Source organism: Fringilla coelebs (genome assembly GCF_963513975.1).
Source record: "Fringilla coelebs genome assembly, chromosome: 1".
Taxonomy (NCBI): Eukaryota; Metazoa; Chordata; class Aves; order Passeriformes; family Fringillidae; genus Fringilla; species Fringilla coelebs.
In genome coordinates this window covers 52,771,884-52,843,972 of record NC_140028.1, presented here as the reverse complement: position 1 = coordinate 52,843,972, position 72,089 = coordinate 52,771,884, and the positions used below count along the sequence as shown (strand labels likewise).

The 72,089-nt window shown below is 42.2% G+C and overlaps 1 protein-coding gene across 1 annotated transcript; it reads left to right on the top strand.

Moving 5' to 3' along the window:
• Positions 1-46,443: 46,443 nt before the first annotated feature.
• On the top strand, positions 46,444-70,235 carry APCDD1 (APC down-regulated 1; the record flags this gene model as incomplete). The annotated part of the gene is made up of 5 exons (XM_084210148.1): positions 46,444-46,501; positions 55,902-56,085; positions 57,617-58,148; positions 67,410-67,731; positions 69,733-70,235. 5 exons carry the CDS (start codon positions 46,444-46,446, stop codon positions 70,179-70,181), a joined length of 1,545 nt encoding a protein of 514 aa, XP_084066274.1. The 3' UTR covers positions 70,182-70,235.
• Between the last annotated feature and the right edge of the window lie 1,854 nt (positions 70,236-72,089).

The following is a 72,089-nucleotide window of genomic DNA, read 5'->3' as shown; positions in this document are numbered from 1 at the left end:
GAGCGAGAAATCTCCAAGATTTTTTTGTCATAGTCTGGGATTTCACTAGTTTGATGAGGAGCAGAAAAAACAATGAGTCAATCAGTAACAGGAAGAGCGAGAACCACTCCTATGATGTCACTGTAAAAGAAAAATGTGGTCCTGATATATATGGAGACAAAATTATTTTCCTATTCAGCAGGAATACAGATTTCATTATAACACACTTCAATGAAACCACCTCTGTAATGTCATACAGACCCAGCCATGCATGAAAACACAAACTGGAACAGGTGGGGATTCCTCAAATGGATTAAGCTAAACCAATTTGACTTATACACCCTACAAAAAAGAGGTTGAAAGCAGATATAATGCTATCTGTAACAAAGAGAAGGGAACACCAAATGCAGGTACTGATAAAAGTTACTTACACTGACAGACAAGATTAGCGTAACAGCAAAAGGTATAAATGATCACTAATGTCTCTTAGCTGTAAATTAAAAGTTTTTTTTTTTAAACAGAGAAACAGTACCCTGACCACAAGGCCCAAGTTGTTAATAATTGATTACAAGAGGCAATGGACATAGAAAGTCTGTTCTAGTCCAGTATTTTCTATTCCTCCTAAGAAATAGACATCCTCACCATTGAGAAAATAACTAAACCCAGAATGTTATAAAGCTGGCAAATTAGGTGGGGTAAGCTGCCAAACTCAGGCCTACCTCAGGCCAAATTAATAGGTACAGAATTTATTTTTCTTATGTTATACAGTATGTATAAGGGAGACATAATCTATAAAGCTGTTTTTCTGCATTTCATGCCAAAAATTTTCCTTAAGACCTGCAGGCTCGACTATATAATCACTAATCTTTCAAAGTGACTAACTTCAGCCAGAATTACATATATACTAGGTCAGCCACGTGAATTAATTTTTTTTTAAATCCACAAGACATTAATTCAACATGATCAAGACTTTCTCTGTGAAGCCCCAGTGCTAGTCTCTGCTGGGAGGAATTTTCCACTTTTTTATTTCAGTTTGAATAAATAAATTTGAAATGCATTCTATAGCGCCCACATGGTAAGAAATAACAATTTGAAAAAAGAAAAATCATGAAGCAATTGAATTCCCCAGCACTTTAGATGAAGCCACATGAGTTCACGCTGTATTCTGGACTCAAATTTGTGTTAAAGGACAATTGTACCCAGAAGTTGAAATGTGGAAAAAGTTAAGTGTTTTGTAATAGGGGGTTATTCCCAGAAACAATTCTGCTACTCTGGTGATCTACTAATTTAAACAACTTCCCTCCTCTTCAGGCAGTCTCCATTTGCTTATTTATAAACCATTCATTTATTAATATTTTTTCCACCAACTGAAAGACCTTTTCTCTATAGAGTCAGAGCAGTATGCAGTGCAAGAATAGGATAGACTGAAGATGGCAAAATGTATGTTTTCCAAGAGTAAAACTTCATTTGTTGCAAATGCTTTTCCATCCAAAAAAAGGCCAGAAGCAGCCACTGTAAAGCTCCTTAGGAGACTCCACTCCTACAAATAAACACAGGGGTTGAAAATGAACCCCTAAACCAGGGTCCATTTGGGAACTTGGAAAGTGCTGCTGTGTTATGTCCATATAACATGGACATCTGGCCTCCAGCAGAGGTGACAGCTGGTGGAGGGTAATACAATACACCCTGTCCCTTTGGTGGGGTTTGTGGAGCACGTGGCACCACACCCCATGGCATACACAGCACCTCTGACAGCAAAGCCTGGAGCAGGGAAAGCAGCTCCTCCCATAGAGGGAAAGGTTGTAAACAGCATGGAAAGTTTGAGTGGAGAGGAGCCTGCTACTGCAGCCCTTCAAGAAAGATGGAGAGGCTCTGTAATGACAGGACAAGGGGTAATGGTTTTAAACTAGAAGAAGAAGGTAGATTTACATTCAGTTTAAGGAAGAAATTCTTTACTGTGACTGTGTTGAGACCCTGGAACTGATAGCTCAGAGAAGTTGTTGATGTCCCACCACTAGAAATGTCCAAGGAGCAACCTTGAGCATCCTGATGGAGTGAAAGGTGTTCCTTCCCACAGCAAGGAGGTTGGACTGGCTAATCTTTAAAGAGCCCTTCCAACACCAGCATTCTGTGATTCTCTGTTTCTGTAGGTGTTCAACCAAAACTTTCAGGTTTCAAAACCAAGAGGCTGTATACCCTTCCACAGATTATATCAGAAAATTGATTTTTTTCTTACTGTAAAGGATGCCTAATGATTCTAAAGGCATAGAAAGATTAATGCAGAAAGTGAATCTTACTTTAAGTTGCTTTCATGCCTTTGTTTGTTTTTACAGTTAGAGTGGGTTTTTTTCTACCTTTTTTTCTAAATTTGAATGCAAAAAAAAATCAGCAGAATCCCACTAGTTTTTTGCTGCTTGGTTCTTCAAAACCTTCTTATTGAATAAGGAGTTCTAAGTTTATCATGTAAAAAAGGATGCCACTGCAATCCTAGCAAAACATTCCATCAGCAAATATGAAGATCTCACACTCTCCACAGAGCTCACACATCCTATTAACCCTGTAAACTAGGGAGGCAGGTGAGAACATTTCTGTAGAAAGAATTCCTTTCCGAGGTCTCTGCCAAGACACCCTGAGAAAAGTCAAACTAAAGTTTGTCTTTACTTTTTCCCATGGTTTTTTTTTTTTTTTTTTTTTTAATCAAGTAAAACACAGTGCCTGGAGAAGTACCATGCTTGAACTAGTTGTATGTAAATCACCCCTATTTTGAGCAGGGATCAAAATCCACTGGCTTAGAGACAGTTACAGATATTTAATCAAAGTCACCCAAACCTGTACCCAAAACTACTTCAGATTCACCTCAGATTGAAGGTTTTCAGATACATTTTGCCAACTAAGGTCTAAACAAAAGACTCCATGGTCAAAAGTCACAACTTTTGTCCTCCTCAAGGCTTTGACCCATTTTATGATTAAGCCCAGCTTTAACTTTATTACACCTTGGTCAGCTCAGATGGAAAAGTAGGTAGGAAAATACTTCACTCGAAACCAGATCCTCCAGCTAAGCCATATTCCATAGAAAAATAAGGGAACATACACTTGCCTGAAAACAATCACCACAGTCAATAAAATGTGCTGTGGGGGATGCAAATGCAGTCCCTCACAGAATATAAATAACAGATTTGTTAAACAAAAAGAAACAACACAAACAGGACATACAAAAATATTAGGTTCCACAGAACAAAGTTAGCCCTTAAGTCTCGATTTTGCAAATGTGCCTCTATATATATATATTTTTTATATATATATATATATATATGTACATACGTATATTTACTCACATAGGGTACTTGGAATTCAGTGGAATATAAATAAAATAAACTCTTGATATATATATTTCCATAAAGTGTGAAAGGGAGTGTTTTCCATGAATTGTAAATTTAATATCAGATTTATTCTGCCTTTCCTAGCTGACAGATTCACCAAGAAATAAAGGACAAATAGCAGGAAAATTGATTGCACTGCACCTATTCTGCAATGTTCAGAGCACAAGCTGATATATCAAACACAGTGCTAATGTTCCTGTGCACATCATTTTTTCTCACTGGTTTAAAGCACTCAGGTTACTTTTTTCCCCTGTTTATTTCATCTCCACATAGGCTTGTGCATCCTTGGCACAGAGGTCATTTTCACACATGTCAAAGAAGTCTCTGAGGTACCAAATAAACAGACTCTTCTTAGTGTAGTCTATATTTTATCCAGGTCCGTGGAAAAAGCAAAGCCAAATAAAGATTATGCTTTAAGGGAGTCCACAAGTCTGGGAAAATTCTGTGGGTTTTTTGGGAAAAAAACCTTTTTTTTTCCAAAAAGATGGCAAATCAAAGCAAGATGCTACTTTTTAATCATCACAGGGCATGCAAACAGCGAAACAAGAAAGAGTAACTGGTTTTAATTTTGTAGAGGAGTATATTTTTTCTGTTTCTTCAGTATATCCCTGCAGGAAACAACCCAGTGAACATCAGAAATTGCAAGTTCATTCTGCAAGATTTAAATCTCCACTCAAGTCTTGCATTTTTCAGCTAATATTTCAGCACTGGCCTCATTTCCAATCTTTACTTCTGTTAAAGCCTAAAGAGAAGAAAAAGAAAAACCACATGGGATGTATTCACAAGTAACGCATGCAGGACGGCAATCTTCATAGCTTGCTCCAGCAAAGCTGCTCATCAATACAACAAAAATAGGAAAATTGCAGTAAGGTCCACCCACACCCCATCTAATAGCAATGGTGAACCAAGACTAAAAAGTGGGAAAATATGATTGACCTTACACACAGAGAAATTCAGCAGCTTCCTTGGAATAGTGTGATTCCCATAGGGCTTCCTGTTCCCAGTCCTGGGAAGTCACTACATTTTAATGCTGGGGAACTTCCTTTGCACAGAACCACATGTAAATTGGTAACAATTATTCCAAGTTATATAATTAGGGAGGCACAGGATTAATCTAATGTGCTGAGAAGACTCCATGCAGCTTTTGTAGAAGGAAGTCACATCACTATGCTGATGCAGCTCCTGGAAGGATTCAACAAGAGTGGAACAGAGGAGATCAAATGGATTTGGTAATTTTGAATGTTCAGGAAGTGCCTCACCAGAGACAGTATGGCAAATGAAGTTCAGTGTAAATAAATGTGCATGTGTTAAGCAAACCCTAACTTAGACCTCACTATTGCCCCTTAGAGCCAAGATTTTAGGATCACACTAGGTAATTCCATGTACCTGACTGCCCCATAGCTATCAAAAAAGCAAATCAAATGCCAGAATTTTTCAGGTAAGGAGGAGACATCAAAACAATTGCCTTAGCCTGTGTGCACCTACCTGCTGAATACTGAATATGGTTTTCATCCCACCATCACAAAATCGATATACCATAGCTAGAAAATGCACACAAAAAGACAAATCAGGATGACAAAAATCAGGATGACAAAAATCATGAAGCAACTTCTGTAAAAAAATTCCTTTGAAAGACTAGAACTCTTCACTTAGCGAGTGGGAAGGAGGATATGAGCAAAGATTTCAATATACCAAATGGTACAGGAAATAAAAGCATCAAAAGAAGTTTCCAGGTGGTAATGTCAAAGTAAATAAAGGAAGGTTTTATTTCAAAGCATCGTCTGCTTAAAATGGGGAATCATTGTCAGACAGCATTGTGGATGTCAAAATTCACATCGTTAAAAGACATCATTTGACCAATTCATAGAAAGAAAATCTTTCATGAGCTGTCAGATGTCAAGACACCCATTGCCAGCTCAGGAAACCACTGGATACATCTCCCTGGAGCCCGAAGAGCACACCAGGGAAGTGTCACCACACTGTCCTGTGGGGAGCAGAAGGCAGGTGGCTGAGCTGTGTGTGCATGAGGAACGGCTGTGAGACTCCCATGGGGCTGCATCCACAGCCAGTCCATCAACGTCAGATTGCCTCATTCCTCCACACATGACATCAGGGAATTAGGAGGTTTGGGACCCTGTTCTGTCATCAGCCAGGCTGGAATTTGCAGTGCAAGCATCTTCTTCAGTGGGAACAGCATGGCTTTTTTACTGCCTTTGGTAGGGCACAGCTCTCCCACCTTTGACTATTTTGTTTTATTGTTCTGTGCATCTCTCCACAGACTTTTTTCCATGGGACTGTGCTGACAGAAACAAAAATGCATTCATTTCACTGACACTTCCCAAGGGAAAGCATGTCCTAACCATCATCATTTTTAGCAGCTTTCTATGTGAAGGGGTGATAAGAAGGCTCCCCAGAGAACGTGTGCGTGTGTCCCCTCAGTAGCTGTTTTCCCTCCTGCCGAGCACAACTTGTTGGAATTGCACACACAAACCCAAGGACTTTTTTTTTATTCCACCCACGCGCTGCCAGGAGGTTTTTCAGACTTTCAACATGCTGTTTCCAGGGTGACCATTGGTCTCAGATTTCAAACATTGCCAGAGCTGCATATCCTCTTGCTATTCTCTCCTCCCTTTGGAAACAGACATCTGCAAGCCCGATTTTGCCAGAAGGAGACTCCACACTACAGATACCAGTGGGGCTCTAGCAAGCCCATTACCTAATGCCTGGGGGTTCCCCTTGGTCTGGTATCTTACACAGTGTGTGCGCACCAAGGAACTATGAAAAACTACCAATCCAATGTGCCTTGGGGTAATTGAGTCCTCAGGGTTTCGTTTCTTCTCGTCCTCAAAAACCTTGCTAGTAAGGGTTAGGTCTCATTCAGGGCATCTGGGTTTTGTGGGGAGGGTCCTTCCAGCCTGAGCAGATGTGTAGTGGTTGTGACCCTTTTTTGGCTGCTTCCCCCACCATTACTATTCAGAGAAGCTAAAGAGACTGCAAAAAAGAGCCTGCAAGGGAAAACCTGTATTCATTGCATGCACACTTGAAAGACAGGTGACAGGCACCCAACAAATTTCACAGGGGCTCCAGAGGAGAGAAGGGAAGCGAGCAGGACAAATGGACACAATCACACGTGCAGTGGTGTCTGCACGTGTCCCACTGTCCCTCCAGACGGGGAGCCTGCAGCCCAGGCACGGTGTTTCCAGGAAGAGCAAGCGCACGGTGAGTCAGTGCTCCGACCTCCTGCCAAGCATCCCAGAGGCTGTACAGCCTCCAGCTCCTGCTCCCCACCAAGAACGGGGCAGGATCAGCCGTTTGAGCAATCTGTGTCTGGGAAACAGGGACAAAATCAAGACCCAAATGAAGTTCTTTTATGAGGTCAGTAAACACAAATCCCCAGTAGCTCATATAACATCAGAGTCCTCAAAAGGTCTACCTCAACCACTTAGTTAAGGACACAAACTCAAGAAGTCCTGCAAATGCAAAACACTGTGTTGAATCCCACCCTACAGACTCTGGAGAGACAAAAAGCAGCCTTCTTTATGACTCCCTTTTGAACTCACTGCATTATTTCTGGCCTGTACATTAAAACAGATGTCTCATTGATTTCCCAGTCACAAAGAAATCATTCTTTTCTTGTCTTGTGACGGATGTTTCTTCAGAGGAACAGCTTCCACTTCAAACAGGATCTTTACCTCATGGAATAACTTTTCCCAAACTGATTTTAAAATATCTATTAACAAACTAAAGCCAGCCTCATTGTATTTCTTAAGCAAGGGGTGAGCACAAATGTTCTTTGCAAAATTGTACAAAATGTCACTGCCACTTGGCATTTTTTTCCCTTAAAGCACTGATCACGATGGAACATAACAGGTGCCTAATTAAGGAGCATTTACTTACCCTTGTTTTAAATCTCATTATCAACCCTGAAAGAGTAAACTCCAAAAACATCAATGTTTCGCTTCAATCACCTCTCCTTCATAAATGAGGGGAAGTTTAATGCATTTTAAACCTTCTCAAACTACTTTTGTAGAGTTTGCTTATTCTGTAATCCCTGGAAAAGCATTAAAGGAGAGGGAAGGAAAGCACAGAAGTATATAAATAACATTTTCTACTTTAAAAGTAAAATTCCCTGTGCTGAGGTAAAGGAAAACTGGGGAAATAACTTTGTGATTTACTGGAATTCAAGAAGGAAAATATTTTATATACCAATTGGGGTTTTGGTTTACAGAGGGGCACAATAATAGACTAGCTTGGCCTTTTCCACTTAGTCCTTGGCCACACAAATCCTTTGTCTCCCTTGAACTCACCATAAAAGGGGAATAAACCTCTCCCATGAGCTACTTAGTTAAACAGAGTCTGGTGGTGGGGAAACACTTGATTTTCATGTGGCTCTTGATTTAGCCAAGAGATTAATAATGCCAGCAGACCTTTTTTCTCAAGAGATTTCATCAACAATAAAAAGAAAAGAAGGTAACACATCTAATAATGAATTTGGCATGAATAGCTACATGCATCAATTAATTTCACAGGCTGCTTCTACCTGACCAGAGCACCCCTGAGCATCTGCTTCTTAAGAATATGCTTGCAGTAGCTGTTTGCCTGTCAGGCAGTACTTGGAAGGCCTCATACAAAGGACCTAAAATACACTCAGAAAGTCACTACTTCAAACCAGCAACAAGCTTGTGAACAACTTTCTCATTATATATTTAATTTAGTAGAAGATCCAGGTTTATGATTTAAGAAAAAGGTAAAATATGAGCAGTGGAAATGCCAAAACTTAATCTCCAAAAGGCACTCTCACATGAATTGTTCATCCTCGTCACAGCTGTATCTAATGCCTGCTTCTGTTTTTCAGGTAATGCTGTGTAATGTGAAATAAAGAGTGGTCTTGGGGACTGGGATTTCACATGGTAAGCTATGGAGCTCCTGCTCCTCTGTGCTATTCTAGTGGTGACCACTCTGTTCACATACCTGTGTATACAGACCTGCAAAATAGGGACATGACCAAACAGAACAAAATCATAACTCAAAGGTCAGTTTTTCTGCCCTGGAAATCTGAAACATCAGAACATATCACAAAAATTTTCCTAGCGAAAAAATTATTCACCTCAAGCAGTTTTTAAAACTCACAATTTGTTGGAAACAGAAACAGGCGGGGACAGCACGTAACACACACGGATGCCACGACTGCTCAGATGGGAGGCAGGCATGGAAATACCAGGAGACCTGGAGTTCCAGCAGCACAGCTATGGCATCCTCCAATCAACCCCAGCAAACCGCTGCAGGAGCACGGGTTATGCTCACATACAAAAACAAACACGTGGGGTGACATCCTCTCCACATGAAAAGAGGAGACTGCAATCTCTGTGGGTGTCAATTTAGCATAATCCCCACAGAAAGGTTTAGCTTGCTTTAAAACACACAGATGTCGTATTTAAGAAGGGCCCATTCATTTCAGGCCCAAAATACATAAACATGCCTTGAGTAATAAGGCAAAAAAGGTACTTTTTGCTGATGTGTTGTGGTTTAGGATTTCTGAGGAGGTGAAGTATGGAGCTCAGTTGTTGTTTTCGTTTTCTGAGGAGGTTTTATTATTATTAAGTTTTAATTTAGTTTGGCTCAACCTTTATTTTGCAGGTATGTAAATACAGGGAAGCCAGTGCCAATAGCTAGAGCAATAATTCTGGTCAAAATGAAAAACAGAGCTTTAGGCTATAAATGTAAGACAAAAAAATCAAAGGATTTAAATGAAATCTGACATGGCAACTCATTAAATTCAAGAGTATCCACAATATTTTATTAAACATCAGTTAAGTGCATCTTTAAACAAGATGAATGAAACTTCAGGAAATGAAACAGTCATTGCCTAAATATTTAACATGCTGGAGACAAAGGAAATGCACCACTGTGTCAGAGGAATCACCCCAGCTAGTCCACAGCCTTACCTTCAAGACTGGCCATTTCAGCATCTCCAGAGGCATTTATCTCTTTTCTAGAACAAAGTCTAAAACTGCTCTTAAGATTGGCTGACTAAACTGAGCACAGTATTTCTGATGAGGCCGCATCACTGTGAAGGTATCAGAGCATTTAATTGTTTGACATCCTATTTCTCAGTATGCAAATCTGCTGAATGCAAAGCTTTCACCACCCCACCCAAACACTGATTTTCAGGATCTAAAAAATGCCATACTGGGTCCTAGTCCAACTCTCAGGATGCAGTTCAGTTTCCAACCATGTCTAGGTGATTCTGTGGCAGACACACAACCTACAGCAAGTAACCAAAATGATCTTCTCACTTCCCATTGCAGGGATCTCCCTTATCTCTGCTGGTTGGCCTTTGTTTAAGATCTTTTTTCTGTGGTGGTAAGGTAATTCAGAGTTCCAGATGATTCTTCCAAAAACATGTGACTTTCTAGCCTTCTTTGAATTTTGTCTGTCATTCATTCAAGAAAGTTAAGTCCATCTGACTTTCTCCTCAGTCACACTCACTGAAACAATTTTGTGCTATTACATGGTGTATTTTGTCTCCTATTGCATATCATCAGCAAATAAAGCAACTCCTATCACAAGATATGAACTCAGCTCCCTTTCTGGAAACATTTTGCTATAATATTCTTGGAGTTTGCCAAGGCAGGAAGAGGGATTTCTCAAAACACTTTGTTTCTCACACCATAACTGTCTAAACATTTTGGGCAAGCTTTTTACCAAGATGAGAATTTAATTAAATGTATCAACCAACTTTCCTTTATCTGTTATTTTATTTTACTTTATTTTATTTTATTTTATTTTATTTTATTTTATTTTATTTTATTTTATTTTATTTTATTACAACCTAATTGAAATTTATCAATAGGCTGCAAAAGCTATACCAGCCACATTCAGGTATTTCATGGTACTCTCAATCTTTTATTTCACTTTCAAAGTTTTTTATTAAGCAATAAGAATCATTCAGGGCAGATGTTACTATTTTCTAATTATTCCTATTGCCTTTTTGTCCTTTTAAAAGATATGGATCCAACACAGTAAAATACATTAAATAAAAATAAATTAAAGCAGGTTATTAAAGCAATGAGTATGTTAAAGTAATGAGATCTTTAGATAGTTAGCTACTGCCTTAAGCATGTAAAGTTAAGAAAAATCTCTTTTCCTGTGTATGTGTAAATAATTAGAACTTAGAGGAAAGCGTAGCCGAGATTTCTCCAAAATCAGTGTTCCCGTTCCTGTCCTTTAGAGAGCCAACATAATGCATGTTGATCTGCACTACCAGCAGCCCTAGTGTTCATCTCAGGCTCAGACATACACTGAGTGGCAATTCAAAACACATTTGCCCAGCACACCAAATAGGGACCTCGACCTCCAGAGAATGAAAAGTGGCTAGAAACAGGGAAACTTCAGTAGCTGCAAAAATAATCTGAGCGTGACCACTCTCCCCAGCCCCTCCTGGCTGAACAGGCTACAAGAAATGGGGCTTGTTTTACCACCCATCTCAGGCAGGCCACGCTTTCCTACTGTCAGAGCTTTGTAAGCTGTCTGAGCTGTGCATGCAGTCTGCTTCTCAGAGGACTCCAGACTGCTACAGAGATTATTTTTATCAATGTTATCACAGGCAGCGTGCTAAAGTCATCAGGTTTCCTCAGCAATACTTCAAAGCAAAAGAAGGAAGAAAAAGAATTTAAGAATGCTTACAAGCCAGAAAGGAAGATCAAATCTCAAAATGACTGTGTTAGAACCAAAAATGTTTTGCTCTGCCGGATTTAAAGGACCAGTTTCCAAAAAGTATTCCCTGGGAGCAGTATGACAGCCATTATCCATGGCTGCCATATAGATGAAGCAATATGCCTTGTTTCATGAGAAAAATCAGTAGTGACCATTTAACTAAAAAGGAGAAAACTAGAAATGATTTTGTCTGGCTTCTCTGCATTATTCTGCATCTGGTTGTGAACTCTAAGTTGTCCACAGACACAGAGCAGCCACAGAGCTCACAATCAGCACTGAAAAGCCAACATCTTGGTTACTCCCTTGCCTGGGACCATCCTGAGTATTCCCAGCTGACACTTGTCTGCCCCTCCACGCAGCCTGTTCTCCACTTTTTGTGGCTTGACACACCAGACACATCACCCCACATGACTCATAACCCTGCATGCTCTGGCCTGCTTTAAAAATATTGCAACAGGGGTTAGTCTCACATGTGTGATAATACCATGATACCATTTCCAATCCACTATACAAGAGCTGAGGCCCCAGGCCATGGCATAGTCCATGAAACCTAATCCTTCCTTGCTTTATCTAGTAGGAATGGCACCAACATTTTCCTAAAGTCTCACACTTTGGGGTGAAAAGTTCCTTCTTCAAGGTGTTTCTGATCGTCCACCATTCACACTCTTACCCGACACCTTCCTCAGATCAACAGGAGATCTCAGCAGCACCCAGGAAAAATAAAAATCCTTGCTAATCTAGAGGGGATGGTTTGAACAGCCACAGCATAAGTGATATGAAACATAATCCAGGGGACAGGAGAGGGAGTCAGAGCAAAGGGAACTTCTGAGCCTGAGGACTTCTTCAGAGAGCAGTGGAAAAACAATCACATGACTGTGGGAGTTTCTTCCAAAGGGCACACCATGACAGAATGAGTCCAGTATCCACGAGCTCTTTGATCTGAGCTGTAAAAATAAATTATTTATGGAGCTAGATGGTATCTTTGGGAGTTCTGGTAGTATTGTCTTTAAATTTCCTTTAGCTGTGCGTAACAGATGGGTAACACGTTAGTTTTATTTACAGACAGCCCTCATTCGCAGAACAACAGAGGTGGAAAGGGAACTGCCTGTTTAGCTTTGACGTGAAGGACTTCTCTTGGAAAAAGTTCTGCAGAGAGGTTTAGGGGAACTTTTTCTTTTTAATTGTTTTGCATTATCAGTTGAACTTAAACATCTATCCCACAGCTCTATTGTTCTCCCCTGGAAAAATCTTAATCAAAGTTTAAACATTAATCAAAAAGGGAATAAAACTAAAATTACCTTTAACTACATTGAGTTATGCCTTGGCAACTCTACCCTTTTGACCCCACTATCACTTTGATGAATTCAGCCTATTGTTTTGTGCAGTAGTAAAGTGCTGGCTTGCATGAGCTACAGCACAGTCTGCAAAGTACCATGATGACTGGTTTGTAGATGACTCTACAAACTCCACTTCCAAAGCCTCTGACAGCGTGTAGACAATGTCATATGTTGGTTTAAACCAAACTACCAAATAAAAACAACATCCAGACAACAACTCCCATTCATCAGACAGAAGTCTAGGAGTGACCTTGGGCCTCGCATCATCTAAAGAAGATCAGGAGCCTCAAATTCTCCTAGATCAATGGGACAAAAGTTGCAGGGGTAGTTTTTTTCCTCAAGAATAATTGGTTGGTATCTACAATTAGTAGATCTGCCATTAGTTGGTCATAATTAATTAATACCAATAAATCACTGTTTATACTAGCAATCCGCTCATGTCACTTGTCCTGGCAAGACAACAGTTCATAAGGTCTTCTTCTGGCCTGTGTAAGAAATCAAAAACCCTTGGGTCCAATAGGCTTTGTGCCAATTGTCACACAGAATTATGTATCAACATCTTTAACTGTACTCACAAGCAAAGAGTTCACACTGGAGAACAAACTTCCAGTCTCTTTTCCTATGGCAGACTGTACGCTTGTATCGGGTTTGCTGAGCAAGGTTTTGGTGGCCAGGGCTGAGCCCACCAGCAGCAGTGGTAGAGCCTCATGTATAATGTAGATAAAAGGGGAGAAAGCTACTACACAAGAGCAAATTGCAGCCAGAGAGAGGAGCAATAATTTAAATGTCAGAGCAACAACTGCTGACACCAAGGTTTGTGAAGAAAGAGGAGCAGGAGTTGCTCCAGGCTCTGGTTCCCCTGCAGCCCACAGCGAGGACCATGGTGAAGCAGGTTTTCTCCCTGCAGACACAGAGGTCTGTCATGGCTCAGAGATCCACCTGCAGACCCTGGAGGACCCACACTGGAGCAGCTGGATGCCTGAAGGAGGCTGTGACCTCATGAGAAGCCTTTGCTGGAACAGGTTTTCTGTCAGGACTTGTGACAGCGCAGGGGAACCACAGGGGAGCACTGGAGCAATCTGCTCCTGAAGGATTGCACCCTGTGAAGGAGACCCACACTGGAGCACAGCAAGATCCTAAGGAGCCCTCTCCTTGAATAGGTAAGAGCAGCAGAGGCATGATGAACTGACTGCAAACCCCATTTCCCGTCTCCCTGTGCTGCTGGGGGAACAGAGGTAGAGAATTTATGAGTAAAGCTAAGCCTGGAAAAAAGGGAGCAGTAGGGGGGAGGTATTTTAGGTTTTGCTTTATGTCTCATCACCCTACTCTCGTTTCTTTATTAATAAATAAGTAATTTACTGAATCAAGTATGTTTTGCCCTTGGCTTTCATACTGAGGGATTTCTCCCTGTCCTTGTGTTGACCAAGGATTGAATGGCTTGGGTGGCACGGAGTGACATCCAGCCACGGACGACCCACCACAACACAGTTATCGTGGCTTCATGCACAAAGGAAACCTCAGATTCTGTGAAAACCCAGAACAAACTCCCAGATCTGCCATTGTTCTGCACTGGGACCTTACTCATGCCACGTGAACATTTTGTCATTCTCATCATCTCTGCTTTAGCTTGATATTTTGCGCTACACCCACACCGGGTCAGGTAGGCAGTAAATTTTTTTTTTAAATCTGTCAAAATCTAGATCTAGCAGTAGGCTGCAATTATTTTCAGAGAAGATGCTTTTCTAGTGATATAATTTCAGTGCCATCAGAGCTGTTTGAAAGAAATACTTCATTGTTTTATTGCATAAACAGTCATATCTGTCTGCATGAGCTTGGCCTGTGCCATCAGAGACTGGAAGGTGGCAGAGGCAGCCAAAGTGTGTCAGCTCTGCAAACCCACTGCTTCCTGCTCCAGCAGCAAACCGAGCTGTGTCCACACGTCACTGCTGGGGAGCCGGCTGCTTCCCAGAGGGAAAAATAGAAAATGCACCATCTCATTGTGGGGCAGCTCCAGCACACTAAATAGAGCCATATACTATCACTCTATGAGCAAAACCTGCTGCTGAGGGGAAGGAAAGGTTATGTTTGTTTTTATTTAAAGCTGCTTCTTTCTTTTTTTTTCTTTTTTTTTTCTTTTTTTTTTTTTTTTTTTTTTTTTTTTTTTTTTTTTTTTGCTATTTTTTTTCTCTTAACCCAAAGGGATCCAAACCAGAAGTTCCTTCCTGTCTGAAAGAGTAAGGCAGATGACATTTGTGGTCTGATTCTCTTCTCAAATTGAGTTAAGTCAGATATATCTCCAGTGAGCTGACAGAGCTACTTCAGACTAACGCCAGGGTGAGAGAGACAAGAATCTGTGCCACACTAATGAAGTCATAATAGCAGCAGCCGTCCAGAGCAGAGTCAGCGTTTTAAAACCAAAATTATGTTGATCTTTCAGCTGGAACACACAAGATTTTGAAGCTCATACAAGTACTCTGCACCAAAATATTCAATTCCTTTCCAGCATTGTTTCATTGCAGTTGATAATATGGGTCTGTAGCCTGTTGAAAGAAAAAAGAAAAATCGTAATGACTTTACTCTCTTCTCTTAGCTTGCCAGTTTTTGACTCAGAGGAAAGAGAATACTAAGTAGAATAATCCACAGCAACAATTAAGGAGCCCTTGTAGGTGCCACAAGGTGTCACATCCTCTAAATCATCCTGACACTTATTGACAAGAGAGACAGTGGTGATCACAGCCTATGGCACACAGACCACAGAAGGCATTCAGAAATTCCTGCAGTTAGACTTGAGTGTCTTGAAAGGTCTAGATTAGACACTGGAAATTATTTTGGGGTTTTGCCTCAAACAAGAAGAAGGAATGACCATCACATGCCTCAGCTCTTTTTCTTTCCAAAGGTAGTTATCTTCATAGAGTCTAGAAAAGGGAGAATCTCAGAGAATTCTGTCTGTGATAAATAAAACTACTTTATTTGAAGAAAGACAAGTGCAGCCTCCAAGCTGGGTCCCTGTAAGCATCTGAGACACAGAACAAAATCAAATTTCTGGTCCTAGTTCATCCAGTATAGGTAGACTCTGCTATGGGGTATATGTATATGCAGTGTATAACCACACAGCATGCAGTGCTCCTTGTCTGCTCAATCTTTGCTTTGGCCTTTGAACCTCACTTGTAATTCCCTACTTAGCTCTTGACCCTTCTTCACAGACTTCTGCTTTGACCTTTGCTAATTTTCTTTCTCTAATCCTGACCTGCTTGTTTTACATTTCTTAAACTGTATCTCATCTGCTATCCCAGGATCTGCTCTGCAGTTTATAGTCCCTAATTTTGTGGTTAAGCCTCTAAGGGCCCTTTTGACCAGACATTCTGGTGAAATGCAGCATAATTCCCAGATTCTGACTTCAGTACCTTCATCCCACCTCTAAACCTCCAGTTTGACAGTCATTGGGGAGCCTAATTATCCATTCCTAATTTTCCCTTCTGTACGCGCTTTATCTGCCAGGGCAGAGCAACCTGGCAGATTAGCTCTGGAGTCCTCCATGAGGGCTATCAATATCCAGCCTACATTCACTGCTCAGCCACCCCATCTCTTCTACATCAGAAATTCTCTCCCTTTTGGGCAGGATTTTTGGGCATTTTTTTCCATTTTTTGCATTTCTTGTTGCATTCCTGTACTTAAGCATGTGAATGCAGTGGAGGCCCTGAACTATCAGTAGATATTCTGGATCCACCTTGCACACTCCAAGTAAAAGATGTCTGTCTTTTTCTGTTTTGTTACAGAAGGCAACAGAGAACATCTTCTGGCAGCAGACAGCGTCAGCCCAAGGCAGTGCTAACCATTCAGCCTCACATTACCCTTCCAGTCTTGTCATATCTCCTGCAGTACTTTCCTGTGCTACCTTGCCTCTCCTTCCCAATTCCATCTTGATCTTCATAGTCCAGTGAGTGTGTTGACCAAGAGAGGATTCCTACAGGTCCCATCCTCTTATTGATCCCATCTTGCAGAGCATATTGCCACTTGTCACACATCTGAATATTCAGGGGTATCACAGAGTGACTGTACACTGAGGAGTCATGAGGGCATTGCCCTTCCTTTGGTCTGCATCTCCTGAACTGAAAGTTTTTTCTCTCAGGGTGAACCACTTCTTCTTGAGCAAGAGAAGCCCAGCCCCACTGACAAATGTAACTTCCCTGTCCGGACCCTGGCTGGGTCTGCTGCCCTTTCCAGTGGCATGGGGTGAAGAAGGCAAGATGCTTCCTGCCTGCAGTGCCAAGCTCGTTGGAAGCACCTAAGATGTGGGTGCTACAACACTCCCAAAGAGGTTAAATTAGATCTCTGCAATCTGGGTATGGGACTGGCAGAAAGGTGTTGTCCTCTTCCTTACCACCACAATCTGAATCAGCTCAAAGCTACTAAAATAAAATTGGCTATAGTAGCTGTTAGTTAAGTCATGACTTTTCAGAGTAATTTTCCCGTAATAGAGTACTAAAAAAAAACAGGTGAAAAATCAATCTGACTAATAATAGGAAACCAAATAAGAACAAGGCAGATATTATGCACAGATTCTTCTCCAGGCAGCACAAAGGCAGGTTTTCTCAAAGTCACAGACTATTTTAATAAATTCTAGATCGCGACTAGCTGCTTTCTTTAATCATCTCCTAAGATTTGTGAAGCAGTGTGATCCAGAAAGTTGTTGGCTTCTCTAGTAAAGGAAGGTGGGTGTTTGTAAATCCAACAGCTAGAAGTAATGTGATTTTCCTCCTTACCTGCAAAAGATACTCACAGACTGACTCCTTTCCTTTCTGGAGAAATAATCCAATACGTATGCACAAGCACACTGATGATTTTTTACTTTTTCCCTCACTTCTTTTCTGATGGAGCGTCCAAGAAACTACATAGGTGGAGGTTTAATGTTTTATTACTCCTATAGCCTTATTCTGATATGTTTATAAAGAAAGAAATCGACCTCTTCCTGGATACCAATGAACTGTCAGCTTCATGCAGCCAGCTTCTTCGTAACACATGAAAAGTCTTTCTCATAGGCAGGCTTACTAGCCTTGCTCCACTACAAAAGGAAAAGAAAGCAAATTAAATCCTCAAATCCTTCTCCTGAACTCCTCCTCATATTCACCAGAAACAGGTAGGAGCTCAGTATGTGGTGCACATCTCAGGCTATGTTCACTCCTCTCTGTTTTGGGAAGGATCTGAGCAAGGACAAGGCAAGCAGTCAGGGCTTCCACTGAAAGGAGAGGGCTTAAGCAGAACCCCTCCTGCACATTGAAGTACCCAGAATAAACTGTTCATTGTTCCCAAATATATAAACATGAGATTCTTCAGCTTTCACCCAAGCCCTTACAATTTCAATTCTTTCCTTCACAAGTGTATCTGGAAATGCTCTTTGCTAATATCTACATGCCCCATTTCTCTGTCCCAGCAGGAAACCTGGGACGTCCATTAAGAGCATCACAGCTTGCCAATACCCTGAAACCCATAACACCGAGTGAAACACCTGGCCTGATGGTTCCTAGGTTCAGCTTTATGCTTTTTCTCTCTCACACACACATACATACACACACACACACACACACACCATAAACCTGCAGGCAACCACTTTCCTCTGCAAGTGTCTGCAGGAGAGTTCTGTCCCCTCTACCTTTAGGGAGGGATAGATTTCAATGCTTTTCCAAGCTGGGCTGGAATCACAAATCAGGCTTAAATTACGGACCCACCTCTCTCAGATTCTGGGAGGTAAATTAGTGAAATTCATGCACAATATCAAATGTCTGAGCCAGGTGGGGATTCGTTATGGCTGGGCCATTACCTTTAGCAGGATCAGGGCAGCAAGCCCTCGTGGCTTGGGCAAAGAAATAGGTATTGACAAAGAACAGTAAATACACATCTCCCATGATGTGATTCTGAGACCTCATGTGTGGGAAGTTGCCTGGGAAAAGCCCCTCCTGTACAGTCTGTTGGCTCAGCGGCCAAAGGGGTGCATTGCAGGGGGGTAGCTGAAAGCCAGGATCAGTGCCGAAGGTAGAAGGTTAAATGGATCACATCCCTGGGAGGCCTCAGCTCTTTCAGGACAAAAGTAGCTAAAGATTCATAAAATAAAATAAAATTAAAATATAATAGGAGATTAAAATAAAAACAAAAAAACAGCTCAAGGGCACAGTGAAAGGACCTAGGGAAAGAACCTGTTAAAGTTATTTAGAATCCTTGTGGGTGGCAGTGGTGGGATTTTTGAGTTTTGATACTGGGAACAGAGAAGAGGCAGCTGCAGTAGGAAGGAAGCTGGGCCTCACCACACTGAGGGGAAGAAAGGGCTGAGAGGGAAGCTCAGGGGGAAAGGGAGCTGTTGATGTGAGCTTAGGGCACCCATCACAACTCCAGAAAGCTGCCCTGCTGCAGGGGTGGCGAGTGCCAAAAGTCTCAGAGGACAACATTAATTGCAGGGTCGAGGGCTGCTGGTCTGAGATTGATTTGATGGCAGGATCCCATGTTAAGAAGCAGGAGAATTTTACAGCCATGAGACTCTCTCACAGGTACAAGAGTACTTCAGTTCTCTGGTTCACAACGTTCTTTTCCCAGGCGTGAGCAGCCCAATGGCTCATCAGTTATGCTATCAACAGAGAGAATATTTTGTTTGTAGTGCACCCTTGCCCTCCCAGCATCAATCCATAATTTTATTTCATTTTCAGCTTACAGAATTTACTGGTAAAAAGTCAGAGCTGCTGCAGGTCCCCTTGCTTCCTGGCAAGGGGAGGAGAGAAGGAAAGATAAAAAAGCCAGGGAACTGTACAACTGTCAGAAGCAGCCTTTCTGTAGCCAGAGGGAGACAACCATCAGTGAGAGGCATTTTGCCACTCCCTGTAGGGAAGCACAGCACATTTAAAATGTGCATTTTTCCCTGGATTGCTCATCTACTTTGAGCTGTCCTTCTCCCATCATTTTGTTGTTCTATTCCAAAGGTTTAAGGGGATTAGTGACTGCTTTATGCTGTTTCTGGAATAATGCCAGGAAGGCTGAAGGAAACTGAGAACAGCTGTGTCAGATACCCAAATTTCAGGACATTGCTGTGCCCCTGTATGTCCCCAAGGCCGTTTTCCAGTCCTAAAAGAGCAGGGTCCAGAAAAAGGTAGGCAGATCTGGATCCATCAACATAACCTCTCTGGCTTACCGACACAACAATCGGTTGCTACTCGTATTCTTTTAGTGCCAGGCACTAAACGCTAAGTCAACAAAATGCTGTTTACCCAGGAAAAAAATCAGTACAAAGGTAGCATATATCACCTCAAGGGGCTTTCCCCAGCTGTGACACTTTGATGCAGTTCTGCAGTCTGTGGTTTTCTTTCCAGCCTCACCATTTCGAAATGCTTCTGTGCCCTCCCTTTCCAAGCATCTCATGCAGAGTTGCTCCAAATATGTGACAGTCGCAACATTGCTCATGGAACTAGGGTCAAAAACTGTTCTGCCAATCCATTGGCAAACAGTCTTACTTAGAAAAAAGAAAGACAAAAAAAAGGTTAGAGAACTAAAGTACTAGTGAACGGGTACTTCAGTTCAAGAAAGCTACTCCTCCAAGACCATCAAGCTTGGGTAGCAGAGAAAGCACAAGTCAGGTTCCCAAAACAGCTCCAGTGCCAGCCCAGTCCTCCCCTGCATCCTCCATCCAGCCCATTCTTCTGCTGCTCTGACTGAGGGCCTGATGCAGGAGGGCACATGTGCATGATGGCAGGAGTGATGTGTGATTTGTTCTGTGACAATTGCTGCCTGCTGGCACCAGTACACTCTGTCAGACAGAGGCAGCACCTACGGAGGCAGGAGCTCTTCCCTGGCAGGCACAGTGGCCTCACACTCGGGTGGCTTGGCTCTCCAGCACAGCGCCCTGCCTGCCTGGAAGGCTCATCTCTGCCTTTGCCCTCACCCTCTCCTTGCCAGTGTTTCAGTCTTGCACTTGCATTTCCTGCAGTGAGCTCGCCCTGACCTTTGACAGGCTCCACACAGTTAATTAAGTTTGTCTGAAGTTGCTTCATTTTTAGAGGGGTTTTCATTTTCACTATTCCCTTTCCCTCCACACCGCAGGATACAGCTCCTCGAGGAAAACAAATTCTGTCTTCAGCTGAAAGTCCAGAGGGGTTTTTTCATTGACCTAAATTAAACTCCAGATTTGCATTGACATCAGAATTTACTCCCAGAACTTTCAAGTCCTGCCAAATTCATAGAAATTGAGAGCAGCATGGTTAAATATCTGCTTCCACTCTTTAATTAAACAATATTTATAGTACAATTGGACATACGTATGTGCATTTTGAGCGAATATTAATGTTTTAAATTATGCAATTAAATTAATCATGAAAATAAATTATATGCCTCTATTCAGGGAGTCAGCAAAAGCAGGGACAGAAGGGATTTCTCCTCTTTTCACCTGCTCTAGAAAAGAGTTGAAATTATATATGTTAATGCTAGAAGGTGGTGCACGAATTAAAATATCACAGGGCCCTCAAAAGAGAATTAAAAGCTAGGTAAGAATGATTAATGTGCTTTTACACAAAGAATGATACATTTTCTATATCTTTGACCTTCTGAGGTCAAAGGGATTATAGGACTGTTTGAAGTTCAGGAGGAGCTGAGCAAGGAAACAAGAGGGCTTTTCATGGGGTGATGAGAAGCTGCGGCTGACATTTCAAGAGCAAAAAGCCTATTTTTATTAACTCCTTCTTTCTCAGGTCAAAAATGGTTTTGACAGAAGAAATGAAAACAAGCATGCAAATGTGCAAAAAGCAATCCAATTTCCTCTGCAAGCACACAGACCTCATCCTGAAGCTGGGCAGATGGAGCAGCCCCAGCGTGGCTGGCGGTGAGGAGGCAGAACAGAAAGACCCAGGGGCAGCAGGTGACTGAAGGCAGGATGGCATGGCATTGTGGAGCTTCAGCCAGCACTGCTCACTGCACTGCTGGAAATTCATTGGGGCAGCTGATCAAATTCTGCAGCAATCACAGCATACTGTTATCACAGATCTTTCTGTTTCAGCTTCTGAGGAGTGTGTCTTGTACACTTCTGTGCACAGCTCAGCGGGTCAGTGAACATCAGGACAGTTGTTTGAGCATGCAAACGATGGCAAATAAAACAGGCAAACTAGAGAAAGGAGAGCAGCATGAGGTCTCTAGGGTAGATTAGGTTATTTATCCTCAGTGAGTATTTTACATGCTGAAAACCACTTTTTGCAAGCGGGCAGTGGAAGGATAGATGAAATTTAATTAACGGTTTTGACAATGAGCTCTTAGAAAGATGAATGACAGGCCAAAGTGTTTCATTTTGTATTTTCAGTATTCTTTCCCTTTTCTGTTTAAAATGGCATTTTCACTTTAAAGTTGTCCAATTACTTTGAAGGGGTTTAAAAAAGAGTTTAAAACCTTACAAAGGAAACTGAATATTTGAATTTATGTCAAATGAAAGTTTTTAATCAATCCTAAATTACTTTCAGTTCTATAGTATTATTACAAATCACTTTTTATGTGACTTTTAGCATAATTTTTCTTATTTTCTACACATATGTACTATATAAAACATAAAGTAAATTATATGTATCTACTTAGCCACAGTGATAAAATGCAGAGAAGATAATTTTTGTCTTTTTCTGTACTGAAATAAACTGAAATTTTTGTATTTTAATGCCACAAGAAAGTCCTGATGTTGAGTCCTGGCAGAACAGGACAAGTACAAACACAAAAAAGTAATGGTCACTTAGGTGTCACCCGTATAGAAAGAGTTTGTTTCAGCATCCTCAATTCAGCTACCCAAGTGAAAATTCAGTGGAGATCTTTTATGAAACACTTGGGTCAGAGCTTGCTTCTCCCTTTTCATTTTTGTCTGCTTTTCCTGACATTTTATAGACAAAATGAAACTTTCTCGCTTTTTCAAAATTATTTTTCATTTTTTTAGCTCTAATAAAGAATTGTGAAGGAAAAACATCTCATTTTTCACTGCCTCCCTTTGCTTACCCTCAAGCTTGACTGCTATTGAGCTTGCCCAATTTAAATAGGCTTTGTGAGCATAAGCTGAGGTTGCCAACAAAAGTTCTTGATGAGCATAAACAAAGTCACATACACAGGTACCATTTTCTACAAAAATACAGTAAATTGGAAAATTAAAGCTGAATTGGAAGTAGACTGCAAGCTTCCACAATCTAAGGGTTGAGTAACTTGATTCCATGCAGAGGGACTGGCTTGGTCTCAGACTTTTTCCTTGTCTGTATCAGGAATTCACAAGAAGGTTCATGGATATGCTACCACAGAAATGTACAATTCTGGAAAACCTATTCAAGGCTAAACTTGGCCTCTCTCAGCTCATCTTCACACCTAAAGTATTTTGTTTTTCTTATTCTTTAATATTCTCTCTACAGATGCCCAAATGCTGCAGGCAACTTCAGCAAAGATTATTCAAGGGCTTAGTCCAAGCAAAAAACTATACCTAGAAGATATGGTATCTACCCTATAAAATCTACAATTCAAATTTCTTTGCTGCCTATAGACTACTCTGCTGTAGCTCTATTTGTGTTGAGAGAAATGCCATGTATAATCTTGATTTCTAGAGCTTTCTGAAAGGAAAGGTGAATTTCACCTTAAAGGTTTAATTCAACCTACTGTTTATTCTGGACTTGTACTGTAAATTCACACATGTTCAAGGACATTTTTTTTTTGGTGGGATACCTGCCATGTAATATTTGTAGCAAAGGGCAGGCTGGTCAAATTCACCAAATCATTAGACTTGGGAGAGTATCAGTTGTGGTATAATTTTAGCTAGTATTATACTAGTGGGAAAACACAGCTGGGTGTGAGAAAACACTGGTTTTCCTCCTCTGCCAGAGGAGATGTAACCAAGGGCCCTTACCCCCCAGAAGCTCACCCATGATATCAATTCTTCTGATGTTCAGGGCAGGGCACCTACCTCAATCTGCCAGGCTACCTTGTTTCACTAGCAATCAGTAACTTTAAAAAACCCTGAACTGCAGGTTTCTCACCTTCCAGCTGAGCATCCTACCCCTTGGGCTAGGGAGCCACATTCACTTCCTCTAGTTGTCTTACCTCCTAAAAATCTAAAAAACAGGGTAGAAGAGCTTCAGCAGAAGTGACTGAGGGAGCACCACTAAAACCTGATGGTTTGGATGTTTGCTACAGAGATCTGAGTTAAAATTCACTGCTTTGTGCTCCAGGGGCTTGGTAGCACAGGAAAAGTGAGCTGTACATGTCAGGAGTGGTTAAATGTTATGCCATGCAAAGAAGGTGTGTGTGAACTCACCCTTTGTCTTTACCACTGCTGTGCTTCAGGAATGGATGGGAGTGAAGATGCTGCCTTCTGGTCTACTTTTTGTTGAATATTTTTTTTAAATCTTCAAGGGAAATAGGCAAAGGAGGAGGTGTAGGTAGCCTGCAAGTTGGAACAGTCCTCTGGGCTCATTTCTGTTTTCTAATAAATATTTATACAAAGTTGAAAAGTGACAGAACAGTTCTCTGGCACTAAGCTAAAACTGTCCAACTGTCCATTTCATTTTCCAGTTTTGTGACTCTATCCCTTCATTTCCTTTGCTTTTCTTGTAAAGGCTTGGGAAAATAAATGTTTCATTTGGGATTGAACAGAAGGTTTCATTCAACATAAAATATAATTTAGGGAGTTTTCATTCTTCTTTGGGGAGAAAAAAATGTTTAAAAGTCTAGATTTATTTTAATACAAACCAAAATCTTGATAATTTTTGTTTGGTTTTTTTCTGTTTGTTTTCCTGCTTGTTTGTTTGTTTGCTTGTTTGTTTGTGGTGTTTGGTTTGGTTTGGTTTGGGTTTGGTTTGGTTTGGGTTTGGTTTGGGTTTGGTTTGGGTTTGGTTTGGGTTTTTCACCTCATCACTAGAGGGAAACAAAATCAGTTCTTCATATAGCCTCAATGACACCTTCAATCAATTCCAACTGTTAGGTCTCATCTCCTCGGCCTCTGTAAGAATTCCAGACTACCAAAGAAATTGCTGCAACTGGAAAAGGTGTACTAAGCAGGTTTAAGGAGAAGACAATATGATTATTGTAAGATAGGTGAAAAAGGAAAAAAAGGAGAAGAGAAGAGAAGAGAAGAGAAGAGAAGAGAAGAGAAGAGAAGAGAAGAGAAGAGAAGAGAAGAGAAGAGAAGAGAAGAGAAGAGAAGAGAAGAGAAGAGAAGAGAAGAATTGTCTGATACTGTTTGCAACAAGTCCCACTGACAGCTAGTTATTCTGACTTTGAGAAATGTGAAAAGCAAGCAGGCAATGGGAAATTTGCATCTGTTGTTTTGTAGCATTAATGAAAAGAATTAAAAAGAAAAACCAGTCCAAACTCCTACACTTCAAGACTCCTCTGCATGCAAAACCAGGTGAACCTATGCCAATTCTTTCCAGCGTGTGTGTTGAGACTTGGCTGATGATGCATTCCACAAATAATTCCTCTCCTCTGTGCCTGCAAGACATTTTGGTGTAGGAATTAGAACACAATCCAGCATTTCAATTAAAATAATTATTCAAAATGAGCAAACCCTGAGATACTTCTATTGTTTTATGCTTAAGAGATGACATTTAAACTTTCAGAGATATGGAAAGAAATTTTGTTTACGGATCAATGCAGTTCTAAGGATATCCTGCATCTTGCTTGCTTCTCCTAAAGATCACAAAATCCCCCTCTAAGGCCTCCTTGTAAGAGGACATTGTTAATATGTACACGTAAGAATCTTATTGCACATTCAGGAAAATGTTTCCAATAAAACATAATTTACAGTGCTACAAATATTGGGCAGGATAGCACATAAAATTATTCTATTGCTTGCATAGAACGATTTGCCATCTCCCTTTCTAATGCTTTAGTATTAATTAAGCATGTCACTAGCCTTTTTACATGCTTAATTTTAGTTTCTCTATTATTATATAGGAAAACAAAGGAAAATATGAGAGATTATTTTACTTTCTCTTTATTCAGACTGAGAAAAAACAGGGCTCATGAGAACAGCACATATAAACAAATAGCCTTTTTTAAATTACAAATGGCCATTAAGTCCATTTCTTATGCAAGATCATTCTGAGAGAGAATCTGGTCTGGTGCTACGAGACTGTGACTTCTAAGCCCTACTAGATGTTGTGTGTATATGCATCATAGCTTTGCTGAGGCAAGTTCTATTCTTTGACTCTAAATGTCTCCCCTGTGGCTCAACCCTTTCCTGTTGCTTTCATGAAAATGAGAAATAGTCCTTGATCACAGAGTTCCCAGGTTTTTCCTCACACTGACAAAGGAGATTGTTGTCAGCCTGCTGGCAAGTGTTTTGAAGGATACCAAAGAAATGGGATCCAAGTGAATATCCTCATGCACCAGGAAGAGGGCTGTTAATCCTCACCAGAAGCATTATGGACACAGAGATGGGAACATGCGAGAGGGGCCAAGGCTGGCAGTGCACTTAAACACAGATCTTTGGGCAGGTCCTCAGCTTCTCCCTCTCGTGACCTCACTTCCCAGTGCACTTCCAGGCTCATGACCCCACTTCTGATTGCCAGCCCTACTCCTGCAATCAACTTCCCATCAAGCCACCTCTTAAGTACCATGACCTCTTGTTTGTAACCCGGTGTTCTAAGACTCTGCTAAAGAGGCAACTCCCTTGTGATTCCCTCAGCACAGATGCTGCCAGCAAACCACAGAGATCTCAGGCTGCCTGCTCTGTATTTCCTCACATTGGAGGGATTTACACCCAAGATTTTGTCTGGGAGACAAAATACTTGTCTTGCCATTATGCACTCTTGTCTTTTAAACTATAGAAATAAGAAGTTTAAACCCTCAAAGTACAAGAAAGCCAAGATGTCTCACCCTGGCCAGCCTGGGTGCCCAGCCTGTGATCTCTCAGGATCAAAGGCACTTTTCCACTGACCACCCAGACTTCTACGGAAGAGTGCAGCCACAAAGATAATGTGAAACCACACCTTGCCATGACTCTTTCACAGTCACTTCACCCACAATTTGCAGTGTTCCTTGTGTTACTAACAGAGGGGAAACTAAGCCATTCTGGTAAACCTCCCTTCATTTTAACCCTTCCTCATCAAACAATGCCTCAGCTCCTGACTCTGTGTCCCTGGTTTTCTTCCATTTTGCCATTGAAGTCTGAGAGTTTATAATAACATGAACTTTTTCTGAGGTGGTCTTTAAAGGAGAATATGCATCTAATCACAGAAGGACTAAAGACCCAGGTGATGATTTAGGACTAAACTGATGCCTAATCAGCCTCACACATGCTTTCCTCTTCTGGGTATCTCCTCTTCTGCCCAGAATCCCACTATGTTTCATTTGTCAGACTGCAGATGTCACTGTAGATTGGTAGAATCCCACAAGGATCCACATTCAGCTCCCCATGGAAGATCCACACAGGCCAGCTTAAGGTACAGGCCTGCAGGTCCACTAAAGCAACAGAGGGGAAAATGTATCCCACAAAATGTTTTCCTTTCAATAACAAATATATTCTTACAGTGTGTTGGTACATCTGCCACACATCCTAAATGCCATCTCTGACTGCAGTAACCATGTAGGGAATCTTGGATTCAACTGAAAACTTCGGATGCCTGTTAGTAGTAATGCCACATGACTCCCTCTCCCTGACCCTGTTTTTCTGGACACAGGAGAGATCCTCACACCTATGCAGAAAAGCACAGAAGTGTGGATTGATTTTCTTCTCCCCCTTAAAGAAGGTGCCTGCCAGAATGTGAGCCAGGAAATACCAGCTTCCATAGGCACTGCCGCCGTGGGTGGCTCGAGGCCGGTGCACCCATCCCTCTGGGGGAACAGATGTTGCCACTGATTCACTTTGCAAGCATGTGAGTCAAAGTTTGCATCTGTGACAACTTACACTAAAGAATTGTGAGCAGCTGCAGAGCAAAAAGCACAGAGTGAAAAGTCAATCAAGATGTAAGGCAAGATACGGCATCAGCCCTGAAAACTGACAAATGGAATCCATTTGATTCAAGCTGCAGCAGATCTACCTGAGCAGGAGAAAGAAACAGAAAGAAGAGACGGGCAGCAATTCACTGAGTGCCCCGAGTAGGAGCCACAGTGACTGCTCTGATGCCTTACATGCCTCCTTTGACATTAGAAAAAGCTGGAAGGAGTCTGTAAGATACCACAGGACTTCTGACCTGAGTGCTGCAATCCCTCCCTGACCAGTGAATCACTCAAAGGGTCTGGCTGAAGCACCTGGCCATTTGCAGCCACAGAAGGATCTAGGACATCCTTCATTGCAATGAAAATGTTGATTCAAGGCTGCTGGTCAAATTCCACTTCTGCCATTGATTTCCTCTTTGATTCAATATTGGCACAGTATTAAAACTAGGGGAGGGTGGCTTCTATGGGTATGCTCTGCCTACCTCACACCACAGGCTAGTGCAGTTCAGCTCACACCAATGTAATTGAAGTTTATGTGTTGCTTACTGTCTGCAAAACAGGTCGAATTGTCTACAGGAGAAGCACTGCCTACATAAAGAAAACTACTTCTGTGCCTGCACAGGAAAATGAATACAGGGCAGAAGGAAAAAAAAGTGTGTAAATATTTGATCAACCTCCTAAACAAATGTTTCCCAGCTGTTTTTTCCTCCTTTATGTTTGGTTTTTCTGGATATTCATGATATTGGGTTTTACTAGCTCAAATGCTTGTTCAAGGCAGAAATGCATCAAGTTGCATATTGAGGAAAAACAAATTTTTAATGGGCTTTATCCCCTAACTTGGCAATCAACAGCATTATGTTACTACATAGGTCAGTCACAAAAGACAACTCCACAAGTCTTAAGTAAATTAAGGCTGGGATGTGAGAACTTTCTCAAACTTACAGGCAGCATTGGTAGACCAAAAGATAGTTATCTTTATAATCTTCAGACAACTTATAATGATAATTAACCTAATTTAGTCAAAGTCAGAGGTTTCACCAGTCAGAACACTTTTCTAGCTAGTTACCAAGACTATAATTATGCAAAGGGAAACAACATCTTCAAAATTATGTTCTTTATGAATGTTTTGTCTTCCAAATCCATGTGGTTCAGGGACTTAAATTTAAAAGGAGCAATTTGACTACATGAATAGTTTCTATTTCTTCTTTGGGTAGGATTTTCCCTACTGCATATGCTACTTGTAGCAGCTTAGTAGCTACATGCTGAGCAGATATTTTTCAATGTTTTCTTGAGCTGCTGTAACATAGGACTGTCTCCAGCATACAGAGCACTTCCATACATTTGCACTGTATTTTTCCATTGTTTTTATAACTAATACTGCAGTTAGTTATAAATTGCATTTAGCCATACTGAACTTCATTTGCTATGAGTAGTTCATTTATCTAGATTTCTTAAGCTTCACCAAATTTTTCCCAGTTTTTTCTTCCTATCTATTTTCTTCCTATCTTTCATCTTGACTCATCTAAATTATTTGGGGGCCATCTGCTGACTTTCTGCCTCTGGGCTCACCATCCTTTCCAAGTTATTATTGTATACATGAAACATTGGCTGTAATACAGGAACTTGTCAGACCCTGCTCTTAGGATTCTGTAATAATGAAAACTGATCACCGATAGAAATTTATTCCTTCCTGCTTTTTCAGCAATAACAACAGCAGTGACTACTTAATTTTTTAATAGCTGCTGTTAAAGGTCTTTCAAAGTCTAAATAAATTTTATTAACTCATTTCAATTTATCCACTGACCACTTCATTGACATAGTCAAAGAAGTCCAAGGATCTGTTCAGCACAATCTCCACTGCAAACACTCATTGTGATCTTCTAGATTAATTTTATTTCAGTAGTTCAAAGCCTTTTGCAAGGCTTGAATGAAAGGTTCCTGGCCTGAAACTTTTTGAATCACCTCTAAACCACTACAATATTTCTTTACAAAGTAAAGAAAGACAAATATAGAAAACTTTCAAATAAAACCTTTTGAAAAAAATGCGAAAGAAAAATTTTGGTGAATTTCCCTAGAAGAGTTTATTTTCATTCCGGATTTTTAAAAAATCATCCCATCCACCTTGAAAGAAACCTTGTTTTATTATTTTTTTATTGCTGTGCTTCATCCAGGTTGCTCTGCTCTAGTCTAGCTCTCCAGACTGATATAAAATTATGATCTCTGAGACAATTATTCCTCTAGACAATTCTTTATGTGGATATTGTCACCTAAATACAGGTTTTGTAGCAAGAAGCCATCAGTAAGGAAAATAAAACAGTGGGGTTTTTAAAGAAAAGACCGAAAGTTGTTATTATGCCACTGTGTTATTTCTCATGTGACTGCACCTTGAATACCCTGTGCAGCTTTGTTCCTCTGAAGCCAAAAAGGATATATTTGAACTGGGGAAGGTTCAGGGAAAGGTCACAAGGATGATCAAAGGTGTGGATCAGCTTCCCCACCAGGAATCACTAAAGAGAATAGACTGGAAATGAAATGACGAGTGGGGGTAGGACAGAGGTCTATAAATCACACACGTGAGTCACGGGAGCAGACTGGGCACAATGGGAGCTCTGTACCCTCGGGGCAGGAACCGGGCACGGCTGCGGAGAGGAGGCACCAGGTGGAAAACAAAGGAAAGGCAGAGGCTCCTCACACCACGTGTTATTAAACTCTGCAGCTCTTTGCCTCAGGATGCTGTGGATGCCAGTAGTTTCAGCAGACAAATTTGCAGAACAAAGGTTTGCAGGGGACTGCTGCATTTCACAGATGCCACTTCCAGCTCAGGGGAGACTGACTGAGCCCCAAATTGCTGGCTGGCAGGAGAGCACCACACCAGGCAAGTGCTGCTCACTAAGCCCTGCTCTTTTTTTTCCTGGCCATCCATGGCTCACCAACACCAGAGACAGGACCCTAGGTTAGATGGGTGTCTGGTCTGCCCAGCACTGCCATTCCTACACTCCTGTTTTCTACCTCTGATGCTGAAAACCACTTCTAGTGACAGGTTTTTGTTAGCATCCAAACCATCTCACACCCAAGTTACCTGCCAACCCTCTGCTTGTGAGAACAACAGCACCCTGCTAGAAACATTTCAGTCCTCCCTCTTTGCCACAGAAGAGGACCTTTCTGGAGATAAATCTTCTCTGGAGTCATCTGAGGAACATCCCAGCAACTGGTAAGGAAACACAACTGTACTGATGTCAGGGAGAACTGCACAAGTTGCATGACAAACAGATTTTGGTGTTGACATTGCAAAGTATAGAAGGTGTACAGCAAATGGATAAATTAATCCACAGAGCACCTGATGCCCCATGCTTTGGGCACTTAATCAGCACGACTTGTCAGAGAAGAATGACCAAGGGACAGGATGGTCTGAACCCAACCTGTAAATTTAAAGCCAGAGCAAAATATTTCAACTTAAAAAAAAAAAAAACAAAAACCCAAACAAATACCCAAATAAACAGATAAACCTGAAACAAACAAACAAACAAAAAAAAACCCATAAAATAATCCTGCTTTACTGATAAACATTATAAATGCCTATATGATATTTTAATAGCTTCATTGGATTATCTCATCCCCCAAAGTAAAGAAAAGCCATTAAAAAAATTCATTTCAGAGAAAACTTGAGATATTATGGAGGAAACCAATAAATATACTTGATTGTCAAGACAAAGTATGGTATTTTCAAGCTTGTCCAACTGTGATTAAAAATTCAGGGCTGGCTTGTGAACATTTTGTCTTGCCTACTTACAGGCAAACATTCCACCATTTGTTCAAAAAAGATACTTTTAAATTTATTTATACACACTGAAAGCAAAAACACCAACACAGCAACAACAGAACATCCAACAAAAATCTTGTTTCTAAATTTGACAGGATCAAGCTAAAAATCCTCTGGGCTTACTTAATAAATATTCAGCCTTAAAAGGGTCAGTAACACTTATCCTGGACTCATTCCAAATGTCAGCTTTTCAGAAGGCTCTCAAAATAGGCCTTTCATGCTAGTGAGACATCCTGCACTAAAAATTAGCTCTGCTTGGAAAAGTATGGGACAACGTGACCTGCTTGACACGAAGAACTAAATTTTATGTGTTTCATTTCTGCAACTGTCACCAAAGGATTGTATAATTCAGTCAACATGATGGCAAGCATTTTTTCAATTAAATAGGGTTTTCTTCTATCAAAAAAATGTGATTTTTGTAAACACAGAGTTTTGATGTTTGTGTCTTTTAAACAATACCAACTGATTCCTTTTTTTATTGCTCTTTAAAAGCTTTGACATTTGCTACTTCAAAAGCACAAGAAAAGTTCTGATCTTCTCTTTGTTATCTTTATTTATGGTTTTCTTCGCATTGAAAAGAAAAAGGTCATTAAAAATGATTAAAAATATCATCAATATTTTTACCTTTCTCTACTTAACTCTGGAAAACTGACAAGAAAACAAACGTGTCAAACAAAAATAGTTTAAAATGTAACTGACACGATGCACTGCAAGTCCATTTCAGCTGGAACTCCTTGCACCCCAGGACTCATGGTGCTTGGCATCCCTCTTCTTTCTTCCCAAGGAGCATGTCCCTTGGGATACCACCTAATCCTTGGCCAGTCCTTCCTACCACTACACTGGTAGGTGGGCACGATATCCTCATGCTAAAAAGTAGCTGGGCTGAGGAGCACTTATTTTTTGGGCAGATCATTGCCTGGTCAGGATCATCAGGTAACCAGAGAGCAGCTTGTGCTGGCCAGAAGAAGCAACTGCTCTTCCAGATGGAAATCAGCATCCAAAACCAGAAAATCCAGCTCAGTTCTCTCAGGACCTGTATGTTAAATTACAGACCCCATCTCCAGGAAGGCTGGACTGACCTTCCCTGCTCCCACCAGGAGAGCAGGGTAGTCCTGGTCCCAGCAGTGCCAGCAGCCACAGAGGAGGAACAGGCAGCCCCAGGAGGGTGTCCTGAGGGGACAGCCTGTGTCTGACCAAGAGGCACAACTCTGCCCCTTCCACACGTGCTGGCCACTCCACAACCCAAAATCCCTACTAGCAAAAGCAAATCCATCTTTCCGTGAGAGCACGGCTGCTGCGTGTGCATGTGCTGCATGCCCAAGTACGTGCTGTGTCAGAAGTGGTTATGAGAGAAATTGATGAAATTATGCACAATGTTAGGAGCTTCCAGGAGAGAAATAGCAATGTTTACAAATGCATAAGATGAGATTTCATCAGAAACAAACTATGTGGATATGGGATCTTGCTTCATTCCACATTAAAAGCACGTGTGCCCCGCTGTTGGATCCAACACACTTACAGGCAACAGACCTCACTCAAAAATAATTTAGCTGCCTGGCCTACAGAGTACGTGCATGAAAATTTATGGTGTGCCTCATCTTTTCCTGAATGTACATGATAAGGCTTACCTACTCCTTAAGGTTATTATGAGAACATTTTAATCTGATTGAATTTAATTCAGTGCTTTAGTGCCACTTAACTACAGCTCTAACAGTGAAATGGATACATCATTTTATTCCAAGTAGCAGAGTTGTTCACACAGAACCACATCCTCCAGACACAGGTATAGACAATTCCAATAAATATTAGATTATTCAGGAACATAAGAACACACAAGAATGGAGCCTAAACTTTGTCTGTGGTGCCTAGTCTGTAGATTAGTATTTGTTGGACACTGATACTTACTATTCATTGGTTTTATTTTTTAGTTCTGTTTCTTTAATAGCCTGATTTATTTTGCACAGGGGTCCACCATTTCATAGAATAATTTGTCTTTTCTGAAAGGGATCACATGCTAAATTCTTTTTCCTTGTTTCTCTTCAGTATTGTAGCATTATATTTTAAAATTTCAAATGAAAGCATGACTGGAATAAAAGACAGTTCAATTACGCCTACGTGGATACTCATAAGCAGCCTCTAAAGTCTTAGCCAGTCACCTCACCAAAACACAAAGCATATGGGAAAGAAGGGGGCCTAAAACTGAAAAACATCAACTCTGTGCTTGGATTGTTTAGTCTGTGTGGTTGAGGGAACATGAGAATAGGGATAGGAGGGCAAGCATTGGAAGCCTAGTGCAACTATTTGGATGCATAAGGATGTTAAAGGACCCCCACCTGCATGTGTAGACCAATCTGGTATGCATTTAGACCTCTGCTCTTCTAAAAGCTTCTGTTGTGTTTGTTTCCTCTATACCTGTACACCTAAAAGGTCCAGGACCTGGTGCAACATAATTGCATCCACAGCCTTGTGTGGAAGGCTGAACAGCCTTACTCCTAGAATCACAGGAGACCACTAAGAGCTCAGAGGTGCTTATAAATTATTATCTTCCCAAGGCCCTGAGGTAGGGGTGCAACAGGGCATGCAAAAGGAGTTGTACAAAGTGGGAATGGCTGCAAGAGCCCCTCCACCTCTCTGAGCTTATTTGAAAAGGGAAATGCACACAGCATTGACACTCAGCCTGCTCCATGCTGAAACACTCACACAACTGGATCCTTCACGCTTCCCAGTTTGTGCATTTTACTGAGGGACAATTATGGCTGGAAAACTGACATTTTTCACAACTGCAATTTGCTATTTTTCTTCTTTCATTTCTACTCAGGCAGATAAAGTAAAAAAACATTTCAGAGCCCGCATTTCTTTGCTCTGACACAGATTGTGGTATGTTGATGAAAAGACAACAGTTTTCTTTGTCCTTGCCCTGCTCCCAGAGTAAGCATTCAAAACTGAGTTATCTTATCTGAGGGGAATACAGAAAGCACTGAGAAATTATGGCGCAACATGAAGTGATCTGATTTCCAGAGGAGAAGCAGGCCTCCACCCGCTGTGCTGTTCCATTGCTGCTGAGCAGTACATCAGGCAGCCAGTAAGAAAGCATGGCAATTACAATGTGTTTTTCCCTGGTAGATCATAAAGGGATTGTCCCAGATGGGTAAATATATCCTATGCTCACCAGGAAACAGAACTGAACAGAATCTGGAATCATTTCCGTCTGAGAAGTAAGGATGTCCTGTAGACAAAACACTGCTGAGCATCCTCAGAAAGCTGGGTACCAAGACCTGATTGTAACACCTGAGATAAAGAATGTAGATTATTTTTTAAATGCTCACTAATCTTAATTCCTCAGCATGGAGTAACATTTTTCTCTATGCTTAATAAATATTTCTTAAAGATGCTTGGTTGTATAAGAAGGACTATGATCTCCAGGTCCCCTATTTTATCCCCAGGTCTCTTCACTGGGCACACAGGCAGGATTTTGTGGTAAGGCAAAATTTTTCTCTTGCATTTCACAGATGTGGTGAAAAACTAATAATTTCTTGCTTAAATCATTGAAAAACTTATTTCACCTTAAAGTAGGGAGCTGACTAAAGCAGCTCAGAAAATTAGAAGCCAGTGAAAACAACAGACTACCATAGAGAAAGCTACACAAACTTAACTGCAATTCAGGAGAAGCCTTTGCTTAAGTTCAACAGTTCCTTTAGCTTCAGTTTCTGAATGTATGTGATAAGATTATTTGAGTTGAAATAATTATAAAAACTTGTGTGGGTTAATGTTCATTGAATGCAGATCCAGCCTGCAAAAAATTTCTTACAATGCCAGGGCCTTTCCAAACAGATGTTTTATTTTAGTTTTACAAAACCAAGCTGTTTAATCTTGTGACACAATCTACAGTTCAGACATAAAAGGATTTGGCATAGATGCATATATATATGTGTGTGTGTTTCTATGTGTGTGTATATATATATATATATATATATATATATATTTGAGTAGACCTTAAGATACACCTTAAGTATTTTAACACTAATACTCACATGCAGCAGAGAAATAGTAACAGAATACAGTGTAGTTTGTATGATAAACTGCACCCTGTTCTACCTAGCATTTCTTCAGCTGCAGTGATTTATTAAGTGTCCTTCACCAGCAGATAAATATTTCTTTACAAACAGCTTATAAAACTTCTCTTGTTAACAGATCTCTCTAAGTGTTAAATGCCACCATATCTCTGAGGTGCCACTCCCTCTATCATTATAATAAAATATTTTTTTGCCTGTGGATGTTTTGAATTGTCTTTCTGTGTCCAAGTGTCTGAGACTGTTTAGACAAGTAATGGTTCTTTTAACTTCAGCAGCAGTGATTGCACTATTAAATAAAGCCCTTCTGTTTAGCAAGAGGTCAGGTTAGACCACGGATCCCTTGGTGTTACCATCACAGAGAGAAAAAGGAGCCTGAGTTTAGGATGGGCTCAACATAAATTCAAGGCATGAAAAGAGAGGAGGCACAGAAGCAAAGGACTCCACTCTTAAAGTCCATGTTGCACTGCTGCTATGCAGGCAAATTTGCTCGACACTTAGACTCTGGAAGTGTGCCCATTCCCACTCTCATTCATACCTTCTTGGAGGCAAGATTCAAAGCCTCCAAAATATTAAAACTTCGGACTTTGAAAATGAACACTTAAAGCCACTTCAGACCCAAAACAGACCTGAGCCAGCATCAAGGAGGCATAAAAGTGGGTTAAAGAAACCCAGTTGTTCATTTAACATGAAGGATTACAACGTTGGCATTGTTTTCTAAAACTAACATTTGCATTGAGAACTTTTTGTTCCATGTCAAATGTGACAAATTTTAAATGCAGCCCATCACAACTCATGCTCAAGCCTGGACTGTTGCCACTTTTCCTACTACAGAAGTAATGCTTTTAACTTTCATATACACAGACAAGCACCAATAAACAACAGAGAAAGCTGAGGACAGAGCCTCCTTTCTGTTGCAAACAAACACACCAAGAATATTTCTTTGCTATTCTACCATATTAGACACGACCAAAAATTTATACAACAGCCTCAGGGAACATCTCCTCCTTTCCTTTTTGTGGGAATGAATCTCCTTCTCTGCTTGCAAATTATTTTAGAAACATTTAATTTGTGGATATTTAAATTTTTCATGAGTACACCTTTCAAAGCGAGATTCTGATAAGTTTTGCAAGAAATAAGTATGCCTATGAGATTTATGATTAAGGCAAGGCCCACAGAAATTAAATGAGATAACCAGCATAATGCTAGTTCATGGCTGAGCTAGTACTGGAACTTGAGAGTCCTGCTTCTGAGTTCTCTGATGTTAAGTTCTGTGGATTTGAAAAGATAGACATCTTGGACTCCCAGAGGAAAGTGCTCCAGAAGAAATCAATCACTGTCAGAAGTGGGTGAGATTCCACTGAAGTCATGCCAAGGGTGAGTTGAGCAATTCGTCTTCAAAGAAGTTCATTGCATCTTATCTCCAGGAAGATATTAATGATATTAATGGCACATTTATGCAATGTAAGTTTCAACATGCAAATTATTAAGAGATTTCTTCTAGCTGTTTGCACTTGCTTTCAGACTGAACTATCAAGGGTTTGTCACTAGCCCTACAACCTACCCCAGTTCTGTTGAAATCAGAGGCGAAACTCCCACTGACTGCAGTAGAAAACTTCTGAACTGTATAAACTTGGACAAAACCTGGAACAACCTGGTACTTGCTGATAGTGTTTTGCTGAGAAATTGAAAAAATAACAAGTAAAAGGATAAATATTGTCATCATCAAGAATCACAGAATGGGTATGGTTGGAAGGAAGCACAGTGGGTCATTTGTGTTGGCAAAATGTAGGCTAAGGACTACTTGTTTAAGGACTGTCATCCTTTGTTTAAGGACTGCCATGCATCTCTTTGTTCCCGGGATATCACACTAAGAACCATTCCCAGTGCTTACATCAGTGAATAAGGAATGCACAGCTCTTCAGAGCAAGCTTCTATACGGTTAACATGCCCAAAACCCAAGCACAAGCACATCAAGTAAGGCTTGGGATGTTCACAAATAGATACAGACTCATGTCAGACAGTAACAAAATAAGTAGCAACAGTTTGGTAATGGCCTACCATGAAAGCAATCAAATCATGTAAGCAATCAAATTCACTTCTTCTGAGTTCTTGGTTTCCCAATCCTAATGTTCAAGTGAGAGAGAGCCTGAGAGTGGTGGAGCACATTGCAGAGGGCCCTCTACATCCAACCATCTGTACTCCTCTTCCCCTCCTCCCATATTCCTAGGAGGTGTTAGCCTACAGGAATGTGGACCTTGTGGCATTGCCAGAAACCATTAGCCATGTTACTGTCTATATTCATAATATACAATTATAAAAATAGGCAGTAGCTAGAAAAAGACGTTTTACATTTTTTAAGAGAAATGTCAGCTCCCATTCACTGCATGTGTCTCTCTGTGCTCCCTATGGAAGAATGAAAATCCACAAGACATGTATGGATATGAACTTCACCCCTTCCTCTTCCTTCCAAATGGTTTCATTCATCACAGGCAGCTTGCTCCCCTGTCACACACAACAATGAGCAGAAGAAAATTCTGCTCCCAGGACATCCATCAATGCAGCCCCATCAACCGGCTGCTCACTTTGACCACATCAGCTTCCTCCAGATTTGGGAGAGAGCAAAATGAAAGCAGCAGCAGCAGCAGCTGTCTGCCCCTTGATTCACAATGGAGGCAACCTCTGTAAAAGCCTCCTTTAAAAATATCTCAGGGAGTCTACCACACTTGCATGATGACCAGAGAACTCTTTGTGTAGACGCCTTCATGTCAGACAATTACTACCAAATGTACTTTTTCTTCCTGTAATGTGATGGGAAACAGTTTCAGTAATTAAAGAGACGGCTGAAGGGGATATTTTTAGTAACTTGATAGCTTTACAATCGCTGAATTATCTGCCAGGAGTAAGCCACACACACGTGTGGTTATAATTGGAGTAGCTGCGATTATTCCAATGGGAAAAACAGTTCCACAGGTCACCTGCACACAGGGTGTTTATTTGTGCACACATGTGTCCAGCAGAGAAACAGCAGTGAAAGGGTCAGCACACCTTGGCTACCTACTCCATGGTCCACATCTTTGCTCTCTGTTTCCCTCCTGAAGCATCCCACAAGCACAGCCCCATACCACATGAGGCAATGCAGGTGTATGTCCCTTTTGCCAGGTGTGTTTTATAACTCTCCACAGGTCCGTGATTCCTGCTGGTGCAAGGCCAGGAAGCAGTGCAAAGGGAAGGGGCTGAAAGGATGGCTGGGAAAGGGGTGCTGGAGCTCCCAGGACCACAAAGTGAATGGGATAAAGGACTTCTGTCCTGCTGCTATTCCTTCCATTGCAGGAAGGAAAAGTACCTCTGTGCGCTGTTTGCCACAAGATTATTGTAACTTTGTCCAAACATAAAAGGCAGGAGAGGAGGGAGGAGGTATGACCAGGGCAGTGATTGTCCCCCTGTACTCAGCACTGGAGAGGCCACACCTCAAGTCCTGCGTCTGGTTCCAGGCCCTTCAACACAAGAAAGACATTGAGGGGCTGGTGCACATCCAGAGAAGATGGTGAAGGGTCTGGAGGGCAAGTCCCACAACAAGCTGCTGAGAGAGCTGGGGTTCTTGACCAGGAGAAGACAAGGCTCGGGGAAGACCACATCTCCCTGTGCAGTTATCTGAAAGGAGGATGTAGCTAGGTGGGGAGCAGCCTCTTCTCCCAGGCCATCAGCAACAGGATGAGAGAACATACACAGCCTCATCCTGCACCAGGGAAGCTTCAGGTCAGGCATCAGGAAGACATTCCTCATGGAGTTGTTAAGCCTTGGAATGGGGGGTGGCAGAGTCATTGTCTTGGAAGTATTTAAGGAACAACTGGCATTCGGTGACATAGTCTGATTGACAAGGCAGTGGTGGGTCAAAAGTTGGACTCCATGATCTCAGAGGTCTTTTCCAACCTAATTGATTCTGTGATTCTGTGATCCTCTGGACACAGAGGCCAGGCAACTGCTTGGCACAGTTGCCTGTGAAAGGCAAAGACACAAAAGGCAAAAGTTGCCTGTGAAAGGCAAAGACACATCCCTCTGCTACTCTGAGCAGTTACTCACTCACTATTTTTTGGACCCTAAATAGCATCAGCCACAGAAAACACAGACCAGTCTTACAAAATCGTGCCTGTTTTATTCCCACTTCTTGTACCAAGCACAGGCATAGGAGAGGAAAGAAATCAGCTAAAATTCATCTGGTTGGTGCCTTTCCTTTCCTTCTTCTCTACTCCTTTTATTACCTGAAATATCTGTAATTTAGCCACTGGTCTGAGAAACTTGGAGCTTCTCTCAAAGAAGATGCTGGTAACATATTCTTAGTAGATAAAGAGTTTTTCTACAGAACCTGGCAGCTTTTAGGTAACCTGTAGAACACCTTATAGCTGCAGACAGAATTGTCTGGGAAGGCTGCAGTTTAATTCAGGCAGTCAGCAAGCTGGCTGGCTGCATATGGACTTGAAGCACATATGCATGGATAATGCATTATCCAGATGTTTCAAAGACTTTATGCATAAAGAAAATAGACATATTTTATACATATATACATACTGTATATGTACATATATCACCCATACAAATATATGTATATAACACACATTTTACATTGGTAAGTAGAAGGAAATGATGGAAGATATTCAGAACTTACTGCAGTTGATTGGCAATACCCTGAGACAATGTATATACAGGCTGTCCCGTATAAGTTATGGAGTCTCCCACCTTGGAGGTATTCAAAAGCCATCTGAACACAGCCTTGGGCAACTGGCTCCAGGTGTCCCTGCTTGAGCAGAGAAGCTGGACCAGATGAAGAGTAGAGGTCCTTCCCAACCTCCACCATTCTGTGGTATTTCTTATTGAAAGCCATATTAATGTCATTCTATCTGAATGTGAGCTCTCACCTTAAGTTACAGTTCTTATAGTACAAATATTCCTTTTAGTTGGTGACATTATTCACAGATCAGTTACTTTTTCCCACTGTTAGGGAAACTGAGGCCCTGAGAAACCAAGTGGCTTGCACTGGCTTTGCACATCAAACCAGAGCAGAGGCTTGCCCCAGGCTCCTGTTCCACATCAGCTGCCAAAACTAGAAATCATCTCTCCAAGACTTCTTGCTGCTTACTTCTTTTCCTCCTCCTTACTTGCAAACTACTTGGGAAAGCAAATGCTTTTACATTTCTTTGTGTCAACTGTGCCCTTGGTGGCCGTGCTGACACGTTCAGTATGTCATTGCTGAAAGTGCTGGTTAGCCCCCTTTGGGAAGGAGCTTTGATAGAATGCACCTGTGCTTGAACATATGAGTGGATTTGAGAGTCTGAGTCTAAAATTCAGTGAATTCTTTGAACAAAAATCAACTTTGTAATGAACCAAGAAAAATTGCCTGCAGCGTGGGTATGTTTGAGATGTCTGCAGAACACCAGGACTGTCAGACCTGCGATGCAAGCTCGAGATTGAAAGTGGCTGCCACAACATCACACTGGGAAATAACCAGCCTTAGCACAAGAATGAGACTGGATACAAGTCGACCAAAGGTCTGCTGCAAAAACCCAGGGGCACTGTAAAACAGGGCCATACTTTCAAATTCTGTTTGGCCATTTGTGTATCTGAGGCACATTGCAAGCGACCCATCACCAAATACAAACCCTGAACAAAAACATGAAAGAAAATTTTCCACCTGCTCCCTCAAGGCAGCACTCAAGTTCTGAGTTGTACCCAGTGCAGCTGGCCACTTAGCTCAGATGTGGTCAGAAGGGCAGGAGGGCTTCCTCCTCCCCCCGCTAGGGAACAGCTCCATTTTTAACAGGGCTGCCTGGAACAGGTTCAGTTTCCTACTCTTTGTCCATCCTCTGCTGCAAAAGTTTGCCAAGTGAAATGAAGACCACGAGCAGTGCTCTGTAAGGGATGAAAATCCCATTTCCCAAAGGATGTTATTAACCTGGAGAAGCATTGGCCCCAAAAGAGCTACAAGAAGAATAAAAACTAGGAAAGTAGCTCCCAGGTGCATTAGATGCTACTTGAGACTTTTAAACACAAGCTTGTCAGATCACATTACTCCATTTTTCAGTTTGGAAATGAAATCTGCTTCTCTAGATAGTTTATACATAATTGCCAAACTTTCCATTTTCTCAAAGAAATTAATCAAAATCAAAGTTCAATTTCAGTCTGACAAAATATAAGCAGTAATGAACGGCACTGTACATGCATTTAAATTTTTCCAGAAGTTTTCCTTTGTTTCAGCAATCAAAGCCATTATTTCTCTGACTCGTTGCATGGCTCTTCAGAGCAACAAGATATAAAAAGGGCATTTTTTGTCCAGATTGCAACAGATTTTCAATCTGCTGATTTAGCTGTTTGAGGTGCTTTTCTTTCCCTTAAGTCACAATATCACTAAGCCACTGTGCAAACAACAGGAGGTTCAAACAACATTTATGAAGACATTTTTACCACACCCCTTTTCATGGTATTTGGGTGCCATGAATGGATGGCAGTGCTGCAGAGGGTTAGGATGGCTGCCTGCATGCTGGGTGAAGAAATACCTTTGGCCCCTGTGTGCTGTGCTTCCAGATGAATGTCACCAACATACAAGCACTGGCTGTTCCAGTGGGTGTTTCCAACAGCCTCGCCCAAGGCCTGATCCATCCCTCACTCTGGTCAATGGCAAGACCCCAGCCAAGCTCACTGGGAGCTGGACCTGGCTCTCAAGCTCTGGTTACAGCAACAGCACTATGAAATTTGTGGTTGTAGTAAAGTTGTTCTACACAGAGAAGCTCCTCTTTGCCTCTGAATCGTCACATCAAAATCACATTTTACATGCCAGAAGCAAGCAAAGAAACAAGAAGGAGAGAGCTTATTTTATGAAAAGCCATTGGCTAAGTTTGAGCTCTTTACATCTTTCTTTGATTTTTTCTGTCTGGGATGGCCCAAGCTCTGCAGGGTCTACCCTTACATCATTTTATACCTTCATTTCCATCTACTTCTTAAGCCATTCTAGAAAAACTAAAAAAAAACCTTATTCAGATAACCACCTCATTTCTGTGAAACCATCAAGTCTATTCTAGCAGATGGGCTTTGTGTTTTTATGTGCATATCTCTTTGTGCATCTGAAAAAAAAGAGAAAAGAGGCTATAGACAATGGCCAGAATAAGTTCATTTCACTATGCTTGGTCTATACTTTCTATGTTTGTTTCCAGGTAACAAGACTCTAACATATGCATTGTATCTTGGATGAATAAAATGAATTAACTTCCAAAACACAGACTAGTTATCTGCCTAAACAAGGAAAAGCAATAAAGGATAGACCTCTGTGTTAATCTGTTCCACCTCAGAGCCTTAGTTTCCAGGACAGCCTTAGCACAGGTACATGTTTGACAAAACTAAACCCAGATTCAGCACCCCTTAAAACAACCATAAAATTCCACTGTCTTCAGTAGCTGCAATGAAGAAAAAAATCTCTGGTAGGGGAAGGTCAAGTAGTCTGCACAATTTGGGAGGCAAACATTTAGAAAATATTGCCAGAGGTTCTTTCAATTACTTTTTAAACAAAGAATAAGAAAAAAAAATTAGCAGCCTAAACACCTTATTCTAAATATTTAAAACCGATAGAGGAAGTAATGGATAAACCCCATTTCTGCTATACCCCATAAAGTATGGCATTTTCAGTTCAGATTGAAATAAAAAACAAACCAATTACCATTTCTTTTAAATTGTTAAACAGATTACCTTCTTCCTCGAGCAGCTGAAGACAAAATAAGAAGGCACATAGTGAATATTTCTCTCTATCAAACAGGCTCCAGGCTCATCTTGTGGCTTCTAACTCAAGGTGGATGTGTAAAAAAACTTCTCTCTACTTATTTTGATTAATTTGCCATGGGCAATTCACAGAAGTATGACAGATGCTTGATTCCTTGCGAATTAGTCACTCCACTCCTTCTCAATAAATCTTTACGTCCCTTCTTTTAAAAAACATAATATAGCCATTAGTAAATCCTAGCTGTGCTGCTCTATCCCATTCTTCTCCATAGCATAAAGTGTCCCACACACTCGCTGCCTCCATTCTTTCCCATCCTCTCCCTCTTTTAAGTATCTTTCACCACCAGATTGGCATTGGCAGCCAGCCAACCAGTCGGCACTTTACCTAGACAAGCGCTATGCTGATATGCCTAGATCTTTGAAGTGTCACACAACAAGTCCAACAAGTTAGTTTTCCTCCTATTTTAATACTTTTTGCAGAGGGCCTCAGCCACAAAGTACATTTCCCATCAGGTTTGGGGTTTTCTTTCAAAACAGCTCCTTTCTGTGCAAACTTCTGATGACGACTTCCTTTTTGAAATGCTTTGACCTCTATGGTATTCTTGAGAATATGCATGAGAAATGCCTTTGTGAATGATATTACATTATACCTAAATTAGGTATACACCCCAGGAACTCCAGTTCAGAAAGTCATGGTTGGATTGGTTAATGCCATTTTTAATGAGAACTGATGTGACATGCTGCCTAGATCAAAGTGCAGAGAGTTGTTATTTGTCACTGCTTCTCATTACAGCACATATTGAAGAGGGGCAATGAAACAAGTAGGACTGGGTACATTTAAAGAAAAATAACATGCATCAGGCTGATAAAATACATAGCCTTAAAATGACCAAAAATTAAGGGGAAAAAAAAGAAGACAAGAAAAAACAAAGTATAGTTTGTGCTGTCTTTTGCAAGTTCTCTCATATTTGAACTCACTGGGTATAGATTTAATTTTATTTCATTACCACATCTGAAGCTGCACTGATAGTAAATCACAAGCACAGCCCAATTTACAAAGTTGTCCAGTGGAGCAGTGAAGGCATTGCCCTTTCCTCTTATGAAAAGCTGTTTGCTGCCATGGGGGGCTGTAACTTCCCAAGGGAGAAACCATGACCTTCTGGGATAACTGCCTTTTGTAAGAAATAATTTTTTGCAGGCGATTCTCAGCCTCATCTTTTTGCAAATTTTTATGTTGCTCGATCTGGGCATGGTAAAACAGATTGTGCCTATAAGAAGCCTCTCCTTTTGGATGTTACTGCTTTTATGCAATTACATTCAAAACTCCTAATCCTTCATTACTGCTCACAGTGACACTGGCCTACCTTTTATATTCAGTTAAATAGCAGAAGTTACATTAGGAGACTTCCTACATGTCATATTACCCATGTGTGTGCCAAACACATGAGACTCTTCAGACTGGCTTCTTCCAGGATCCCTTAGTAATAACCTGCTCAACCAACATTCCACTTTCCCACACACATCACCTTTCTCTTCTCCTAACAGCCATCTGCACACCCAGCACTCTGTTACTGATAACCCTGACAGTGACTTCTCTTAGGGGAGGCAGCCAGCAGACACAGATCTGAAGCACATCATAGGTCCTCAAGATTCAGAAATGCAGATGTTTGTACTGTATTTTGGGTGGATATTGTTGTTTTCCTTGCTCGTTGCATATGACTCTTTCACTGAACTTGCAGATAAAGAAAAATTACTTGGGTGTCTCTGCTATTGTAGGATTGTTACAAGTGGCAAAATCAGAATTTTGACCTGGATACACAACATTTTTCCCAATGCACTGCGTCTACAGCATGAATCACCTCCCTTCACTCTCACCTGACAAACACCTCTGTCGCAACTACAGGAGAAGACGATGAGCAACCAACGTGGGGTAAAGGCATTTTTATGGCCTTACCCCTGTGTTACTTGATCATGTTCATGGGCACCTGTTTCTTGGAGGATGCTGCCTTTCTCTGTCCGTGTCTATCCAGGTCATTGAAAGGATATCTGATCACTACAGCTTGTTCAGACCAAGTGCTCTGGAAACCACCCTTTCTGGCTGGAAAGACATTTGTGTGAAGGCGCAAGCGTAACCCTGGGAATCCAAGGCACCGGAGCACTGACTCTGACTCACCACTTACTTGCTTCTGTCTCAGTTTCCTCCCTGTATAAGTGAGGAAGATTAAGTTTATTCTTCCCTCTCAAGGGACTTGGAAGGAATCAACATTGTTTGTATTTCTTTTTAAGCATGCAGCGTGTAAACACTTTAGCTCAGTTAAGCTGTTCAAAATGTAGTTATGTTGATTTTCTCAACATTTCCTCCAATTTGTTACACATTCTTTGCCATGAGGCCCTACTGCTGAGCCCACAAGACCAAACACAAACTGGAAAATATGACATCCCTATCCAGAGGACATCACAAATGAAAAGTCCCGTGATTAAACTCAGGCACGAGTCACTCACAGGTACATTAAGTCCATGCGTTTCCATGACCAGGGCCTAAGACTAGAGAACAAAGCAAAACTAACCAACAAGAGACATGGGGGAATGCGTGCAGGAGAGTGCAGCGCCAAAAACATCCCTGACACGCATTTTTAGCTTATAAAACGCCGGATTTACATGGAGAGCAGTAACTACACAGAGGTTTCCTTTCGAAGAGAGGATGCACACCAACTTTCCTTCTCTTCAGCTTACGGTCGCGACGGCGAAGTCCCGCTTCGCACCCCCAGGGAAGAGAGATTCCGGCCGGCTCCGGGAGCCGCAGCCCAGCTGGCACCCCCGTGCCCGCAGCCGCGGGAGGCCGGAGCAGCGGCGCGCTGGGGATCCCGTAGGAGAGCCCACGGGATCCCCAGCCCGCCTCGTGCACATCCCAGCCCCGCGGTGCCCGCACAGAGCGGTGTCCGCACAGAGCGGCGTCCGCTCCGTGCCGCCCCCGCCCCCGCGGATCCTCCCGGCGGGTCCCGAGCGCCCCTTCCCCCGCCGTGGGAGCGCTGTCCGGCGCTGCCGCCAGCCCAGCGGCGGGGCCGCCCCCTCCCCGCCCCAGGAGGAGTCCCCACCTCCCGACCACTCCTCCTCCTCCTGCTGGAAGGGGAAATATGAAGCGGAGCCGTCGCCGCGCTGCGCGGAGACGAGCTGGGACGCGGCAGCGGCGGCGCGGGCATCCTGGGGCACCGAGCGGCGGCGGCCGAGCCGGAGCCCTGCCGGGTCGGCGGCGTGCGGGGCGGGAGCCCTGAGGAGCGGCAGCGGCGGCGGCGGCGCCGGCCCCGGAGGGTGCCCGTGGCCCCCGGCCCGCCAGCCGCCTGCCCCCCAGCGCCGGGCCGTGGGCTGCCCGCGGCGGCGCTGAGGCGCGGGCGGCGCGGCGGGAGTGGCGGCGGCCGGAGCGCAGGAGCGGGCGAGGAGCGCTGCGAGCCGGGGAGATGTCCGTCCCGTACGGCAGCCTCATGCGGTACCTGTTCCCAGCCCTGCTGCTGCACGGTGAGTGCGCTGCCGGCGCGGCTGCCGGCGGGTCTCGGTCCGCGGGGTGCCCCCGAAAGCGGCTGGGCTGCGAGGGAGCCCCGGAGCCGCTCTGGCGGGGATGGAGGGGCGCGGGTGGGTGCGCTCTCCCGTCGTGGCCGCGGGCATTGGGTCCCGCCTGACCGGAGCACAGGGTGGGAAGCGGGCAGCCCCCGCTGGCTCTGCCTGGCCCCCGTGGGAGCGGCACCCCTGCGCGGCACGCGTGGGAGCGGCACCGCCGGCGTGGGTAAAACCACGCCGAAAGCCACCCGCTCCCGAGTGCGTGTCGGCGGATTGCGTTGCAGCCTGGGACTCCTTGGATGGAGAAGTTGGTCCGGGCACCTCACACAAAGTTTCTTTACTCGCCTCCGGCAAGAGCTGGCGCTGCCGAACTCCGGCGCGTTTGGCCGAGACGCCCTGCGGGGCCCGCGTTCTTCCTCTTATCGGGAAGCGGTTCTTGGCGTGGAGATGTTACCTGGGAAGCCTTCGGTAGCAAAGTGTGCCAGCACCGGATCTTGTGCGCAACTAAAATTGTTTTGCTGCAGAGAACAAAAATTCTCGGTGTTATTACACACAGAGAGGCTGCTTTGACAGCCTCTCAGTTTAACCCTGGACTCACATCTCTCTGAAACTGCACAGTAGGCAAAATTTTAGTGAGGAAAGTCAGCGTATTTAAACTTGAAAGTTTAGCTTGTAAATTCATTTTTAGGCCTTTAAACAGATAACCCATATTTCCAGAAAGCCAGAGAAGAGAAAATTTTCAAGAGAAAATTTTGAAAAGGAGGCAGTTTAATGGGCTGCTTAGGTACGTCTAACATTTGGCAGCCAGATTTTAAAAATCTGGGTATAGTGTCCTTCTGAAAGTGAGACTCAAGCTACTCGGTTACAGCATCATTTTGGAGAGTGTTCCTAATTCTGAAGTTCTTTGTAGCATCTAGTGTCCATCAGTTAAATTTCTTAGGACCCCAAGCTTAGTCGTAAAAAGAGGAATTTTTTTAGCTGTTAAAATGAAAGTGACCTACATGGATTGAGTGGGAGATCTGTGAGCTGGGGTTAAGGATTTCAAAGCTATTCCTTGATTTTGTGAAGAAGGGATTGTCTCTCTCTGTGTTTGTACAAGTGCTAAGCACACACTATGGTATTTAATAAATAATAAAGAGCTTGGTCTTCTGATGGTATATTTTGTTTAGAGAAAGAAAGAGTAGGAGGCTCTGATCCCCAGGAGGGGGTTTATACTCTTCTCACAGCTCAGCTATGAGATCCGGAGAGCGTAGAAACATGTTTAGCTGAGCCAGACCTGACAGGACGCCAGAGGTGTTCTTTAAACTCTGTGATCTGAGATGTAAAAGTTGAAATGGGAGACTTGAAGTTAGAGGGTAAAGAGAGGAGGTGTAATTGCAGGGTTGGACTCCCTGGCTCATCTGCTTGGAATTACAGAGCAGAGCTGAATGCTGGCTGGAGCAGGAAACAAATCAGGGCCAGTGATCAGATCAAAACAGCAGCTGCCAAAAGAGGATGATGAAGAAAACTCATCCATTTCTTCCATCTGCAGTTATATTTCACCAAATAACATAAACCTAAGTTCTTGTAGAAAGATACAACTCACTGCCTTGTATATGAAGACAAGTACCTTGGTAATGTAGCAGTTCACAGTTTGGATCAGAGTTTCAAGAGTTTGGAAACTACTGCCCTCTTACAAACTTGAAAATTATACCAATGGCACTGAAATGTAGCCCATGGAAATGTGTTTGCCCTGTTGGCTTTAACATGGTCTAGAGCTTTTCCATCCATGCCATAAAGTCAGTAGAAGCATCCTTCGATCCACAGCTATCCCAAATTGCTAATGTGTAAGAATAACCAGCAATCCCAGGGGGTTGCAGTGTTAAGCCTCTTTGCAGCATGCAGTGTTTTCTTTCTGGATTTCTATTGCATATGGATGTTCAAGGGTTAAAATTGAGTGAGTGTGGGTGGGTGGTTGAGGCTTTTTAGGGCTTAAAGCTTTGTGACACAAGTTAAAATGTCCTGTAAGGCTAGAGCTTCTGCTTTCATTACATTAAGAAATGCCTGCTTTAACGTCACTGAGTTGAAATTTGGAAAAACTAGTCTTCATTAATCAAAATAAAACCTGTACATGTACAGTGTCACAAAAAAAAAAAAAAAAACCACAAAAAAACCAGGTTTGCAGCTGGAAGTTGTCCATTATCACTGTTTTCTTTGCTTAGACAAAAAGCCACAGAAGTTTCAGATGTCAAACACTAAGATCATTCAAGTCCAAAAAACCTGAATAATAAGAGCTACGTTCAAGTGGATTCAAAACAAATTTGGCTAATTTATTTTGTAAACATAACCTTTTCTTTTTATTAATGGAGATGCTTAAAAAAACCTTTAGTGTATTTCTGATTGTGCTACTGTTAGAGTAATGAGTTAGAAACTTTAAAACAATTAGTCGATAGCATCATGGAAATGGTACTAATAAAGATGGCAAGAACAAGACTGATAGGCTTTTCAGAGCAAAACTGTTTATGCTTTTAAAAGTTCTCTGGCAGTGTTGCTTAAATTAGTTAAATAGTAGTGTTTTATTTCAAAACTTTTGCAGGAAAATAATAAGTATCAGGAGATCTAAATACCCATAGCCATAGAATGAACGTATATTGTGCTCTGTGCTAGAGACATATGTAATCTGTTCCCTCAATTAAATAATGCATTTCAAAATCGGGAAGACAATTAAAAAACAGGAAGATGCAGTGCTGAGTGTAGAACTTGGAGAATTTTCAGGAGAGTTAGAAGATGGACTAAATTTTATTCACAAGTTTGTCAGCATAAATTCCATTTTTGTAGCTTGATTATGGGCTAACACAGTGGTAAGATGTTGATGTCATCAACAGAGAGGGCAACTTTTTTGTGCTCTGTAGGGTGTCTGTAGAAAGTAGGCTGGCACACAATGGGGCCCAAAACTTGCCTCAACCACACTGGAGGCAAATGCCTTCAGCTATTCAAGGCAAGGGTAGTATTTCATTAGTGAGGTGATTGTTTAGGGCTGGTAGAGGGCAGGATTATATGTACTGAGTTTGTTTAGTGCTCTCTTCACCCCGACATGAGTCCCAGGGGAGCTGGGGGCAGTTCTGCATGAATAAACCCCAGTGCCAAGGTGTGGTACAGGACGGAGCAGATGCTCTGACAGAGAGCAGATGTTTCTTGCAAAGAGGGCAAGACCAAACTACCATTGATACTGAACTGCACAGACATCCCAGCACTGCACCCATTCCTGTTAAGGGCTGAGTTCCCACTGCCCTGAAGGAAGATGGGCTTTAACCCTTGAGGGTTTCATAAAGAAACCCTCACTCTGGGCAGTGCCATTTCACCTTGCACACACAGCAGCAGCCATCCCAATCAAGAACTTCAGCTAAGCAGAGGTTATGGGCTGTGTAACTGCCTGGCTCTTGGTTCTCTGACCTCTTCCAAGAGAGGGCACTGAGTAAGGACCAAGCTATAGGGTAACAGGGCACCTCCATGCTGGGCCTGTCAGCTTTGAGGGGGTTACTGTCTAGCTGTCCCATGTAGACATACTTTGGATGCCTCCTCAGGATCTTCCATGCTCTGAAGCGTTCATTTTGCCCCTTCGAAAGCTGCACTTGGAAACTCTGTGTGCACAAGAGAGGCAACAGATACATGTGAAAGGAAGTCATTGTCCTGTCTGCTTCCCTGGCCATAAAGCCCGGCTTTCCTTTCCCAACCCTTTTGTTTGTAGTAGCTAATTTGGGCCCCAGTCTTGCGAGGACTCTTTGAAGTTTCAAGTGCAGGGAAAACACTGGTAAACACAGCTCGTGGCTTGGTAACAGGACATTATATTCTCCATGGCAATTATGTAAGCTTGCACTGGAGCTGAAAGCCTGTCATAGGCATTATCTGACACTATCCCGCATCGAGAAAGAGCATGATCCAAATGTCTATTTATTTAATTGTGCAGGGCAACTGCCCAGATAAGGAGAGCTATAAAGTTAATCCAGCCAATTATTCTTTATCTGTTGTAAGGTTTTTCCAGTTTCAGACAAGTTCTAACTTGAAAAGAGGTTGGTGCAGGAGTAAAGTATGAATGTTAAAATATTTCTGTCAGAGATTAAGCCGTTGCTTATTTTGAACTTATGCTATCACTCGAGGTTGTTTTACTTCATAATAAAATTTTGTTCTTCTGTATTTACATCACTAGAAATTAGGAAAAAAAAAACCAAGTGGTTCCTGCTGAGCAATCCCAGTCTAAAGCCAAGTTTGAATCCTACTCTGAGGTAACATCTCTTCAATGACCTAGCAAAGGATGAACCTGCTGAACACCTGGTAGCTTTCAAACTGGTTAAAAGAGCTACACTTCAACATGTTCGAAGCCGTGGTTTAGATTCTGGTAGAGACATTCATTAAACTGATAAAATCTAAGCAGTTTAAGATTATTTGCTTTGTGCTTTAGCAGTCTGGCGTAGCTCTGAACAGAACTTGGCCTGGGTGTTGAGGCACAAATTAAATTAAAACTCTCTGTGTTCAAGCACATCTCTACGTATTATCTTTGTTGCAGTTGTACAGTATTTGCATGCTATTTTTCAAAAAACCAAAACATTCATTCTAGCAGCTTGCAGTTTTTTTCAGAAATGTTGGCAGAGAGCTTTGTCATAACCATTTCTGAAACACGTTTGGGTAACGTGCTGCCAACAGATTGCCCTTTTAAGATCTGTATTTTACTCGCAGCTATGTGCAGAAATCTTTGAAGAACTTGAAAGTAACCTATCTTCCCTTAACAATTATTTTTATCTTGAATGGTTGTTCCCACATCAGATACAGGTTTATAGGTCAACATGAGAGCCTGAAGCCCTCTATCTGGTGTGGTGCATGCTCCTATCCACATCTTACTAGCATGGCAGCTGTACAGGCCTCCACTTTCCCACTCAGATGGATGTTGGATCCTGCCCCTGTAAAGTGTGATCTGAGATCAGAGGCTCTCAAAGATGTGTGTCATCTCTGAGGGTCTGGGCAGGGATCCCCAGTGAGCTGTAGCTCCTCTTATGCTATATTCAGTTTGTTTCATGCTAAAGCTGTGTCACTGCTAGGGCTTGACTTTGAAACAAAAGCATAACATGCTTTTGTTTTGCCACCTGGTTTTTCAAGTGGATTCTGGAATTTTCCTTTCCCTTTTGGACTTGCTTCTTTGTGAAAACAAATGCTATGGGGTGGGGAGTACAATCATACCAATCTCTGGTTGTGGTGTAGCTAAAGTGAGAGCCAACCAGAGGCTTCACAAAATTATTGTTATTGCTCTCATGCAAAGATTTTTTTTTCTTTGTTTGAATTCTGTCATGCTTTTGAGTAGTAACATAGTGGGTGGATTTTTGGTTTCTATTTTTTAACAAGTGGGTAATATTCCTTCATAGCACACAAAAATTCAAACAGTCAGTCAGAGAGAGAGTCTGAAATATTCTCAGTTGAGTCTGAGATACTCAGTCGTGGAGATACTGAAACTACCCTCTGTCAGTGCTATAGAGAATAGCAGACTTGGATCTCTCTGAATGAAAGTAATGGCTCCAACTATGTTGCAACTGCATCTGCTATCCAAAGTGGGCTTCTAAAGAGTCATGAAATTCTTTTCCCAGTTTTGTGAATGCATGTTTTAACCTTGAACCTTTCCAGCAATGTCTCATTTAACATGGCCAAATGGATCTTTTAAAATAAGTGAATCATCCCTGCAGTTCCTCAGTGCTGCAAAACACCTCCTGTGCACTGCCAAGGGTGGAGCAGGGGGGCACTGCACTGCTCTGAGCACCTGCTGTGAGGAAAAACACAGAGGATGGTGTTTGATTTACTGCTCTGTGTGGGAAGCATATCACTGGTCTCAGTGTTTGACCTGCAGATGGTACAAGGGGAAGTTACATCTCCTTTGTGTGGCAGTTCTTTCTGCAGGCATACCTCAGTAACTACAAAAGTGTTGAAATTACGTCTTTGTAAAGAAGAAGTTTGCACTAAATTAAGTATTTCCTTGCTCCAGCAAGTCAAACATAGGTAAAGGTCCCATTGCTCTCTTTCAATTTTATACCGTATTTCATATTCTGATATTCTGGTTCTGTGATGTTGTTTAGCATTATTGAGAGCAGCCCCAAGACAAAGACTTGGAGGTGTTGGTTGATGAGAAGTTCAATATGTGCACTTGAAGCCCAGAAAGGCAAACATCCCAGGCTGCATCCAAAGCAGGATGGGCAGCAGGGCAAGGCAGGGGATTCTGTCCTTCTGCTCTGGGGAGATCACACTTCAAGTACTGTGTCCAGTTCTGGGTCCCCACTGTAAGAAGTACATGGACATGCTGGAACAAGTCCAAAGGAGGACAGGAAGATACTCAGAGGGCTGGAGCTCCTCTCCTGTGGCAGCAGGCTGATAGAGCTGGGGTTGTTCAGCCTGCAGAAAAGAAGGCTCTGGGGAAACCTTAGAGCACCTTCCTTAACCTAAAGAGATCCTTCAGGAGAGCTGGAGAGGGACTTTTTACAGAGGCATGTAGCGATAGGACAAGGGGAACAGCTTTAAACTGAAAGAGGGCAGGTTTAGATTAGATCCAAATCTAATTCTTTCTTTAGGAAGAAAGTCTTTACTGTGAGGGTGAGGAGGCAGTGAAACAAGTTTCCTAGGAAAGTTGTGGATGCCTCATCCCTGGAAGTGTTCAAGGCCAGGCTGGATGGGGCCTTGACCAATCTGGTCCTGTAGAAGGTGTCCCTGACCATGCTCAGGGGGAAGTGGAACTGCCTAATTTTTAATGTCTCTTCCAGCTCAAACCATTCTGTGTGTGTGTTTTCTGCATCTCTCCCTGTGTCTCTGCTGCCTTCATTATGTTCTCATGCCTCTCTTGATTACCTGAATTTGTTCTTACCTTCATTTTTCACAGTTGGATGGATAGAGTCCCAAACAAATACCCTCTTTCCTCTAGGCCTGTCGATGCAAATCTCCCTGCTATTTCCTAGTTGCAGTTTTTCATTTGCAAGTTGCAGGCAGAACTACATTCATGTGACATGGAGAGCTGAGACACAATTGCTCCTGAGCTGTATCAAAGAAGACACTGTATAATACTGCATAAAGTTTGACTCCTTTTCAAAAACTTCTTTTCATTATTTCCTTCAGGGAATAATTGGGAATGTCTGATGTGGTTACTGCATTTTTTTCTTTGATATGTGCGCATACAAGATGGTGTCCTCCCAAAGAAGGATTTTTGCTTGAAGAAATTAAATCCCCAAGTATGTCTAAAGGAATAAATCATTTCTAAATGCATCTGTATTCATTAGTCATATGACATGAACTAGGCAAAATACAGCTGCATAAAAGCAAGTGGTACAACAAATATACATTGAAAATAGCCAGTTGAACAATTTCAAAACCTTCCGATGGCAAATTTCAAATATTTAACAACTTCAAAAGGAAATGCGAATTTTCAAAGTCTTTTTTTAGCGTGAGATAATTTGTCTGCAGGAGACACCATGTTGCAAGATAGCACTGGTGGCTGCACCTCTGCCATGTACCTTGCATGGACAGGAAGCTCAGACCCAACCTAGCCAATCCTGCCTCTCCAAAGATGTAGTCAGTTCAAGCAGAGCATCACCCTGTCATGGCTCTACCATCTCTGGCTGCAGAGTGGGAGTTGTTTGGTGCTAGCACGAGTGACTGCCCAGCAATGTTGAAATACCTGAGAACTCTCTGACTTCCAGAAAGGGAGGAAATACTGATCCCCTGAAAATCAGGCTTCTGTAAGGGCATCTCAGGCAGTGTGCTCAAATATCAAAGCATCCCTATTTATTTATTACCTTATAGAAACAAGGCCATAAATTCTCATTCACATTGAAGAATTGTTTGTGACCTGCAACATAACAAAGCTATCAGATTTTCCAGAAAAGATTTTGTGAGGTTTATTCATTAATCCCATTAAATCCTGATGTTGTTCAATTGTGAGCACTGTTTAGGTTAAGGTATTTATTGTAATCTTTCTGATCATTTTTTACCCTGTCTCCTGGACAACTCTTTGCTTCTGTTTAGCTGAGGAATTGCTGTTTTTAAATGGCTGACATGTATTTATAATTTTGGCAATGCCATTTTCCCAGGTGTTACCCAAGTTTCTTACAGAAGATCTAAGATCTAGCCAACATAATGAATCACCTTTTTTCCCCTTTTTTCTTTTCTTTTCTTTTTTTTCTTTTTTTTCTTTTTTTTCTTTTTTTTAATGGGAAATGGGAAAGACTTAAGAAAGTGTCTGCCTAACACTAGGCATGTGCCCAAATGTCAGATGGGGCCTGGGGCATAAAGCACAGGATCCTGCACTGGGTGGTTCCCACTGGTGATCCCCAACAGCCCCATTTCTTATCCAGGTCAGCTGAGAAGGCAGCAGAAAATATGGGGATGAATCCCAGACTCTTGGAAGCATCCTACAGTGAGACATCTCTTCCCTGGGATGGCTGCCCCAAATTCCCAGGCACTCAAACAGCCCCTTCACCCCACCCTTTATCCATTTTGTAGCCCTCTGATGCTCAAATTCCTTCTGGCAATGTAATACAGTTTCCAACACATCATGTAAGGTTTATGTTTGTCACCTTTTAACCCCTAGAATGTGGGGTTTTCTTTTGATCTGTGTTTTCCAACATATCTAAGAGCAGGCTATATCTAGAAGGATAAAGACACATTCGTTTTGAAGCTATGTATTCATTTTGTTCAATTAATTTTGTGTAGAGAGCATGCTGGTAGATTTTGTATGTATACATTACTAGAAACCAAAATTACTGTGTGCTGGAGATAAAGTTAGCTTTTGAAATTCCTTTTCCCCTTTAAAATAAAAATAGAAGGATCTGTCTTTAATTGACCACCTCAGTCATCACAGAGGCTTCCTGTGTGCAGAGGCTTTGCTTTTAATATCTGTTTTCCCTTGACTTTAAAGAGTAGTCTTTATTTGCAAGTTTATTATAGAAGCGTTCAAATTAGAGGTGGGCTGAAACCACAGAGTTTGTGTCCGGATCTGGACGCAACTTTCTGAAAGTTTGAAAGTCTAGGTTTGTGATTGTCCTGACCAGAGATTACAGAGGTGTCTCTAAAGTTCAGTTTCAGAGCCACATCTCCTGGGTGTGGAAACACAGCACTTCAGTTCGAGCTCTTTTCCCCAGTTTATTTCATAAATTTATTCAGTGGATTATGAGTAATGTAACAGAAAGGAAGAGCTTCCCATTATTTTTTTTGTTTGTTTTCAGATGAGAAAATAAATGCAAACAGTACTAACAATTTGAACAAGTGTCATTCAACACAAGATGATCACAATGTCCTTTATCACGTGGAGGCCCTACTGAGCAGGGTCTCATGGTATAATTTACACTTTCTGTCACAGGGCTGGGAGAAGGTTCTGCTCTTCTGCACCCAGACAGCAGGACCCACCCTCGGTCCTTGGAGAAGAGTGCCTGGAGGGCTTTCAAGGAGTCACAGTGCCATCATATGCTGAAACACCTTCACAATGGAGCCCGGATCGCTGTACAGATGCCTCCCAATATTGAGGGCCACTGGGTCTCTACTGGGTAAGGAAAGATAAAACAAGATGCTTGGGATGGGGAAGAGAAGAAGGTAAAATGGGCAAGAGGGAAGGATGAATACTCCCACTGTCAACAGCAGAAATATTTTCTTTACTATGGTGATGCTCTAAATTCCAGATGCTCTCTATACATTTATGCATAAAAGGAGAAGGAGCAGCATTATGTACATTAAAATAGCATGCCATAAAGCTGTCTTGATGAATCAATTTATTGTCTGGATTTTTAACAGCGTGCTGTGAAATATCTTTAAATTTCTCTGAATAGGAAGGAGCCTACCAAGCTGCCTAAATGGATGCTCATTCAAACATAACATTGTACTATATTTATCTCCATGCATTAGATCCATTGAATGGGTCCTTGTTTCCAGAGCAGGGGTCTAGCACAGGCTTTATTAGCAAAAGAAATTAAGAAGCTGTATTTCACTAGTTCTGTTACTCTTCATACCTGATTACTTGTGTTTCAGAGAGCTGTTTTGCTTTCTGTGTCTCAGCAGGCAATATTCACAAGCTCATTGGAAGTGACATAGTAGGAAAGACTTGGGTTTTTTTTAACAGAAAAGAGTGTATTTCAGGATGAGAGGAAATGGTCTCAAGTTACACCAGGGGAGGTTTAGATTAGATGATATTTAGAAAAATTTCTTCACTGTAAGAGTGGTCAGGCATTGGAATAGGCTGCCCGGGGAAGTGGTGGAGTTAACACCTCTGGAAGTGTTCAAAGGATGTGTGGATGTGACACTTGGGATGTGGCTTGGTGCTGAACATTGTGGTGCTGGGTTAATGGCTGGACTCAATGGGCTTAGAGGTATTTTCCAACCTTAACAATTCTACAGTTTTGTTTATATTAAGCACTGTAGTGGTGACAAGGGGAACAAGTTTGAAGGCACAGAAGGGCTTCCTACAGGAAGTGGAACTTAACCGCCATTTACACTTCCAGAAAAAATAAAGGGGGGGGAAGTTTCACATTAAAAATCAGAAGTTTGCATTAACTGTTGAATTTTTGAGTGGAAAAGCTCAGGATATGATCCTGCATATCCATAGCAGACCAGAGATAGTGGAGTTACACAGAAAAGCTTCTAGAGCAGCTAATAAGCCAGTTCTTTTTGCTGTTCCCTGGACATATGACATTTCACTTTCTGATGTTATCAGTCACTCTGCTAAATCTACCGTGCAAAAGAGAGCAATAGATGTTAATAAGCTGCTACTATTTTCAACAAAGAATTGAGTCACATGGTGGTCCCTAGACAAAAGGCAAAAGCAAAACACGATTCAAAGTATTTAAGCCTACAAGATAAAGCCTTTAGATATGATCACCATGAAGCAGTGTATTAATAGCAGCTGAGGGAATTGTTGGATAATTGGCAGGCCACAGTTGCCTAGTTCCTATTGACTCCTATTCCTGCTGCAGGGATTTAAGCACCCAGGTGTCTCTGTGGACCCATGTGGGTCACGTTGCCCGTAGTACACATGATGTGCCACCTTGCTAAAATTCTGTTTCCACACTTTCTTTCCTCCCGCAGCTGCGAGGTTAGAGCGGGCCCAGAGTTCATCACAAGATCTTACAGGTTCTACCACAACAACACCTTCAAGGCCTATCAGTTCTACTACGGAGGCAATCGCTGCACCAACCCCATCTACACCTTGGTCATCCGAGGCAAAATCCGTCTCCGGCAGGCGTCCTGGATCATCCGCGGCGGCACCGAGGCCGACTACCAGCTCCGCAGCGTACAGATCATATGCCACAACGAAGCAGTAGCCAAAAAATTAAGTGAGTTGGTGAACCAGACGTGTCCTGGATTTATCCCAGAAGACAGTCCCTGGGAGCAGGATGTGAGCTATGATTTGCTGAGAGAAGAGAACGGCTGTGAATGCACCAAAGCTCTGAATTTTGCCATGCACGAGCTCCAGCTGATCCGTGTGGAGAAGCAGTACCTGCACCTCAATGTAGACCACCTTGTGGAGGAGCTCTTCCTCGGAGACATTCACACTGATGCTACTCAGAGGAGGTACTATCGGCCCTCTAGTTACCAGCCTCCTCTTCAAAATGCCAAGGTACGTGTGTGGGGGTTTGCATATGCCCTCTTGTTAAGATATTGCTGAAAAAGCCCAAATCACTCAGTTCTTCTGAGTAAGTGCACTGATGTAATAACCTAAAATCTACATGTGCTTCTAATACAGGGGGTTGATTACAGCCTTAATTAACAGAAGATAACAGAACTTACTTTGTGAGAACAGTAACTTTGCTGCGGTTTATGTGACTGCAAATATGCAAAAAAAGTCATGGAGTAAACTAAATAAAGGCCACTCTGAAGGTGGAATCAGAGATTTGTAGGCAGAAGTGGGAGTGGTTGGCTGGGACCATGGTTATAGGCTAGCAGCTGAGAGGAAAGTTTCATGTAGAACTGAGATAGCAGAAGAGGAGCAGGCACCAGTGGATACTTCTATAGCGGTGGGGTGGACCAGGGAGAGAGGAAATCAAATATGAATATCAGCATATGGAAGTTGGGTGGTCCATAACCAGAAGAGGAGACAAGGAAATTGGAAGGTAAACACATGGAAGGGGCAGCATGAAGGGAAAAAACCTGAAGGACTGCACAGGTCATGGATGCAGACGTAGGCACACATATTAATGAAATGAAAAACAGGTGAATTTTGAATGGGGCTCTAATTCCATTTGATAATTCAGTTTTCAAAGTGGCCTCAAAGTGCCCTCAGCTTCATCATGAATTGATCAACCCATAGTAAGCTAAATAAAACTCAAAGAGGAAGCACAGACACTGATGGCCTGTAACAGGAAGGCTGTGATAGATCTTTCCTAGTGACATTTCAAAGGCAGGCAGCAATTGGAACCACATTGCCAGGTGCTGCTGCCATCAGTGTGCTCCAGCTGGGCATTGCCACAGCATCACTTCCAGCTAATGGGTTCCACCATTTTTAATCATCTCATCACAAATGGTTCAAAAATCAGTTACAGCTTATCAGCAATAGCAGGAAACACAGCATTATGTGATCTGCCTTTAATAGCTTTGTAGCCTGCCTAGGGACCATTTTAATCCACAGTCAACTGTTTGGCTTTATGAAAAACTTTATGAAAACTGTGGTCATTTCTGTCATTCTTATGCTGTCTTCAAGTTTCCAAGGACAAAAACTTACCTTCCCAAAATAGAGAGTTTCAGCAGCAGAAGATGTACCACAGCACAATCCTCTGCAAAATTTTGGTTTTCTTTAATTAACCCCATCAACTTTCACTTTACTGATTTGGGTGTGAGGGTTCTTTGTTAGATCTCTTCCTTGCAAGTATCTGTCGATAGAAATTATCAGACACCAGCTATATTGTATCTGTTCTAGAAAAGATTGTAGATCTTTTCCAACTGCTTGAAACAGAGAGAAAATCCTGATTTAAATCACTGTAGCTGAGTATTTTTTCTGGTCTAATCGAGGTGTCTTATTCTGGGCTGATATGTAAGGTAGTAAATGCCTACACTTCCACCTTGTAGTAATTTCATTACAGTCAGAGCAGTCAGATGTACTTTCAGACAGCTTTAGAAAATTAAGATGGTTGTACAGGCCTGCTGTAATTTTACATAATGATTTTCCTGCCTGTGTGTTCTGCTACCGTAGCATCCCTTTTTCCTCTCTAAAATATAGTGGATCTAAAATACAATGTTCAAATTTAAGGGACCAAATTCTGCGTAAGAGAGGTGTGTTTCTTGAGACAGGTTAGCTAAGAGAAGCTGGGCCTGCTGGTACTAGGCTTTCAGCATGATATAAATAGCAATACCATAAAAAATGAACCTTTGCTTCGGCTGCCATGAAAGATTCCAGGATGTGGGTTTGTTGGTTTGCACCTGAGCATGAAGATCCCTATACCAACAGGTTCTCAACGGTACTCTGACCTACTGTTTGCCAAATGCAGGAAGAATAGTAACAGAAGTGCTTTTTTTCCTTTTTTTTTCTTGAAGTCCAGGCAAACATACCATTGAAAGGTTATAACCCTTCCTTTTTGAACTCTTTTCCTTTTTTAATTGTTGCTCCACTGGGACCCAGCTGAAAATGAGTTTAAATGCTAAATTGAGTTTAAAACTACAAGTCACAGACTCCTCTGGAAACTGGACACCATGAATAAATAGAAACGTTAAATCAACTTGTTTTTTTAAGGTTTCTACAGTCATACCGAGAGGCTGGGGAGGCCAGGAAATTGCTTCTGAAGTGAATCAGGTGTATTGTGTGGAATCTTTCATTTAAGGCTTTTTTCATTTCCTTTTTATTTATTTATGTTTTAGACTCATAAAGGCCTGCCTAAAATAAGTTAAGAGGATTCACATTTTGAGTTAAATTTATAGTTAAGCCTCTATATAGAAGAAAGTTCCACCCAGCCCAAGAGTTTACACAGCCTGTAAGTTGGATGTGGTAGCCACATTCATTACTTATGTGGTTGAAATGAATGGTAATTAAAAACAAATGATTGCTGGATATGTTAGGAATGCCAAAGCCACATGATCAGGACTTTAAACAAATAGAATTGGACGTTTTCCAAATTCCTGCAGCGATTTCACCGCGGGATGGTAAATCAAAAGGGCTGTCCAAAAACCAGACAGCTTTATGCTGAGCTACAAATCTGAATAAATTCACAGATTACTGTATCTCAAGTGTTCATATAGAATCAGGGAGCTTATAAAAACATATAATATGTCATCTCTTAAGGCTTCATGAATTCTCTTAGATAAGAACATACCTTAAACAAATTCCTCTGGTAAAATATATGGAAGTTCTCGAGTGCAGATGATGAATAGGTCACTATATAGATTTATCTTGGCTGTTCTCTAACCTGGCTCAAGATAGTAGTCAGGACTGGCTGATGAATGGAGATGAACATCTTTGATGTCGCTTGACATTGCAAGTGTATCGAGTGATTCAGGCTATCACACATGCAGCTTCTTCAGCCAGCATGAGAGAGCGCATGGCTGGGAAGGGCAGCATGGGGGAACTGCCTGACCATCATCACATATGTTACACAAAATGTTCCCAGTTAGGACAACACCAGGGAGGCTGCCTGGTTAGGTGTAATATCATAAAAGTATACAGGGACTTGTAGCATGAAGGAAGGCTTGAATGCAGTATTCGTTCTCTGTGCAGGACAGAAAATGTCTTCACAAGTGTCTTCTCTAAACTACTGAAAATTGTGTATAATAGCAGTACTGGGAGACTTATTTCACATGTAATTGCCTCAGCAGTATTGCTTTGTAAACAAAGAACTCCTTGTGCTATTTTACCATGTGACAGAGTAACTGGAAATATCAGAGCAGGACTGTGATGACCGGTCATTCTGGTTAGATCATTGCTTAGGAATAAGGCTGACATGGCCTGCACATCACAAGAAACCTAAAAAGCACTCTAGGATAACCTTCACTCTCTGTCATGCTTAGTCAGTTGCTGGCCACACTCTTTCAGTAAGATATTTTCCCTTTAAAATATGACTAATGAATCAATTCCCTATTAAAACTTTATTTACCTCTGGGACCTGACTTCCAGCAGCACCTGGAATTTGCAGCTGATACAGATTCAATGTATGGAGAAAGACTGGTGCTTGGGTTTTCCTTTAGCCAAGAAAGAGCAAAGTGTGCAAGGTTTTCTGTGCTTTTCAAAAATATGAGTCTTCATCTCTTTGAAACACAGTGAGTTCATCTCTAGGGGAATGCTATGTACTTGTGAAGCTCTGGGGGAAATGCAATCATAAGTTAATAAATAGATGTTAAACAGTGAAGCGCCTCAGAGAAATATGCAAAACTCAACCAAAAAGTACAGTTTTGGCAGACAAAACTCTTGTTGCCCGAGTAGTGCCCCTAGACTTGTAGATTAAGGCAACACTTGAAGGGTGCCTTTTGTCCATTTTTACTTGAAAAGGGCTCTTGGTTAGGAAAATTATGGGGGGAAGCAAGGTAGGAATATTCAGGAGAATGCTCAAGTGGGTTAATTCCAGGTTTATGAACAATAACAGTGTGTGTGGTGCCCTGCAGAGATGAGGAAGCAAGCAGCTTTTACTGAGGTTGGCCCTTGCCGTGCTCAGCAGCGCTGTCAGCTGTGGCCCTGCGCCTTTGAAGGTGCCACGTCTGCACTTACCACTGTCTGCTCTGCAGCTGCAGTAAAAGCCTGCCACAACTCAAATGCAGCACCAGGGATCAACATCTACTATTTGGCCTGGCCCAGGCCTTCAGGTCAACTCAGTATATATATCTGAACTACTGACACCTTCTTTACGGTCGGCATCTTAGCGCAGTGGCTTCATCTTTTGTAAAATGGCAGGGAAGACTCAGTGGTAATATTGCATGGTTTAGAGGGCTAGATAGGATGCTTTTTAAGGGCATAATAAATACATAAGGCAGCTTTATTTGGGAATACTTCACTCTTGAAAATGGACATTCAATCTGTCCCTTCGGGTTTTCCAGGAATTTTTTTTGTTAATACTTCATAAAACATTCATGTCGCCATAATTTAATATCATTTTAATGGGACAGATGACATGCAAGCACATTCATCTGAGAAGTCTGGTTTTCCCTTTGTTCTTGTCTTTTGCCCACACTAAAGTCATTTATACCAGAAAAGAACAACCAGAAGACTTTTGCATTTCATATTGAGTTTGTTTATTTCAGTTTTATGCAGGGTTGTGCAACAGAATCAACATCATAGATCAGACAGTTGTGTAATGGTAGTGCCTTGAGATTCCTTCACTATCTTTCCCTTCATAAGAGCAGTTAATAAAAACCGTTCCTCAATATCTTAGAATATATGGTACGCATTTGCAGATAAATCTGAGCATATCTCCACCCTCCTTCCTGCTTGCAGCACCTCTGTTCCCTACCAAAAGAAATATCCATCTGACAACTCTGCAAAGGAGTTACCGCTCTCTCCAGCATTTTACTTGCCTCAAGATTTTTAATTAAAGTTTTAAATCTTCTTTTTTCTTCATTCCATTTGGCAGGCTGAGTTATAACTGTGTCAGCCGTGCTTGTCAACTCCCCAGAGCCAGGCTAATGCACATTAGTCAACTCAGCTTCATATGCGGTCATGCAAAACCTGCAAATTATCACTTTTGTACTGGAGAGGATTTGCGGTCGTTTTTTAAAATGTTGTCTTGGTCTGCAGTTATCTACAGTGGTGGAGGAGAGAGCCTGATACTATCCTGAGCAATTCATAAATGTGTCCTTCCTGTGGACTTGCCTCCTTGGCAATGTGAAGCAAAGCCATCCAACTTTTTTTTGTTGAGCTGGAAGCGTTTCCTTGAATTGATGTTCTCCCAAGAATTTCCATTTATACTCATCCTGGGAGCGCTAGTTACTAACTCTAACACCTGGTACTGTGTTTCCTTGGGTGGTGAGGTTCAAAGCATCCTGACCAGGCATGACTCATTCCAGTCCCACCTAGTCCTGCCTGTGGTATTCAGGAGGTGTGCAAGGCCATAGCTGAGTGTGGCTCTTCCATAGCTGAGTGTGGCTTTTCTTTCCCCTCTTTTTCAGCACTTCCCCTCACAGTAATATGTGCATTCACATGGCAGGGGTTTCTTACCCCAGCTTTTGTGGCTGTTGGCCCCTACAACATCCCAGGATTCTGGTTAGATCTGTACTGCACATGTAGTGCAAGCCTGAGCCCATGCCTGAGGAAATCCAATGCCTGGTCTCTCATCTCATGTCTCCCTGCAACAAGGATGTGCTGGGTACAACATCACAGACCCAGTCACATGCTATCTGGCATAGCCAATGTCAGATAATTAGTCCTAGACAGCCATAGAATTCCACAGAACTTCAAAGAAAATTGAATTGTGCTGGGAGTGTTTATGTTTCTGTCTATCCATAGCAATTGGGAAAAAGATGAAGGAACCTCATCTTTGTTTGCTTTTTTTAATTGGAATCCCCCTTGCTTGGCTTCCAGAGCTCTCTGTCCTTATTACCACTTCAGCTGAGACAGGAGGACAGAGTGATAAGAAAAAATGTTGATGGGACTTTTTAGATCCTGAGCTATTTTCTCCCCAGCTACAAAAACTGAGTTTTCAGCCAGAGAGTCAGGCTTGTCTCGGCACACATGGCTTTGTAGATTAGTTCAGAAATTGGTTTTAAAGAAACACCTGGAGGGAGGAATCTTGTCACTGCAGCTTTGGCACTGCAGAGCCATCATGGGAAGGAATCTTCCAGCTATTTTAGGGCCCAGTCCTTCTAGCAAGGCCCCAGTATTAAAAATACTGCGCTGTGCACCTAAGAGAATCAAAACCTAGAACCAATGTTCATCCTGTCCTCTGCTCACTTTATTGCTTTTTAGTTTATGTCATGCCCCAATGAGCTTTTTATTAGAGAGTTCTTAATCCTGTTTGGACTCAAACATCCTCTGTCTCTGTTCCCTGTTTTCTTTGAATGCCTGTTATTAGAAAATAATCTTCCCCTGAAACACATGGAAAGGGAGTGACTTGCAAAGCCTCAGATAGTGTAATTAAGAGCCAAGGGCAGCTAAAAAAGCAAGAGCGAAATATACAGTCAATTGTTAAACATAAATTACTCCATAATTAAGCCAAATTGCCTCATAACAGAACTTGCTTTTTCCCTTGCCTGTTACTTGGGCAATAATCATACTGAGGGAGTTTATGCGTGGCATATTCTTCCACTAAGAAGTTTATAACGTAGTGAAAGATAGTATCACAGCAAAAAAGGTTTATGTGGGCTTAGATTGAAATGCTGGTCTCAAGAAAGCAATGGATTCAGAGTACATCCAGTGAGGGGCTGGAGCCAGCTGGTGTCTCACAGCTGTGAAAGGGATGTTTCTGCTTCCTCCCTCAGCACCCCAACCTCTCCCTGCTGCACTCGCGGTTTGATGCAAAAGGTTTCTGGTTACCTCAGCGCCTTCATTTGGGCTCACCCTCAGTCTAGAAGGCCATCAGGTGAGACATTCCTCAGCAGCCCCTCTGGCCAGACCCTCACAGCTGCTGCAAAGCCTTCACAATTAGAAGGGCTGCGCAGAGCTGCAGTAGTTCAGAACCACAGTGGTCAAAGAGCTGGGTGAGCTACAGGCAAGTAACAGAGAGTTAACAGGGACCTTCTGGAGTTTGCCAAAGGAGTCACCTCTGCTCACAGTGTAATGGTGGCCAGAGGTGACCAAAAAAGAAAACAGGCTGAGTTGTTTGGTTTTCTTCAGATTTTGAACAAGAGCAACAGGAATCACTGGTTCCCAGGTTAAATTGCCTTGGCTCACAAACTGTTTTTGGAGGATGGACTCCTGGGAGGAAAATGTGAATATAACCAAACCAATATACTGCTCTGCCAGTGTGTCCTCTGGGAGATGATAGAAGCTTTCAAATTCACTTCAGGAGAGAAGGGACTGTAGCAGAAATTCTCTCCTACTGTTGATGGATTCAACTTATATAAGCTATTTTTAGTTTTATAGCACTGTCTTTTTCTTGCTTTCTGGCTTTACCTTATGTGAGTGGGGCAATCACAGCCATAAAGTTACTGTCATCAGTGCCCTTGATGTGTCAGGGAACAGTGCAGCCAGTCTGCTCCATGGCAGGATAGAAATGTGTGGTTAAAAGGTACTGGCATCCTCATCTCCAGAAAAAAACATTATTTCTATTACAATTGAAAGATACTTTTTGTGGATATATCTGCACTAACTTCACCAGTTGCAGTTAAATTACTCAGTTAAATGTTCTTTGTATTTCACTAAGGTACTGACAGACCTCAACCTGCTTGCAGAATTTAGCTGAAAAAACCATATCTTACAATTTGGTAACAAGCTCCGCAGTGGGAAAGGACTACATCCACTTTAAGAGCATGTCAGCACATGTGGTCTCCAGAAGATCATGTGTTTAGGGGTGGAAAGCCCCTCAGGTCACCAAGTCCAACCTCCTTCCTCCTCAGAGCAGGGCTGTTGGCCAGCAGCGGCTCAGATCAACCAACACAGATCCTGAGCTTTCATCTCTCAAGGATTCTCCTGGATTCTTCCTGGAGAGAGGGAGATGCACTGGCAGGTTGCTCTCATCCACCACATTCAAGTTGTGGGGTGTTTTTCTGAGGTTCATTGAGTTAAGAGCTAAAGCTCAACATGCAGCCATCTGGGAGATTTACGGAAATACTTTTTCTATGTACACATTTTCAGCCCTCTTTTCTGAGGCCTCTCTGAGGACCCTCTGTATAACATAAATGCTCATATTCACTGTTCTTACTTTAAAGTCCACATGAGCTGCTATGAAGCCAGCATTTCTCCACTCACTGCCTTCAGCTCCAGCTCACTTTAGGGTGACATTCACACAATCTTCATTAGTGCCTTGAATTCCTGCAATAAAATGACTGTACGTAGCTTCAGAGAATCAACTTACAGCGCCCACAATATATTTCTTTTACACATATTAACAGGGTTTATATTTGCCCTGTCCCAGACCAGATAGTCATCCAAAGTCTTTTCAGCAATAGTGAAATCAATGAAAGGGCTGCTGTTCTATGTCCCTAGGATGTAGAATAATGGTCTATGCAAAGTAGCTATAAATGGTGTTGCTCAGGATGTGGAAGCCTCAGCCTGAAATTTCTCCACTCCTGCCACAGACTTGGAGCCTGCAGACTCCTCCTAGGTACTCACATTTGGAGGATGTGACACCCCAGGTACTCACATTTGGGGCCAGGGGTACTTGCCTGCTGGAGGCTGCTGCATGGCCCACAGTGGTGAGCCACCCTGGGGCTCGGCAATGTACCACAGACCCTGTTCTGGAGAGGGCCATAAAGCCTTCAGCATGTCCAGCAGCAACAAGCCATATCACACACTTCCCAAACTTGTGTTAGGGCTCAGCAAAGCTGAAGGAGTTTAAAAAGCACTGGTTACTATTCTCCCAAGGTGCCATCCAAAAAGAAAGAAGTCCTTATAACACCCATGTTTATCTGCAGTACTTAAAGTTAACAACTAAAAGACAGATAAAGAAGAGTTCAGCAAATGTATTGATTTCTGACACTAGCGTTGCAAAATCCCTATCATAGTAAACTACCATCTGCCAGCTTCTTGTATGATTTAAAGGATAAAGTCAGCCTTTTCTAGATCCTGAACTAAAATGTTAATTTCAGATAAATGCAGACAAGAGAATTCATTTCTTACATGCTCGTCTGCTGTGCAGTCTTAGGAATACGAAACCAAATGGTACCACTAACAAAATCAGAAATGTCAATGCGTTCCTTAAACTGTGGAGCTTCTTAAACTGGTGTCACTTCAGCATGAAGTGGCTGGCCTGATGCATTGCCCTGTATCCCAGGTGATGCCTACTGAGGGTTCCTCTCTGCTTTGTTCCAGAACCACGACCGCAAGTGCATCGCCTGCAGGATCATCTACCGCTCGGACGAGCACCACCCGCCCATCCTGCCCCCCAAGGCAGACCTGACCATCGGGCTGCACGGAGAGTGGGTGAGCCAGCGCTGTGAGGTGCGGCCGGAGGTGCTCTTCCTGACTCGGCACTTCATCTTCCACGACAACAACAACACCTGGGAGGGCCACTACTACCACTACTCCGACCCCATCTGCAAGCACCCCACCTTCACCATCTACGCCAAGGGACGCTACAGCCGGGGAGTCCACTCGTCCAAAGTCATGGGTGGCACAGAGTTTGTGTTCAAAGGTAGAGTAGCTTAATACAATGGGGAGGGAGGTAGTATGGACCAGAGTAGTTTGATAGCTCATAATGATTTGGTTGCTGATGATTTCATTCTGGGATTTTCAGGAGTTCTTAATTTCTTGAGAAGTTTGCAGGCATTGTGTGAATGCCCAGCCAAGCTATACAGCATGGCATTTCACACCATTGAAGCAATACTCATTTGAGGCAGAGGTCTTTAAGTACACACAAGAAAATAAGATTCCACATTACTTAGTGATCTTGAAGTCCAGTGGCCAGATGTCAAGCCTCTAAGTGGTTAGATCTGTGTCTTAGGGCTCCTTCCATAGAGAGAAAAAAGCATCTTCAGAAGGCATTTCAGATATGAAGCGGTATAAATAATTTTATGTGGAAGACAGATACAGCAGCATGCATCTTTTCATGTGCTCCCAAGGGGCCCTCAAGCAAAAAAGGGTGTCCCTAAAGACAGCTCTGATTAAAGATGCCAGAGCAAAGACAAAAAACCCAGACCCATCGGGTACTTTGGAAAGCAGCTCTCGGTGGTAATGCCACCCATGGCTGAGAAGCTTTCTTGTGCAAACAGCCCCATGGAACCCTGCTTAAAAAGAGCTCAGGGGCCTGAGCCACTCACACAAACAAACATCTCCAAAACACAACATCCCACTACGGCACCAGCCCCAGCGGAGCCTCTGGTAGCCCCAAGCCCTCTGTAGGCTCTTCTCCTTATTTCATTTACCACATTAGAAGTGTGGTCTAATGCATGGGTGTAACTTAGAAAAGTGTCCAACTAGAAGAAATAATTTATTTACCTGAGATTTTTTTGTAGCAGGTGGGAGATACCCTTTCCTGTCAGAACTTTGGTTCTTTAGAGCTGCATGTGCAGCATGTCCCAGCTCAGCTCCTGGAGTGAAATCCAGTTTGCATTTCTGGTTTATGTTGTGCCAACATACCTGACAGATCAAGGTCACTGATTTGGCTTAGGTAAAACTTTCAGGTTCAATTTCTATAAATTACTTTTTACTCCAGCTAGAGTAAATAAGGTGAATTGTAAAGCCATTGAGTCAAATGGCTGTTTATAAAAATTCAGGAAAAGCTCACAACAAATCTTACTATAAAATGATCTGCAAGAGAATTTGGGATTTTGGTATGTTGGGAGGCATGAGGCGTGGTTATTTGCTTCTGTTTTGGTCAGCACTAGTCCATTTAGATCCCTTTTTCTTGATATACAATGTCAAGCACACACCAGGAAAAATCTCTATTCAGCTTCTGCAGGCTCATTCATTTTGGCTTTTCTCAGCTTCTTTAACTTGGCTGGAAAATGAAACTTTATATTCCTTAAACTCCTTTGAAATACAAGCAGGTTAGAACTAAGGAAACTGCAGCAGTTCTACAGTTGATACTGCAAGCTGCAGCTAATGTTGAGAGATGAGAAAAAACATCTTTCTGTACGTCATCTATTTTTTATAATTCATGCAAAAAAGGATGATAATATAGGATGATAGGGCAACTGTGTTGTTTTAAGATCTCCCAGTGGGAACTAATTATTTTTTTAGGTTTAGAGGGTAGCTAGCAAATCCTAAGAAATTATGAAAAATATGCGATAAATGCTCCACTTATGAATTAATACAGACAGTAATAAAACATGAGTAAAGTTTTATTGTTTCCTCTTTTCCTTATCTCCTAATATAACCAACCAGGCTTTATCTGTGAAGGATTGTCTGGAATTTATGAAAAGCTCTGCTTAATCTCTGGCTGAGATACGTGGCCATCAGGTTTTCTTCAGCTGAGTTGGAGGGGGAGTCGTTCTTTGCAAAAAGCAATTTTTGCACAGACAGAGACATAAAATGATGGTCCTAGATTTGCTGGCCACACCTGTAATGTGAAAAACTAATATAAGAAGGAACAAGGGGAGACAGTTTTGATTTACCAGGTGTGCCCCAATCTGCATGTTGGCTTTGCTGTTGTTTTCGTCCCTCGGCTAACAGCTCCCCTCTTCCTCTCTCCCAGTGAACCACATGAAGGTCACTCCCATGGATATATCCACAGCCTCGCTGCTCAATGTCTTCAACGGGAATGAGTGTGGAGCGCAGGGATCCTGGCAGGTTGGGGTTCAGCAGGACGTCACCCACACGAACGGCTGCATCGCGCTCGGCATCCGCCTACCTCACACCGAGTACGAAATCTTCAAGATGGAGCAGGATGCCTGGGGCAGGTACCTGCTGTACAACGGCCAGAGACCGAGCGACGGCTCCAGCCCCGACCGGCCCGAGAAAAGAGCCACTTCCTACCAGATGCCTTTAATTCAGTGCGCCTCATCCGTACCCAGACCTGAAGAGTCACACGAGGAGAATAAAATCAGGCTGTATAGCAGCAGGGCACCGGAAACATATCCCAGCACCCCAGCTCTCGCTCTCTTGTTTATTTGTACTGTGTCATATTGGGACATTCTCAGCTAGAAGCGAGGAAAACTTATTTTTCATGACTAAAAAGCCAGGATTCCACCAGACTGGGGGTTGTTTTTCTTCAGAGAGAAAAGGACATTTATTTTCTTGATGCACTTGAATGCCTGAGAACTGTTGTTCTTTTCCTTACTTCCCTCTTCCTCCTTGAATCCTGAACGGCACTCGTTTGATGTTTGTGCTTTGAACTTCATCCAGTCTGATCCCTGGCCTGACACGACTGCACAAAAGTAATTGCACTTTAGGACTGCAGACTTCTGGGGGGGAGGGAAGGGGTCTCCTTTTATTTTTTTTTTTTTTTAACAGCTGGGATGAACTCTATGATCCTGCTTCAGTCATCTCTGCCATCTTACTGTTGTGGTACTCTTATCCCCAGTGCCTGATTTCTCATCAGAATTTAGCTCTGGGGAAGGGCTAGGTGTTGTGCCAGTACTGTGATAGCAGCTTCCCCCTCTGACTTCACAGCTCTGATGTAGATATGTATATAAGGAGGAAACCCACAAAGATTTATCTTGCCATTATCTCACAGCTCATAGTACAGAACGAATCAGCAAATCAACAGCCCTCTGTTCAAAAAGTGCTAAATGGTTGATACCCCTAATTAAAAAAAAAAATACTCCAAGTAATTTAAGCTATTTTTACAATCATTAAGTTGTAAAAATAACTAGTGGTTTAGTATTTTCTCATTCAATTAACTTAGCTGTGTAATTGCTTCGAGGCCTCCCTTTGTATCTAGAGAGTAGTTACAATAAAGCCCCCTCAAAGCCAGCCAGCAGCAGCAATTTTCCTGTCAGATGCACAGAGTGCAGGTAAGCTGCCAATACAAGGCTGCAGGAAAAACTTCTCTTTCCATATTCCTGAGGCCTTGCATACTCCATGTGCAGTATTTGGGTCAGCTGGGTGGGCAGAGTAAAGAAATGGGATCTAATGTGTTCTGCAGCCCTATTTAGCAGCATCTTTTTAGTCATGTGACCTCGTGTAAGAACAGGGAAAAGGGTTACAACAGCAAGCATGCTGTGGTTCCTGGTAGAGCAAGAAAGCAGCTAGAAATACAGCCTCAGATGAAGGAACACCGGCTTAGTCTTAGAGAGGGAGGAGCAAGAGATGCACTAGTGCAACCACATCTTTTCTTTTCTCCTTGCTGAAGTGTCCCAACACATGCTACGGTTTCATAGAGCTTAAATCAGCATTGGTATGGGGAGACACTGCTGGGAAGGTGGATAGACACAACCCTCAGAGAGCATTTGTCAACTAGAGCCTGCCCTGGAAACTCTCAGAATTCCCTCAGTGGTGAATACATCCTTTTGTGCACTGATGCAAATCAGAGCAGACTCTGGAGGCTGTAGGGGAGATGTTAAGGGCCAGCAAGGAGTTAGAAGTTCATAGATGAACCACGCTCCCCTGCTTTAATGGGGAATGAACTGAGAACGTAGCTTAATCTTGTGTTTGGGCTGTGGCTCTTACTGATGTACACACATTTTGGCTCACAGGAAGAGCAGGAACATCTGTAAGAAACATAAGAAAAAAAGTTGTAGTGTTTCTGCACAGCATAAGCAGCTGCTAGCTGCCCAGCCCAGTACTGTTTTGGAAAAAGAACCTTTAATGTATAATTTTTAGTATCCTAGGGAAAGTATGTTTTGAATGAAAGTCTTTCAACTTTACATAGTGAGTCTTCATACTGACTACTATAGCAAAAGCATTCCTTGAAAACATGGATGTGAATTTCCTCAGAGTTGGACCAGAATCAGTTCACCTAGTTTTGAGAGAGCAGGAAGACAGAGGGAAGGAGCAGTATCATAGATGTGCTGCTGAGTCAGGCCACATCTTTCCTATTTTTTCCTCAGACAAATGAAAATTCACAGAAAATTGTTGCTTAAGAGTCAGGAATGGAGCTTGGGTTGGCTC